Source organism: Lagenorhynchus albirostris, chromosome 1 (genome assembly GCF_949774975.1).
Source record: "Lagenorhynchus albirostris chromosome 1, mLagAlb1.1, whole genome shotgun sequence".
Taxonomy (NCBI): domain Eukaryota; kingdom Metazoa; phylum Chordata; class Mammalia; order Artiodactyla; family Delphinidae; genus Lagenorhynchus; species Lagenorhynchus albirostris.
In genome coordinates this window covers 153,861,555-153,933,643 of record NC_083095.1, presented here as the reverse complement: position 1 = coordinate 153,933,643, position 72,089 = coordinate 153,861,555, and the positions used below count along the sequence as shown (strand labels likewise).

The 72,089-nt window shown below is 43.8% G+C and overlaps 2 pseudogenes; one reads left to right on the top strand and one right to left on the bottom strand.

Moving 5' to 3' along the window:
- Nucleotides 1-50,694: 50,694 nt before the first annotated feature.
- On the bottom strand, nt 50,695-51,161 carry LOC132528675 (myeloid-associated differentiation marker-like; annotated as a pseudogene).
- Nucleotides 51,162-56,785: 5,624 nt separating this feature from the next.
- LOC132532297 (myeloid-associated differentiation marker-like) lies at nt 56,786-58,406 on the top strand (annotated as a pseudogene).
- The last annotated feature ends 13,683 nt before the right edge of the window (nt 58,407-72,089 follow it).

Sequence of the window (72,089 nt, the reverse complement as noted above, 5' to 3'; positions counted from 1 at the left end):
ATCTGTAAAAAATTTATTGGTGTCTCTCTTTAAGTGAATCAAGTGGATAGATGTATAGCAGGAAGAAACACAGTATTGAAAATCAGCTATACCCCATTATAAAATTAAATAACAAGAACAAAAAAAAAAGACAGTGAGAGAGAGAGAAATTCTTACAAAATTTGTTCAAGCGCTGTGATGCAACCTGGACTGAACACATCTAGCCACACAGCTGGATGGGACCAAAGGCTCTACACTCGTGGGTCTGAGAGGCTTGGTGAGGATGGGACAGCAAATGCAGCACTTTTAGAGTAATACTGCCTGGTCCCCATGGGTTCCATATCTCCAGGTGCAGGGGACCCTTCCTACAGCTTAAACATGAATGGGACAACTAGAGGATGGTACACCGTCTGTTCGGAAAGAGTTTGGGAAAGTCACCTCATCTCCACTTCTCCTGGTATTCAGGTTCCCCAGCTCCTTTCCTTGGAGTCTCCCCACTTTGGGAAGGCAGCACACTCAACAGCCAGTTTTGCATAGCTTGGAACTTTCCGTGTGAAGAAGGGGAATGGGGGGATGGAATGAGACACAAGCCCTAGATGTTTGGACAGGCATATGCCACTCTAGTTTCCTAATCTGGAAGAAGAATCTCCCTATCCTTCAGGTGCCCCAGTAACCGGAATGGGTCGGTAGAAATTCTGCCCCTTTGTGGCTGCTTCCCTAAACAACAAGTTGAACTGGTGCACAGGGGCACTGCAATTCACAAACATGCAGGGCTGTAATTGACACCTCTAATGGAGTCATTTCTTGAGCCAAGTATTCATAAAGGCCTTGTAAGCAAGGCAGAATTGCAGGAAAGGGATTTCAAGAGGTAGTTTGCACTCACCATTAAAGCACATGCAAAGCTGCTGAACATCGTCAATGATGCAGTTGGCCAAAAAGGCCATATGCGTTATTCCTTAATATATTCAGGAAAAACCCTTACTCCATTTTTGGCCAACAAAACAGGCGGGCAATGTAAATTATACTACAAAGAGGTATCACTTCGCACCAGTCAGAATGGCCAAGCTCACAAAGTGTAAAACCTGAAATGCAGGACAGGGTGTGGAGAAAAGGGAACCCTGACAAGCTGATGGTGGGAATGTAAATTGCTAACAGCCACCGGGGAGAAGTGGGTGGTGATTCCTTAAAAATCTAAAAAACAGAGCTTCAGAGCATATGGCGCTCCCACTCCTGGGCCTGTATCTTGGAAAAAACATAAATTGACAGGACCCAGGCACTCCAAAATTTATGCAGCCCTGTTTACAAGAGCCTCTACTTGGAAGCTACCTAAACGTCCTTGGAAGGAAGACTGGCTAAAGAAATTATGGTAGATATGTACAATGGAATATTACTCAGCCATGAAATGAATGAAACAAGGCCATTTGCAGCCACTCGGAAGGACCTAGATACATTCATACTAAGTGTCATAAATCAGACAATGATAAATATCATATGATATTACTTATCGGTGGAATCTAACAATTGATACAGAGGTACTATCTTACAACACAGAAACAGAGTCCCAGACTTAGAACACAAACTTATGGTTACCAAACAGGAAAGCTCTGTTGGAGGCATAAATCATGAGGTTGGAGTTAGTATATACATATTTACAGAGAGAAAACTTGTAATCAACATGGACCTGCTGTAGAGCACTTGGAACTCTTCTCAACACCCTTTAGTAACCACAATGGGAAAATAATTCCAAAAGGAATATATAGTCATCTCTGTATAAATGAATCATGTTGGTGTATATCAAAAATGAAGACAAGATGATAAAGCAACTATACTCCATTATAAATTTAAAATTAAATTATAGAAAAGAAAAATGATCACTAAATTCATTTAGTCGTGGTGAACGTGCTAGTGTCACATCCCTGGACACAGACACAATTTGGTCCCGAGGCTGGACTGTTGTGGGCCTGAGGACCTCGGGAGGAGGATATGCCAGCTACTTCGACCCCTTGAACATGTAGTACCTGGTCCCCCTGCACGGGATCACAACCTCCAGATCTAAGTGTGCCCTCATACTACTAAACCAACCCTCTGACACCCAAAGGATGGTGGACTCTCTGGGCTGGATGACATTTGGAAAATCACCTGGTCTCAACATATCCTGGTGTTTGGGTTCCAACCTCCCGACTCCTTCGTTAGGGTCATCCCACTCTACAAGACAGCACCCTCAACAGGTGATTTTGCAGGGGTTTATACTTGTTCGGGGGATGAAGGGTAAGGGGGAAGAAGGAATGGGACAGAAGCCCTTACATGTTTGGTCAGGCACATTCCATTCTAATTTACAACCCAGGAACAAGACTTTCCCTACATCTAAGGTTGTGTCAGTAACCAGAGAGGGACGGTAGACATCCTGCCGCCTTCTGTTTCCCATAACAACAATTCTAAAACTGGACCTTATAGGCACTTCATATTCACAATGCCTGGGGAGCTGTAAATGACAACAGCCCTCAAAAAATGTCTTGGGGTAGGTAATCGAAATAGACTTCAAAACCAGGCAAGCTTTCAATAACCCTTTTTCAAGGGGTAAATTTTACTCACACTTCAGAAAAAATAAAGCACATATGAAGATGCTCACCATTGCTTTATATTAGACAAATGCAAATCAGATGTACAAAGAAGTATCACCAGGAACCAGTCAGAATAGCCATCCTCACAATGTCTACGAACAAGAAATACTTCAGAGGGTGTGGAAAAAAGAGAAACCTAGTACTTATTATTATTATTTTTTAATCTGTGTTGGGTCTTTGTTGCTGCATGCAGCTTTTCTATAGTTGCAGCAAGTGGGGGCTACTCATGGTTGTGGTACACAGCCTTCTGTTTGTGGTGGTTTCTCTTGTTGTGAAGCACAGGCTCTAGGCACACAGGCTTTAGTAGTTGTGGCATGTGAGCTCAGTAGTTGTGGCTCATGGGATCTAGAGCGCAGACTCAGTAGTTGTGGCACACGGGCTTAGTTGCTCTGTGGCCTGTGGGATCTTCCTGGGCCAGGGCTCGAACCTGTGTCCCCTGCACTGGCAGGCTGATTCTTAACCACTGCGCCACCAATACTACATTACTGGTGGCAATGCCAATTGGTAACAGCCACTATGGGGCACAGAATGGAGGTTACCAGAGTAAGGGGAGGTGGGAGGGATAAACTGGAAATTGGGATTGACATATACACACCACTATATATAAAAGAGATAACAAATAAGGGCCTACTGCATAGCACAGGGAACTCTACTCAATACTCTGTAATGACCTGTATGGGAAAGGAATCCAAAAAGGATTGGATATATGTATAACTGCTTCACTCTGCTGTGCAGCAGAAAGTAACACAACATTGTAAATCAACTATACTCCAAAAAAAATTGAAATGAAATGAAATAAAATAAAATAAAATAGAGCTACCAGATGATCCAGCAAGTTCACTCCTGTGCGCATATCTTGAGGAAAGCATAAATCGAAAAGACACATCTTCCCCAATGTTCACTGCAACACTCTTTACAATAGCAAAGACATGGAAGCAACCAAAATGTCCATCAACATATGAATATAGGTAACGAATACGTGGTACATATATATAATGGAATACAACTCAGCCATAAAATAGAAGAAAATAATGCCAATTGCAGTAACATGGATGGACCTAGAGATGATTGTACTAAGTGAAGTAAGTCGGACACAGTAAGACAAATATTGTATGATATCACTTCTAGGTGGAACCTAAAAATTGATACAAATGAACTAACTTACAAAACAGAGGTAGACTTGGAAAACAAAACTTATGGTTACCAAAGGGGAAAGGTGGGGGTAGGGATAAATCAGGAACTTGGGGTAAACATATGAATACTACTCTATATAACATAGACAAGCAACAAGGACCTACTGTACAGCACAGGGAACTCTACTCAATATTCTGGGAATACCTTTATCAGAAAAGAATCTGAAAAAGAATGAATATATGCATATGTGTAACTGAATCACTTGCTGTGCAGCTGAAATGAACACAACATTGTAAATCAACTATACCCGAAGAAAATTAAAATTACAAAATAAAGAAAATCACCTATATTTCAAAAGAAAATAAGAATTCCCATATTTTTTATGGCTTGATAGCTTACTTTTTTAGTGCTCAATATTATCCCATTCCCAGAATATATTAATACTATATCATTTCATTCACCTATTGGAGGACACCTTAGTTTCATTCACATTTTGGCAATATTGAATTAGGTGCTATAAATATCCATATGCAGGTTTTCGTCTGGAAGTATGTTTTAAACTACTTTCAGTAAATATCCATGAGAACACTTGCCGGATTGTACAGTAAGGGAATGTTCAATATTATAGCAAGTGCCAATCAGACTACCAAAGTAGCTGTATTATTTTTCCTTTCCACCAATAACAAATGACATTTCCTATTGTTCCACATCTCCTACAGAATTTGTTCTTGTCATTGTTCACATTTTAGCCATTCTAATGGCTAAAATCGTATGTAATTGTATTGTTAATTTGCTTTTTCATGGCAGCATGTAATCTGGATTATTCTTCTGTATACTTATATGCATAGTGTCTATTTTCTTTGGTGAGGTGTCCATAAAGTATATTGGTCCACATTTTATTTAGGCTGCTTTCATTTTTTTCTACCCAGTCTGTATTTGTTTTATTTATTTTCGTGCCTCATTGAATTAGCAAGGACTTGGAGTAAAATATGGAAAAGGAGTCATGAAAGGGGACATCCTTGCTTTTACCTGAACTTAGTGGAAAAGCTTCATGTTTTTGACTATTAATCATGATTTAAGATAAAAGTTTCCTGTAGATCTTTGTTATCAACTTGAGAAAGCTCCAGTCTATTTCTTTAACTGAGAGTTTTTATGAAGAATGGGTGTTAGATTTTTTCAAAGGTCTTCTGAATCTATTGATATCCTAATGATTGTCTTTAGGGTGTTGATATGATGGATATAATTATTTGATTTTAGAATGTTGAACCAGCCTTGCATACCTGGGATTATTCCCTCTCATTCATGATATAAAATTCTCTCAAAATATTGTTGGATTCGATTTGTTAATATTTTGTTGAGGATTTTTGCATTGATGTTCCTGAGAGATATTGGTCAGTTTTCTTTACTACTCATATGTTCCTCTGAAGTTTGGATGTTGTGGATTTAGTGTCAGACATTCATTTGGGGAGATTCTCAGTCATTTTTTTAAAAAATATTTTCTGTTCTTTGTTATCTTTATTCTCCTCCTGCTATACCCATTATGTATAGGTCACAGCATTTTCATTGTTCCACAATTATTGATTACTCTGTTCTGTTGATTTCTTTCCTGCCCATTTTCTCTTTTCTTTTGAGATTTAAAGGTTTCTCTTGATATGTCTTCAAGCTCACAGATATTTCTCCTCAGCCAACTCTTTGACTGCTAAAACAAAATACAAGAGACTTAGTATTTTATAAACAACGGAATATTTTTGTTTTCTCATAATTGCTGAGGCTGAAAAGTTCAAGAACAAGTTACCAGGGGCTCCCTGGTAGTGCAGTGGTTAAGAATCTGCCTACCAATAAAGGGGACACGGATTTAGCCCTGGTCCGGGAAGATCCCACATGCCATGGAACAACTAAGCCCGTGCACCACAAATACTGAGCCTGTACTCTAGAGCCCACAGGCCACAACTACTGAGCCCGTGTGCCACAACTACTGAAACCCGCACGCCTAGAGCCCATGCTCCGCAACAAGAGAAGCCACCCAATGAGAAGCCTGCACACTGCAACAAAGACCCAACGCAGCCAAAAAATTAATTAATTAAAAAAAAGTTGCCAGCTGACTTAGTGTCTGGTGAGGGAACAATATCTGGTTCATAATGTGGGTCTTCTTGCTTGGCAATGAAATCATGTGATGGGCATCAGATCTTCTGTGTGCTACATTTATTAGGTCACTAATCCCATGTTTGAGGTCTCTGGCCTCATGACCTAATCACCTCCCAAAAGCCCCACCTCCTAATACCATCAACATGGGAGCTGGGTTTCAAAGTTTTTAAATTAGAGGTACAAAATATTTACACCATAACAGGGACCACAGAGTTAACTGATTTTTCCTTTCATGTTAAAGGGTTGCACAGTTACATTTATTATATAATCCCAAAACCCTTGTTGTTGTTTTTAAGATTCTTTTCCCATATATGCCAGTACACACCATTGAGTAGAGTTCCCTGTGCTATAAAGCAGGTCCTTATCAATACTTATCTATTTTATATATACTAGTGTGTATAGGTCAGTCCCAATCTCCCAATTTATCCCTTCCCTAAGTTTGTCTTCTATTTCCATGACTCTATTTCTGTTGTGTAAATTAGTTCATTTGTACCTTTTTTTTTCTTTTTTAGATTCCTCATATAAGCAATATCATATGATATCTGTCTTTCTGTGTCTGACTTGCTTCACTCAGTATAACAAACTCTAGGTCCAGCCATGTTGCTACAAAACCCTTAATTGTTAATGATAACTCTCAATTTTTTCCAGCATCATCAGAAATTCTTTCTGGCAGACATGTGATAACACTATTTAAACAGGGATATTGAGACCAAGGCTCCTGACCTGCAAACAAACAAAACATCATTCATATAGTGAAAACTTTGCACATCAAAGGATGAAAGAACTTGGTCTAAATCCCTTTGCACCCACTGCTGACAGAGAGCAGAGGAGTTTGACTCACTAATCTTCCTTATGTGCACTTCTTCCTAATGGGGTATTCCATCTAAAACTTATAAGAAGCGGCAATGCATCATGGAACACACCAATCTCTACTACAGATTCTGAAGCAGCAAAAGAAAAAAAAACAACAAAAATATGATGAATCCATCCAAAGGGTTCTGTCCACATTGTTACAATAGCTTCCCTCGCACTGTGAACCCTTTTCAAACCCTATCACTTGAACCTTTTATTTTTTTCAACAAAAATAATGTTAATCTGCAGTCACACACTCCAGTAATATTACACTATTCCTTGTGCAAGTATGTAGGGATTTGAGGAGCTATGGGAGGCTATCATGAGAGGTTGCCTAGAGTAATTAGGACATTTCATTTAATGTTGGCTCTTCTCCCTAAGATGTCTGCTGTCCTCTTCTTTTTGTAGCTACTAGCATTGGGAAAGTGACCAAGATAAGGCCCTTCTCTTTTACTGCCCATGAATGTAGCTGTGATTAACCCCACGGACCTTGGTGCTTCCAGAATCCCCTGAACCTACTGACCCTCCATGCATGGCATGACATAGATAAGGATGGTGACGTGTATACTCGTATAGAGCATGCTATAAAATTTTCGAGTCTTCTCTTCCTCATAATTCCAAATAATAGATTTCTTTGGATTTCTGCTTAATGCTGCTGGAGTTGGTACATAAGTTGAGGGAGGTTTCAGGGCACACCAAAAGAGAGGGTAACTGCACAGAAAGTACAAGCAGGTACATTTCTGTGTAGTTTCAAGCAGCTTATTTGCTATGTCAACCATGGTGACATGTTGACCCTTCCTCTTTCTACCAGTAGTACAACAAACATAAAGGATATTTAGGCTGCTTGTTTTATCCCCACCTCCCTCAACTGATCTGCATTCACATATAGGACAATGAAGGGCCCTTTCTACCATCTTAACCAATACTTGAGAACTAGAAAATGTGCAGATTTTTCCGGAGATTATTTTCATATTACCCAATCAGGCCTATGAAGGAATCTTACCTATTGTGTTTAATGAAGTCATATCTCTGACGGCATCCCATCATCAACAAAACTGGAAGAAATTTGAAGGGTCTTAGATTTTACCATATTTGCAATTCCAGTATTTTAGCCTGACACGTTTTTGGATTTTAGAAAAAATATTTTAAATAAGACAAAAAATCATTTTTATGACACAAAAAGACAGCAATAGTTTTATATTTTTATCTGTTCCACTTGCACACAAAAGTCTCATGGGGTTATGTAAAGTAGTCCTGTTGGGTGGTGCTGTGCATGGTGCAAGTATGGATTAAAGCTTAGGAATCTTAAGCTTCGGTCTCCTGAAACTTTTAAATTAGAATGCAAGCAATCCTGTCCAACATTTGAACAGAGCAAGACACTGTCTTTATTTTACTTGTCAGGTAATTAATCTATCTTTTGCCCCAAGGGGAGAAACAACTGGCATCTTCCATCAATGTGTTGTACAAAAATATTTGAACACAGACTGCAAGCAGAGGCTGATACAAGATGTGAAAAAAAAATGAGAGACCCTTGTGGCATTTTCTCCTAACTTATTGCAATCTCCCATTTAAAATGTGGGAATAATCAATCTTCTGAGGAAAAAGGCCCAAGGAAGGTTTTTGCTTCTGTGGAATAATGGGATTGCTAAAGATTTCAGGAGGCAAGACGAATTAGTGAGAATGACCGTGAGAAATCAAAGAAAAGTCAGATCCATGGATGAAATGATGTTTACCTCTGTGAATCAATGAGAAGTAGGAGCAAATGAAAAGAAAGCTGAATACGACATTTTCTGAATAAATGTAACCTTTCAGCTGTCATAGAAAAATTAATACTCACTATGATACAACATATTTAGTTTAGAAAGTTAATTTAAATTTAAAGCTTAATAATTAGATTTATTGAAGAAATGAAAACATATTTGTGGTTTAGAATAAATAATGTGTTCTGCTACAGATAAGAAGACTACATAAATAAATAGAAAAAAGACTAAATAAATAGGAAAATAACAAATTAGATGTTATTAACATTAAAAACTGACACTCATCTAAAGAAAGAGAGGGAGAGACAGAGAGAAGAACTCATAGCAAGCATATATTAAAAACTCCTAAATAAGAAGTCTTCGGATGTTAAAAAAAAAGAAGTCTTCAATAAGAAGATAATGTAATAGCAAAAATGGGGAAAATATACCAAAAGATATTTCAAAAAAGAGAGTACAGAATGTTAAGTAAACATATCAAAAGATGCTTGGCTTCCTAGTAGTCAATTAAATGCAAAAAAGTGATACCTGGAATTATCACTCACCAACCAGAAAGTTCAAATGAAAATGACAGGTATTATCAAGTTTGACAAGAATGTGTATAACCCTTGAATCTCATTCACTGTTGCTGAGGATGAAAAATCATACAAATTTTTTGAAAATATTTAGAAATATCTAAAAAGATAAACACATGAAAGCTATGACTCAAAAATTTTACTGCTACATGTATACTGAACAATAATTTATACACACACCACCAAAGCTCAAGTTCTAGAATTTATATACCAGTGCTATTCTCAATAGACACAAACTGAAAATCACTCATATTGTAATACACATTGGAATAAATTAAGTAATAGTTAAATATTTACACTATGGAATCCTATGCAACAGTGGCAATGCATGATCACAACAACAGGCAACCATATAGGCATATTCACAAGCAACATAAAATAAAAAAGCCCAATCCATAAGTGATTTTACTGTGCCATAACATTTATATAAACTACAAAATACAGGTAACATGATCTTTTTGTTAGATACAAGAACAATATTAAACCTTAAGGGGAGTCGCTAGAATGGGACCAGGGGGCCTCTGAGTATCTGGCAATTTTCTGTGTCTTTATCTAGAAGCTATGTATAGAGTGTATTCAGATTCTGAATTTTCTGAAATTTGTCATTTCCTTACAAACTATGCATGTTTTTAGTTGTTTTGTATACATAATAAAAAGTAAAAACGATAGACTAGGGAAAGTAATTATATTAGCACTTTAATATCCATGCTTTTCAAGGTGGAAGTGAAAGGTATTAAATACTTGACATTGTGATTACTTCTTAAAAGTAAGGTGAAAATTTGAGATTAATAAATAAGACATACTTCTTCATATATAATCCTCAAACAGGAAGGGTAGAAAGGAATATTATTTTTTTTATTTAATACAGAATCGTTAAGACAGAAAATAATGAAAACAGACTAGGCTTAAAAAAGAGCACACTGGACTTCCCTGGTGGCACAGTGGGTAAGAATTTGCCTGCCAATGCAGGGGACAGGGGTTCAATCCCTGGTCTGGGAAGATCCCACATGCCGCAGAGCAACTAAGCCCGTGTGCCACAACTACTGAGCCTGCGCTCTAGAGCCTGCAAGCAATAACTATTGAGCCTGCATGACACAACTACTGAAGCCCATGCACCTAGAGCCCATACTCCACAACAAGAGAAACGACCTCAAGGAGAAGCCCGTGCACCACAACGATGAGTAATCCCTGCTTGACACAACTAGAGAAACCTTGTGCAGCAACGAAGACACAACGCAACCAAAAATAAATAAAATTAAATCTTTTGACTTCTGAGATGACTCACTCACGTGGCTGTAGGTAAGAGGCCTCAGTTCCTTACCACATGGATCTCTCCTTAGAGCTGCTTGAGTGTCCTCATGACATGGCAGCTGGCTTACCCCAGGCTGAGTGATCTAGCAGAAACCAAACCAGAAGCTGCAATGCCTTTTGTAACTTTGGAAGCTGCACTTTGTCATTTCTGCAATTTCTTATTAGTTAAACAGTCAGCCCTTTTCAAGTGCGAGGAGCCACACAGGTACATGAAGACTGGGAGCTAATTAGGGGATAATTAGGGCCATCTTGGAGGCTGGCTACCAAAGTGGCTGACTAGCCGAAGACTGAATTTTGTTTTCTTCACTTCTGGAGAGAAAATGGTCAGTGAATCTCATTGGTGGTCTTTGAGATGTACCAAAGTTACCTCTTGCTCTCACCCCCAGCCGTGTGGCTGACAGGGTCTTGGTGCTCTGGCCGGGTGTCAGGCCTGTGCCTCTGAGTTGGGAGAGCCGAGTTCAGGACATTGGTCTACCAGAGACCTCCGGCACCTTGTAATATCAAATGGCGAAAGCCTCCCAGAGATATCTGTCTCAATGCAAAGACCCAGCTCCACTCAGAGACCAGCAAGATCCAGTGCGGGACATCCCCTGCCAAACAACTAGCAAGACAGGAATGCAGGCCCACCCATTAGCAGAGAGGCTGCCTAAAATCATAATAAGGCCACAGACACCCCAAAACACACCACCGGATGCGGACCTGTCCACCAAAAAGACAAGATCCAGACACACCCACCAGAACACAGGCACCAGTCCCCTCCACCAGGAAGCCTACACAACCCACTGAACCAACTTTAGCCACTGGGGGCAGACACCAAAAACAACGGGAACTACGAATCTGCAGCCTGTGAAAAGGAGACCCCAAACACAGTCCCCAAAGCCAAATGAGAAGACAGAGAAACACACAGCAGATGAAGGAACAAGGTAAAATCCCACCAGAGCAAACAAATGTAGAGGAAATAGGCAGTCTACCAGAAAAAGAATTCAGAGTAATGATAGTAAAGATGATCCCAAATCTTGGAACTGGAATGGAGAATATAAAAGAAACATTTAACAAGAACCTAGAAGAACTAAATAGCAAACAAACAATGATGAACAACACAATAAATGGAATTAAAAATTCTCTAGAAGGAAACAATAGCAGAATATTTGAGGCAGAAGAATGGATATATGACCTGGAAGACAAAGTAGTGGAACTAACTACTGCAGAGCAGAATAAAGAAAAAAGAATGAAAATAATTGAGGACAATCTGAGACACCTCTGGGACAACATTAAACACACCAACATTCGCATATAGGGGTCCCAGAAGTAGAAGACAAAAAGAAAGAGACTGAGAAAATATTTGAAGAGATAATAGTTGAAAACTTCCCTAATATGGGAAAAGAAATCATTAATCAAGTCCAGGAAGTGCAGAGAGTCCCATACAAGATACACCCCAGGAGAAACATGCCAAAACATATATTAATCAAACTATCAAAAATTAAATACAAAGAAAAAATATTAAAAGCAGCAAGGAAAAAACAACAAATAACATACAAGGGAATCCCCATAAGGTTAACAGCTGATCTTTCAGCAGAAACTCTGCAAGCCAGAAGGGAGTGGCAGGACATATTTAAAGTGATGAAAGGGGAAAAGCTACAACCAAGATTACTCGACACAGCAAGGATCTCATTCAGATTTGACAGAGAAATTAAAACCGTTACAAACAAGCAAAAGCTAAGAGAATTCAGCACCACCAAACCAGCTTTACAACACATGCTAAAGGAACTTCTCTAGGCAGGAAACACAAGAGAAGGAAAAGACCTACAATAACAAACCCAAAACAATTAAGAAAATGGTAATAAGAACATACATATCAATAATTACCTTAAATGTAAATGGATTAAATGCTCCAACCAAAAGACATAGACTGGCTGAATAGATCCCAAAACATGAGCAGTAAATATGCGGTCTACAAGAGACCCACTTCAGACCTAGGGACACATACAGACTGAAAGTTAGGGGATGGAAAAAGATATTCCATGCAAAGGGAAATCAAAAGAAAGCTAGAGTAGCAATTCTCATATCAGACAAAAAAAACTTTAAAATAAAGACTATTACAGGAGACAAAGAAGGACACTACATAATGATCAAGGGATCAATCCAAGAAGAAGATATAACAATTATACCTATTTATGCACCCAACATAGGAGCACCTCAATACATAAGGCAAATGCTAACAGCCATAAAAGGGGAAATCGACAGTAACACAATCATAGTAGGACTTTAGCACCCCTCTTTCACCAATGAACAGATCATCCAAAATGAAAATAAATAAGGAAACACAAGCTTAAATGACACATTAAACAAGATGGACTTAATTTATATTTATAGGACATTCCATCCAAAAACAACAGAATACACTTTTTCTCAAGTGCTCGAGGAAACATTCTCCAGGATAGATCATATCTTGGGTCACAAATCAAGCCTTGGTAAATTTAAGAAAATTCAAATCATATCAAGTATCTTTTCCAACCACAATGCTATCAGACTAGATATCAATTACAGGAAAATATCTGTACAAAAATACAAACACATGGACGCTAAACAATACACTACTTAATAACCAAGACATCACTGAAGAAATCAAAGAGGAAACAAAAAAGTACCTAGAAACAAATGACAATGAAAACATGAAGACCCAAAACCTATGGGATGCAGCAAAAGCAGTTGTAAGAGGGAGGTTTATAGCAATAAAATCCTACCTCAAGAAACAAGAAACATCTCAAATAAACAAGCTAACTTTACACCTAAAGCAATTAGAGAAAGAAAGAAAAAAAACCCAAAAGTCAGCAGAGGAAAGAAATCATAAAAATAAGATCAGAAATAAATGAAAAAGAAATGAAGAAAACAACAGCAAAGATCAAAAAAACTAAAAGCTGGTTCTCTGAGAGATAAACAAAATTGATAAACCATTAGCCAGACTCATCAAGAAAAAAAGGGAGAAGACTCACATCAATAGAATTACAAATGAAAAAGGAGAAGTAACAACTGACACTGCAGAAATACAAAGGATCATGAGAGATTACTACAAGCAACTCTATGCCAATAAAATGGACAACCTGGAAGAAATGGACAAATTCTTCGAAAAGCACAACCTTCCAAGACTGAACCAGGAAGAAACAGAAACTATAAACAAACCAATCCCAAGCACTGAAATTTAGACTGTGATTAAAAATCTTCCAACAAACAAAAGCCCAGGGCCAGATGGCTTCACAGGCAAATTCTATCAAACATTTAGAGAAGAGTTAACACCTATCCTTCTCAAACTCTTCCAAAATATAGCAGAGGGAGGAACTCTCCCAAACTTATTCTATGAGACCACCATCTCCCTGATACCAAAACCAGACAAAGATGCCACAAAGAAAGAAAACTACAGGCCAATATCACTGATGAACATAGATGCAAAAATCCACAGCAAAATACTAACAAACAGAATCCAACAGTGCATTAAAAGGATCATACACCAAGATCAAGTGGGGTTTATCCCAGGGATGCAAGGATTCTTCAATACATGCAAATCAATGTGATACACCATATTAAAAAACTGAATGATAAAAACCACATGGTCATCTCAATAGATGCAGAAAATACTTTTGACAATATTAAACACCGATTTATGATTAAAAAAAACCTTCAGAAAGTAGGCATAGAGGGAACTTCCCTCAACATAATAAAGGCAATATATGACAAACGCACAGCCAACATCATTCTCAATGGTGAAAAAGTGAAACCATTTCCACCAAGATCAGGAACAAGACAAGGTTGCCCACTCTCACCACTATTATTCAACACACTTTTGGAATTTTTAGCTACAGCAACCAGAGAAGAAAAAGAAATAAAAGGAATCCAAATCGGAAAAGAAGTTAAACTCTCACTGTTTGCAGATGACATGATTCTATACATAGAGAATCCTAAAGATGCTACCAAAAGTCTACTAGATTTAATCAATGAATCTGGTAAAGTTGCAGCATACAAAATTAATGTACAGATATCTCTTTCATTCATGTACACTAAAGATGAAAAATCTGAAAGAGAAATTAAGGAAACACTCCCATTTACCACTGCAACAAAAAGAATAAAATACCTAGGAATAAACCACCTAAGGAGACAAAAGACGTTTACTCAACAAACTATAAGACACTGATGAAAGAGATCAAAGATGACACAAACAGATAGAGAGATATACCATGTTCTTGGCTTGGAAGAATCAACATTGTGAAAATGACTAGACTACCCAAAGCAATCTACAGATTCAATGCAATCCCTATCAAACTACCAATGGCATTTTTTTCAGAGAACTGGAACAAAAAATTTCACAATTTGTATGGAAACACAAAAGACCTCGAATAGCCAAAGCAATCTTGAGAACGAAAAATGGAGCTGGAGGAGTCAGGCTCCCTGACTTCAGACTATACTACAAAGCTACAGTAATCAAGACAGTATGGTACTGACACAAAAACAGAAAGATAGATCAATGGAACAGGATAGAAAGCCCAGAGATACACCCACCCACATATGGTCACCTTATCTTTGATAAAGGAGGCAGGAATATACAGTGGAGAAAGGACAGCCTCTTCAATAAGTGGTGCTGGGAAAACTGGACAGGTACATGTAAAAGTATGAGATTAGATCACTCCCTAACACCATACACAAAAATAAACTCAAAATGGATTACAGACCAAAATATAAGGCCAGACACTATAAAACTCTTAGAGGAAAACATAGGCAGAACACTCTATGACATCAATCACAGCAACATCCTTTTTGACCCACCTCCTAGAGAAGTGGAAATAAAAACAAAAATAAACAAATGAGACCTAATGAGACTTAAAAGCTTTTGCACAGCAAAGGAAAACGTAAACAAGACGAAAAGACAACCCTCAGAATGGGAGAAAATATTTGCCAACGAAGCAACTGACAAAGGATTAATCTCCAAACTTCACAAGCAGCCCACGCAGATCAATATCAAAAAAACAAACAACCCAAACCATAAATGGGCAGAAGACCTAAATAGACATTTATCCAAAGAAGATATACAGATTGCCAACAAACACATGAAAGGATGCTCAACATCACTGATCATTAGAGAAATGCAAATCAAAATTACAATGAGGCACCATCAAACACAGGTAAGAATGGACATCATCAAAAAAATCTACAAACAATAAATGCTGCAGAGGTGTGGAGAAAATGGAACCCTCTTGCACCATTGGTGGGAGTGTAAATTGATACAGCCACTATTGAGAAGAGTATGGAGGTTCCTTAAAAACCTAAAAATAGAACTACCACTACCATATGACACAGCAATCCCATTACTGGGCATATACCTGGAGAAAACCATAATTCAAAAAGAGTCATGTTCCACATTGTTCATTGCAGCTCTATTTGCAATAGCTAGGACATGAAAGCAATCTAAGTGTCCATCAACTGATGAATGGATAAAGAAGATGTTGCACATCTTCAATATAAAATGGATTATTACTCAGCCATAAAAAGAAATGAAATTGAGTTATTTGTAGTGAGGTGGATGGACCTAGAGTCTGTCATACAGAGTGAAGTAAGTCAGAAAGAGAAAAACAAATACTGTATGCTAACACATATATATGGAATCTAAAAAAAAGAGAAAAAATGGTTCAGAAGAACCTAGGGGCAGGACAGGAATAAAGACACAGACATAGAGAATGGACTTGAGGACATGGGGAGGGGGAAGGGTAAGCTGGGACGAAGTGAGAGAGTGGCATGGACTTATATATACTGCCAAATGTAAAATAGATAGCTAGTAAGAAACAGCTGCATAACACAGGGAGATCAGCTCAGTGCTTTGTGACCACTTAGAGGGGTGGAATAGGGAGGATGGGAGGGAGACGCAAGAGGGAAGAGATATGGGGATACATGTATATGTATAGCTTGTTCACTTTGTTATAAAGCAGAAACTAACACACCATTGTAAACCAATTATAGTCCAATAAGGTGATATAAATAAATAAATAAATAAACATTTTATGCCCCCCCTGAAATTAAATCTTTTAAAAAAATAAATAAATAAAAAAGAGCACTCAATAACATTGTAACCCTAAACCTAAGTATTTTCAGTACTATAGTAAATGTAACTGGATAAATATCTCCTATTAAAGTGTAATTCTTAATATATGTGCAACTAAAGTTTTTTCACAATATACAGGTAAAATAAAAGAATTACATTAGAAAGGAGAAAACATTCCATGTATTTTAAAACAATAAGCATATAATATCATGTTTATAATAAGCATATAATAAGCATCTTAGATAAAGTAGTGTTTAAGTTCAGAACAATTTGTCATTATTATAATTAGTATTATTATCCCAATTTCTTAAAAATATTTCAATACTTTTTCTATTTGAAAAAATATTTTAATATTTTTTTCTTCACTCTTTTGTGGTCTAATACATGGTAAGTATTTAGGTGCTAACATAACCTAAAAATATATGTTGTATTTTTACTGCCAAACAAAACTGAATCAAGAAGCAATAGATAACTTGAACATACTGATCACTAAAAGCAAAATGGAATCTGTAATTTAAAAAAACTCCCTACCAACAAAAGTCCAGGATCAGATGGTTTCACAGGCAAATTCTACCAAATATACAAAGCAAAACTTATACTGATTCTTCTCAAACTCTTTGAAAAGATTGAAGAGTAAGGAATACTTCCAAAGACATTCTATGAAGCCACCATCACCCTGATATCAAAAACAGATGGGGGGGGACTTCCCTGGTGGCACAGTGGTTAAGAATCTGTCTGCCAATGCAGGGGACATAGGTTCGAGCCCTGGTCTGGGAAGATCCCACATGCCGCAGAGCAACTAAACCTGTGTGCCACAACTACTGAGCATGCGCTCTACAGCCCAGGAGCCACAATTACTGAGCCTGATAGCCACAACTGCTGACGCCTGCACATCTAGAGCCCATGCTTTGCAACAAAAGAAGCCACTGCAATGAACAGCCTGCACACCACAATGAAGAGTAGCCCCCACTCGCCACAACTAGAGAGAGCCAGTGCAATGGACACCCAATGCATCCAAAAATAAAGAAAGAAAGAAATTTACTAAAACAAACAAACAAAAAACAGATGGGGACTTTTCTGGTGGTCCAGCAGTTAAGATTTCGCCTTCCAGTGCAGCGGGGGGCGGGTTCAATCCCTGATGGTGGAGCTAAGATCCCACATGCCTCACAAACAAGAAACCAAAACATAAAACAGAAGCAATATTGGAACAAATTCAATAAAGACTTAAAAAAAAAACACAGAGAAAGACACTACCAGAAAAGAAAATTGCAGGCCAATATCTTTGATAAATATAGATGCAAAAATTCTCAACTGAATATTAGTAAACCGAATCCGACAACACATAAGAGGATCATACACCATGACCAAATTTGATTCACCCCAGTGTCACAAAGTTGTTTCAACATATGCAAATCAATCAACATGATACACCCCATCAACAAAGGAAAAACACAAAACAAATGATCATCTCAATAGATGCCAAAAAAGCATTTGAAAAAGTTCAACATCCATTCATGATAAAAACACTTACCAGGGCTCCCCTGGTGGCGCAGTGGTTGAGAGTCCACCTGCTGATGCAGGGGACACGGGTTCGTGCCCCGGTCCGGGAAGATCCCACATGCTGTGGAGCGGCTGGGCCCGTGATCCATGGCCACTGAGCCTGCATGTCTGGAGCCTGTGCTCTGCAACAGGAGAGGTCACAACAGTGAGAGGCCCGCGTACCGCAAAAAATAAAATAAAATAAAATAAAAAACACTTACCAAAGTGGGTATAGAGGAATATAATACTCAATGTTCATAGGCTGAAAGCCTTCCCCCTAAAATCTGGAACAAGACAAGGATGCCCACTGTCACCTCTTCTCTTCAACATAGTATTGGAAGTCCTAGCCACAACAATCAGACAAGAAAAGGAAATAAAATCTAAACACATTGGAAGGGAAGAGGTAAAGTTGTCATTATATGCAGATGACATGATAATATATATAAAGGAAACCCTAAAAGTTCCACACAAAAACTACTAGAACTGATAAACAAATTCAGCAAAGTAGCAGGATACAAGATTAACATACATAAATTGGTTGCATTTCTTGGTTTTTCTTTTTTTAAAAATTTATTTTGGCTGCATTGGGTCTTCATTGCTGTGTACAGGCTTTCTCTAGTTGTGGCCATTGGGGGCTAGTCTTCATTGTGGTGCACAGACTTCTCATTGCAGTGGCTTCTCTTGTTGCGGAGCACGGGCTCTAGGCGCGCGGGCTTAAGTAGTTGTGGCACATGGGCTCAGTAGTTGTGGCTCACGGGCTCTAGTGTGCAGGCTAAGCACTTGTGGCACACAGGTCTAGTTGCTCCACGGCATGTGAGATCTTCCTGCACCAGGGCTCAAACCCATGTCCCCTGTATTGGCAGGTGGATTCTCAACATGGAGCCACCAGGGAAGTCCCTGGTTGCATTTCTTTACACTAACAATGAAATATCAGAAAGGAAATGTAAACAAGCAATTCTTTTTTTTTTTTAATTTTATTTTTTTGTGGTATGCGGGCCTCTCACTGCTGTGGCCTCTCCCGTTGCGGAGCACAGGCTCCGGACGCGCAGGCCCAGCGGCCATGGCCCACGGGCCCAGCCGCTCCACGGCACACGGGATCCTCCCGGACCGGGGCACGAACCCGTGCCCCCTGCATCGGCAGGTGGACTCTCCACCACTGCGCCACCAGGGAAGCCCAAGCAATCCTTTTTAAATGGCATCAAAAAATAAAATACTTAGGAATAAACCTCACCAAGGAGGTGAAAGACTTATATGTTGAGAACTACAAAACATTAGTAAAGGAAACTGAAGACGATTCAGAGAAATAGAAAGACATCCCACGCTCTTGGATGGGAAGAATTAATACTGTTAAAATGGCTATACTACCCAAAGCAATCTACAGATTTAATGTGATCCCTATGAAATTGCCCATGACATTTTCCCCAGAACTAGAACAAATAATCCTAAAATGTATCTGGAACCATAAAAAGTCAGAACTGTCAACACAATCCTGAGGAAAAAGAACAAAGCAGTAGGCATAACCCTCCTAAACTTCAGATAATACTACAAAGTTACAGTAATCAAAGCCACATGGTATTGGCACAGAAAGAGATACATGGATCAATGGAATGGAATAGAGAGCCCAGAAATAAACCCACACACCTATGGTCAATTAACCTTCGACAAAGGAGGCAAGAATATACAATGGGGAAAAGATAGTCTCTTCAGCAAGTGATGTTTTGAAAGTTGGACAGCTGTATTCAAATCAGTGAAGTCAGAACATACCCTCACACCATACACAAAAATAAACTCAAAATGGCTTACATGCTTAAATATAAGATAAGACACCTTAAAACTCCTAGAAGAGAACATAAGCAAAACATTCTCTGACATAAATCATACCACAGTTTTCCTAGGTAGTTCTCCCTAGGCAGTACAAATACAGTAAGTCACCTACATACAAACCTTCAAGTTGCAAACTTTCAAAGATGCAAACGTCCATTCGCATGTCCAATCATGTACGTTAGTTCACGTGTCTGGTATACATTGTCACGTGTGTGCACCCTCAATAAGTGGTTGTGCTTTTGTGTACTTTACAGTACTGTATAGAGTACAGTAGTACAGTACCTTTGTTTCAAGCCCAAGATGTCTGGAAGCAAGCGTAAAAGCAGCGGTGATGGAGCTGGTACTGTTAAGAAGGGCCAAGCGATAATGATGGAAACAAAAGTGAAAGTAATTGAGAGAGTGGAGTGAGGTAAAAAGATGTTAGACATCGCTCATTCTTATAACATGAATCATTCAATCATTGGCACGAATCTAAAGAACAAGGACAAGATCACGGAACATGTGAAGTCTGCTGTGCCGACGATGTTGACAAAATATCGAAGAAGCATGGAAAAGTGATGGAGGAGATGGAGAAACTTCTCAGTGTGCGGATGCAGGATCAACATCAGCGCTGAGTCCTGCTCAGCTTAATGATGATTCAAGAGAAATCTAAAAGCCTTTATGAAGACCTGAAGAAGAAACATGGCAAAGAATCAGAGGGCACATCTTTTAATGCCAGCCATGGCTGGTTTCATCGGTTCAAGGCTAGAGCCAACCTTAACAACGTAGAAGTAAGTGGAGAGGCAGCAAGTGCAGATAGGGTAGCTGTCCGGGGACTTCCGTAAACACTTTGAGAAATTATTGATGATGGTGTGTATTTACCCAACCAGGTTTTTAATGTAGATGAGACACAACTGTACTGGAAGAAGATGCCAGACCGAAGTTACATCAGTAAGGAGAAAAAGTTGATTCCGGGCTGTAAAGCAGCAAAGGATAGGCTAACTGTTGTTTGGTGGCAATGCTTCTGGTGAATTGAAGCTGAAGCCTCTCTTAGTTTATCATTCAGAGAACCCAAGAGCCCTTAAAAACATAGCCAAGGGCTCTCTTCCTCTTGTGTGGAAGCGTAACTCGAAATCCTGGATTACACAGGCCATGTTCCACATGCCACCACTTTATCCCAGATGTAGAGAAATATTGCTTGGAGAAGGACGTTCCAGCAAAACGTTCTTTTGCTGCTCGACAATGCTCTGGGCCACCCCCCATCCATGGATGACTTGCATCCCAACGTCAAAGTAGTGCATCTGTCACCGAATACTATGTTGCTCATCCAACCTATGGACCAGGGAGTTAGAGCGACTTTCAAGAAACATTATTTATGTCACACTTTTTGTCAGGCAGTAAAGGTAAGTGACAAATCAGGAACAACTTAGGGACAACTTTGGAAGGACTATAACATCTACAAGACCACAAAAACATTGACTTTGCATGGTGTGAGGGTATGGTGGTCACCATGAATGGGGTTTGGAAGAACCTTTGCCCACAGTTTGTTCATGATTTTCGTGGATTTGAGAAGGTAGATCAGAAGTCCGAGGAGGTCTTCAGCAATGTAGTGACCCTCAGCGAGAAGCTGAAGCTAGATCTGCAAGAGGACGATTTCATTGAACTCCTTGCTATGCAACATGAGGAGCTTACTGATGGAATTGGAGGCCCAGAGAAAGGATGAAGAGGGACAGGAGGAAGAAGAAGTAACTGAAGAACTGAAGAGATTCACGACACAGAAAATGGCAAGGGAATCTTCTTTATTTGAGGAAGCACTGTTAGTTTTTGAGGCACAAGACCCAAACCTAGAATAGTACCCAAAGGTGGCAGCAGCCATTCAGAATGAAATCCAGTGCTACCTTGTCATCTATGATGAGAAAAAAAGAGCTACTACCCAGACATCAATGGATCATTTTTTCAAGAGGGTAGATAGAATTAAATCCAGCAAGGAACCAGAACCTGTGTCATCAATGTCAGGTATGAGTGAAATTGCAGCTTGCCCTCTGTCTCCTACTGCTGATAATCCTTCACCTCCACCATCTCCCACCTCCTCTCCCTCCTCTAATCAGTAACTCTTCTCGCCTGTTCCCTCGATGCCAGCCTGAGTATCCCAGCTGTTGTACTGTACTACTGTACTTTTCAAGTTACTGTACTGTACTTTTCAAGTTACTGTACTGTAAGATTAAAAATGTTTTCTTTATTTTTGTGTTTGTTTTTTATGTACTGTTTGTGTGAAGAGTATTATAAACCTATTACGGTACAATACCATATAGCCGACTGTGTAAGTTGGGTACCTAGGCTAGCTTTGTTGGACTTACAAACAAATTGGACTTACAAACGCACTCTTGGAACAGAACTTTTTCATATGTAGGGGACTTACTGTAAAAGCAAAAAAGAAACAGGAACTAATCAAACTTATAAACTGTTGCACAGCAAAGGAAACCATAATCAAAATGAAAATACAACCTATGGACTGGGAGAAAATATTAGCAAATGATGAGACTGACAAGGGCTTAATTTCCAAACTATACAAACAGCTCATAGAAATCAATAACAAAATAACAAATAACTCAATGGAAAAATGGGTAGAAGACCTAAATAAACATTTCTCCAAAGAAGACATACAGATAGCCAAGAGGCACATGAAAAGATGCTCATCATCACTAATTATTAGAGAAATGCAAATCCAAATTACAATGAGGTATCACTTCACACTGATCAGAATGGCCATCATTAAAAAAATCTACAATTAACAAATGTTGGATGGGGTATGGAGAAAAGGGAACTCTTCTACACTGTTGGTGGCCATGTAAGTTGGTGCAGCCACTATGGAAAACAGTATGGAGGTTCCTCAAAAAAACTATAAACAGAGTTGCCATATGATCTAGCAATCCCACTTGTGGACATATATCTAGACAAAACTATAATTCAAAAAGATACATAAAACCCTATGTTCATAGCAGCACTATTTATAATAGCCAAGACGTGGAAACAACCTAAATGTTCATTGAAAAATGAATGTATAAAGAAGGTGTGGTATATGTATACAATAGATATTACTCAGACATAAAAAAGAATGAAATAATGCCATTTGCAGCAACATGGATGGACCTAGAGATAATGATACTAAGTGAAGTAAGTCAGAAAGAGAAAGACAAATACCATATAATATCACTTATATGTGGAATCGAAAACAGGACACAAATGAACATGTCAGCAAAACAGAAACAAACACACAGATATAGAAAACAGAGTTGTGGTTGTCAAGGAGAGAGTGAAGGACAGATTGGAAGTTTTGGAATAGCAGAAGCAAACTATTCTACATAGGATGGACAAACCACAAAGACCCACTGTATAGCAGAGGAAACTATATTCAATATCCTGTGATAAACCATAATGGAAAAGAATATATATATATATATATATATATATATAACTGAATCACTTTGCTGCACAGCAGAAATTAATACAACATTGTATAAAGGCTGCAGAGGGTGTGGAAAGAAGGGAATCCTCCCGCACTGTTGGTAGGAATGTAAACTGATACAGCCACTATGGAGAACAGTATGGAGGTTCCTTAGAAGCTAAAAATAGAACTACCATATCACCCTGCAATCCCATTACTGGGCATATACCCGGAGAAAACCATAATTCAAAAAGATACATGTACCACAATGTTCACTGTAGCACTATTTACAATAGCCAGGACACAGAAGCAACCTAAATGTCCATCGACAGATGAATATATAAAGAAGATGTGGCCCATATATACAATGGAGTATTACTCAGCCATAAAAAGGAACAAAATTGAGTTATTTGTAGTGAGGTGGTTGGACCTAGAGTCTGTCATACAGAGTGAAGTAAGTCAGAAAGAGAAAAACAAATACCGTACGCACACACATATATATGGAATCTAGAAAAATGGTACTGACGAACCTAGTGACAGGGCAGCAATGAAGACACAGATGTAGAGAATGGACTTAAGGACACAGGGCGGAAGGGGAGACGGGGATGTAGTGAGAGAGTAGCACTGACATGTATACACTACCAAATGTAAAAGAGCTAGTGGTAAGCTGCGGCATAGCCCAGGGAGATCAGCTCGGTGCTTTATGTCCCCCAGAGGGGTAGGATAGGGAGTGTGGGAGGGAGGCTCAAGAGGGGGGGATATGGGGATATATGTATACATATAGGTGATTCCCTTTGTTGTAAAGCAAAAACGAATACAGTGTTATAAGGCAATTATACTCCTATAAACATGTATTTTAAAAACCCACGCCTCTCTCTCGCCCTGTCACAGCTCACCCTTCCCCCTCCCCATATCCTCAAGTCCGTTCTCCAGTAGGTCTGTGTCTTTATTCCTGTCTTACCCCTAGGTTCTTCATGACATTTTTTTTCTTAAATTCCATATATATGTGTTAGCATACGGTATTTGTCTTTCTCTTTCTGACTTACTTCACTCTGTATGACAGACTCTAGGTCTAACCACCTCATTACAAATAGCTCAATTTCGTTTCTTTTTATGGCTGAGGGAAGCAGCCGCATGGCACAGGGATATCGGCTCAGTGCTTTGTGACTGCCTGGATGGGTGGGATAGGGAGGGCGGGAGGGAGGGAGACGCAAGAGGGAAGAGATATGGGAACATATGTATATGTATAACTGATTCACTTTGTTATAAAGCAGAAACTAACACACCATTGTAAAGCAATTATACCCCAATAAAGATGTTAAAAAAAAAAACCCACAACATTGTAAATCAACTACACTTGAAAATATTTCTTAAGTGCAAAAGATTTTTTGAATGTAAGTTTTATTGTGTGTGTGTACCACAGGTTCAATATGTATGAATTATGTCAAATTGATTACATTGTTTTTCAAAATAAAGAATTTTTGATATTCTACATCAGCTTCATAAATATAAATGCATAAAAACTATATTATTTTTTTCTAAAGTTCAGAAATAGCCATTTTGCTCATTCGGTATACTATAAACCACTAACTGTTAAAAAGGGATTCGTGACCTCTTCCTTCCAAAGAAATATTTCTCCACTCACACAAGTTTAATAGAATGTTCCGCCATGAACTGACTTCCCACCTTAGAGACAGGAGATTTGCATCCTGAAATCTCTTTCTTGCAAAAATGTCCAATGGAGCATCCTAGCATTACAGAAAAGAAATGCTTTTTTCCAGATCTCAAATTCCATACAACTTTATCAAGACATCATGTATGCTTTCTTCACACACACGCAGACTGTATTTTATTTTTACAAGAGATAAATCAACTGACACCAAGCATTGTAAATGGATGACCACAACAAAAGCAACAATGATTGCAATTACCAAACACAAAACACACTCATACTATGTCATAATATTGACATTCAGTCCAGGAATCCTCCACTGTAACAGCTCCTTTACTTTGCAGTGAAAGACATCATGTATTTTTAAATGATCAGCACTCACCTGAGATCTGCAAAAATCAACAAAAACATAATTTTGTGCTCTCTTTCATTTATTCTGGTTCTAAGTGGCCATTTCTAAGCGAAAGTATTTAAGTATGTTAACGTCATCTTATAACATCATATTTCAAATGACTACTGTCTCTCCAAAGATGAAATATGAGGAACTCATAATTAGGCTCTCCAAAGTATTACTCTCTGAATCTGTATTACCCTTCTGCTGGACTCCACACTGTTCATTATTCTCTAAGAATATTCTTTTTCTTGTATGGCCATCACATGCTCTTTCATTTCATGAGGATTTTTTCCTACAGTTTTATGCCTTGTTTATTTCTGAGAATATGCACTATTTCAGATTGATATTTATAGGCACAAAGACTTCTCTATAATTCCCTGAGAGTTTCAAGAACTCCTTCTTCTTTTTTTTTAATACCTAGATTCTGAAGCTCTCCACAAAGCATTACTAAAATTGCATTTACATAAGTATCTACATATTAATCACACATTAATGCATTTACAATTGTATTATGCCTTATTGCTAATTTTGGAGCATAAATGTAGCTGTCTTATTTACCACCCTCTTGGAAATCACTTTAATATTTGCACTTAGGACTTGAAAGAGAATGGATAAATAAAAACCTGAAGAATATGCAAATACAATTTATATATTTCTCATAAATTTAGGTGATTATCTAACCTTTATCCAGAAAAAAGAAGAGCCCAGATACTCTGCAGGCATGATACTCGAGAATGTAGGGTCTTTCAGCAGGAAAACATGCAGTAATCCATGTGGCAGAGTTTACCTGTGACCAGCTGGGGTTAGTGACCTATGCATTCCTTACACGCAACATATCAGGAGTGGAAAAAGGGAATTCGTCAGTTGTGGCAATAAGTATAATGAAGATTTGTAGAAGGTCATGCTCATATATTCAACACAGGTACAATCAAAATTTTACTCAATTCTCGTAGATCTAAGTCTGTATCTGTTACCTTGTCTTTAACGAGGAAATGTCAGAACTGACTTAAAAAAAAAGTGCTTTGTTTGTTTGTTTGTCTTAATTACAGTCACGGTGAGTAAGACATAGCTCAGAACAGCTCATGTGACTTAGTGATTCTCTCATCAGGAAATACAGTTTCTACTTCCCTGTTTATTCTCCACATCCTGTAGTAAGTTAAGTTTCAATGAAAGATAAATCTACACAGCGAAAAAGAAAAGAAAACTTACATATGTTGATAAAATCATTCTGACAGGTTTTACCACATATGTCAGTGTTTCTGGCGATGGACACAAGCCAGAGCTCCCTACTCTGACATTTTCACTGATGTCATTCCCCTTGATCCTCAATTTGAAAGTGGAGAAAAATGTTTTCTATGTTTTCTTCTTTAAGAAATTAAATAAAGAATGCTTTCTAGACATGATCCTCTAATGATTTTCAGTCAGTGGTCATCAAGAGAGGAAAAGCACAGAATCTCATCCCCACAGAAGGGTGACATTCAGTCAGGTAAGAAAATTCTCCCCAAAATCAGAGCTTCATCTTTAACATGCAATCAGAGGCTTTCACAGGTCCTTCATCACTCTGCACCCAGCCCTACCATATGGGATTGGCTCTGAGAATCTCACATCAGATGACTGACAAACATGTCATAGTACACTGATCTGGTACCAGACCCTGCCTCTCTTAATGATCTCCCGCAGGGATATTGCAATATTCTAGGATATTTCCTGGAGCCCTCTACTCTATACAGGTACACTTCCAAGTAGAAACAGAAGCTTTGATTCTCACTGGGACCCCTGCTCTGTCCAACCAACCTCTCTAGAAATATGATGTTCTAATCTCTCCTGATTAGAACATTTCAAGGTCTCTCCCTGTGCTAATTTAGTAAAGGTAAAAGAGAAACAAGAAAGAGCAAACTATGCAGGGAGCAATATATAAGATTCTTTACTAAATGTATTTATCTGATATACCCAAATATTGAGAAATATAGATTCATTTCATAATGGTCAAGAAAAGAGGAGGAGGAACCTCCATGTCAACAGTATATATAAAATGCAATCAATATTGCATAAGCTCCAGCTTAAGCTTAGCTACGAGGTACTAACTCTTCTCATAAAGAAGCAATAGTTCTCCATCACTTGAAGCACACTGAGGACTCAGACATCTGGACACTGAGGGTGTAGTCTCCTTACTCGAATTCTGTACCTGCATCACAGAGCAATGGAATATTCCCAAAGAATTATTAAGGATGAGGTGGGGAGCCGAAATAAAAAAAGATGAATCCATAGTCTGCCCTACCATCTGTTCTGCTGGATATTACCCCCATCTTGGCCCAGTATGATCTTCCCACTTTTCTCTGGGCCTCCCTACTTTCCACCTCCATCCTCTCATTATATCTTACCTACACTTGGAAACAACTCTAGTTTTTCCACTGATCTTTATCAACAAGCAATCCAAAGAGCAACTGTGTATATAACTCCTTAGAAACCTCAGGTCTGACTCAGGAATACATGACCTTCGAAATCCGAAGTTTTCCTAATTCCCTTTATTATTTTTTTTTCTAATTTCCATGTAATTACACTCTCAGGACCTCCACTGTTCTCAGGTTCATCCTCCCAGCAAAATCTGTCAACCTAGACATAGACTTAAGTACCACCCTCTAATTATCTCCTAGGGAATCCAGTCTTTAAAAAAGCCTCAGCAAGCCTTATGGACTTTATTAAAGACTCTTTAAGATAACCCATGGGAGATAGCAGTACACCCACAGAGTAATTTTATTTTTCTTTTTTATAAAGTCTCTTCTGGCCATTGAAGACTCTCAGCTCTTCTTCTTCAACATCTGCAGTGTCTCACCCTTCTGATTACTCTCTGCTCTATCCCAGGGCCACTCCCTTTCCTGATATTACATTCTTTCCCAATTTTGTATGTTAGTAAAATCAAATAACATAAATATAACATGCTAATTATTATAAAGTGCACTGTTCAGTGATATTAAATACATTCATATTATTGGGCAATGAAAATCACCATTTATCTTTCTAATTCTTTTCTACATTTTAAAACTGTAACTCTATATCCTTTAAAGATAACTTTCCCTTTTGGTCCATAACCACATGAAAAGCATCACTACCCTGCCAATTTCTATGGTTTTGACTACACTAAGTATCCCATATAATTGAAATAAGTAGTTGTATAGTTATGACTCACTAAAAGCCACAAAAATGGCATTTTGGTAGCTAAATTTCCTCAAGATTCATCCATGTTGTAGCATATTCCTATATCTTTTCCTTCTTAACACTGAATAATATTGTATTATATGGGTATACCACACTTTGCTTATCCAGGAACTAGTGGATGAACACTTAGGTTGCTTTCATATTTTAGCTACTGTGATTATTACTGCTCTAAACACTGGAGTACAAATATTTCTTTAAGACCCTGATTTCAATTCCTTTGGATATACCTCATAGTAAAATTCCTGGATCATGCAGTAATTCTATTTTTCAATATCTGAAAAATTGCCATAATGTTTTTCAAAGCAGCTGCATCATTCTACATTCCCACTGACATAGCACAATGCTTCCAACTCCCTCACATCCTCACCAATACTTGTTTTCTGCTTGTGTATGTTCTTGTGTGTGTATGCATGCACACAAATATATAAACACGCATTTAGTGATATGGAACATCTATTCAAGTGCTTAGTCATTTGTACATATTTTTGAAGAACCATCGATTCAAGTCTTTTATCCATTTTTGAATCAGTGTGTTTGCTTTTTGTTGAGTTGTAGGAGTTCTCTGTATATTCTGAATAGAAATATCTTGTCAGATAGATGGCTTTCAAATATTTTCTCCCATCTTGTGGGCTGCCATTTTATTCTGTTTACATTTCTTTGATACACATTTTTTAAAATTATGTACTGCAAATTGTTTATTTTTTTGTTAGCTGTACCTTTGTTGTTCCTTCGTTGCATATTGAGGAAAACACTGCCAAATCCAATGTCATGAAGCTCTTGTCCTGTGTCTTCTTCTAAGACTTTTTATTTTATTAGGTCTTATATTTAGTTTCTTGATACGTTTTCATTAATTTGTGCATATGATGTTAGGTAAGGGTCCATCTTCCTTCTTTTGCATGTTGACAACAAGACTTCTCAGCACCATTTGTTGAAAATACCATCCTTTCTACTTTGAAAAGTCGTGGAAAGTTGTCAAAAATCATTTGGCCATATATCAGGGTTTATTTCTGGGTGTTCTATTCTATTCTATTGGTCTTGAATAAGGGAGAAAATACTATAACCTATCCAGGTTGATGAAGAACATAAAGAAAGACCAGGACTGAGAATTAGGAGGGCAATATAAAACAGCAGGGAGTAAAAGACAGTGTGAGAGAAGATCTTGTATTTGCAAGTTCATGGAAATATGATCATGTTAAACCACTAAACGCCTGACTTTGAACAATACAGTAAATGTGCTAGCAAGAAATATAACAGTTACCCATCTCTGGGAAATACAGTATGGGCATAAAGATAAACTACACACAAATATATTAAAAAGGGAAGGGTTTTCATGGTGTGAGAATATTGTGGGATTTGAAATACAATTTATTTCTGTTCTACCATTGTCTCTAAAATTTATCAAAGTGTATATACAAGCAATTCCAATTCTGGTAATGTGCTTGACAGGTTTATATATGAACTTCAGCAGACCAGTAAATATACATTCATAGTAGGACTGTTCCCTAATCCAAAAAACAAAACACAAAAACTGGAAAGACTAGAGTTCACTTTGTCAACACACATACAGATGCAGTGATGGTTAACGGTCCAAAAACAGAAGGTGAGCATGGGTGCAAGAGGTTAATCCCCAGGCTGGGGTGGGGTGCAGAGTTTGAGGGTAACACAGGTAGAAAAGGCTTTTGTCCTATCCTTGATTTGTGAGGTATGGAAATTCACAGGTCACTACCTTCATTTCAAAATGAATGTATGCACTATTCAATTTTTTAAAACAGAAGAAGTAAACATGAGTGATAATAAATTTCAAACTGTCGCTAATCAAATAAGATACTAAGAAAAATTAAATAATATGATTTAAGAATCAAGTGGAGAGATTGTCCAAGATGGTAGCATTCAAAGACCCAGCGCTTGATGCCTCTCATGGGCACACCAAAGTCACAACTGTTTACAGAACAGCAATTGATGAAAAAGGCCGGGACCTACCATAAAAGATGTTTTACAGCTAAAGACATAAGGAAGGCACCTCGGCAAGACAGGAAGGAAGGGCAAAATCTCAATAGAGTCAAGACCCATAGCACCAGGTGGGTGGCCCACAAATGGGAGAATAATTACAGTTTCTGAGGTGCTCCCAGGTAGCAAGGGGTATGAACCCAACATCAGGCTCCCAAGCCCAGGGATCCTGTGCTGGAAAGAAGAGTTCCTAGAAAGTTGGGCTTTGAAGACCAGTAGTGCTTATTTTCCAGAGAGCCAGAGGGTTGTGGGAAGTAGAGATTCCACCTTAAAAGATGCTCACAGGGCTTCCCTGGTGGCGCAGTGGTTGAGAGTCCACCTGCCAATGCAGGGGACGCGGGTTCGTGCCCCGGTCTGGGAAGATCCCACATGCCGCGAAGCGGCTGGGCCTGTGAGCCATGGCCGCTGAGCGTGCGCGTCTGGAGCCTGTGCTCCGCAACGGAAGAGGCCACAACGGTGAGAGGCCTGCGTATCGCAAAAAAAAAAAAAAAAAAAGATGCTCACAAAATCCCACATGACCCAAGAATCAGAACAGAAGCAGTCATTTGAAAGGATTCTGTGTCACACCTACCTCCTGATCTTGGAGAGTCTCCCAGAGAGGCAAGGAGGCAACTACAGCACAGCCTCAGGGACATAGACACTGGCAGCAGCCATTTGGGGGAGCTCCTTCTACCACGTGGCCACAGGTACCAGCAAGCATAATTTCAGAATCCTCCCTCTATCTTTTTAGCGTCAGGACCTAGTCCTACCCATTTCCACCAGGCTATAGACACAAGTACTAGGATGCTGCAGGCCAAGCAACTAACTGAGCAGGGGCATAGCCCCATCCACCAGCAAACAGGCTGCCTTCAGACCCTCTCAATGCACACCTGCCCCTGTTCATGGGCCCAGCCACCAAAAGCCCCGGGACCAGCCTCCACACCTCAGTGGACAGGCACCAGCCCCAGAGTCCCTGGCCCCTCTGACAAGTGAGCCTGCTCTGGCCTTGGAATCAGCCTAACCATCGGCAGGTGATTACTGCACAGGGACTGGATGGAGCTTGGACCTACCCAACAGCAAACCTGCTCTAGCAGTGGGATCAGCCTCATACACCAACAGGCACACACCAGCTCCAGGAATACCACAGCCCAGCTGCCTGTGTGACCAGAACACTCACTTGCAGGCCAGAAGCAGCCATAGACTCAGCTGGGTCCTGACCCTGCCCATCAGAATGCCAACACAAGATTAGGGATACCCCAGACCCTGCAGATAGCTGTGTCAGGAACAGTGATCCAACACCAACTCTGCGACTCCTGGGCTCTGCAGCCAGAACTCAGGACCTGTGTCTTCCTCCCAGTAGCCAGCATAGCCCCAGAACCAGTGACTGCGCAGTAGCCCTGATATCACCTGGACTGCAATTCTACCCATAAGTAAACCAGCACTAGGTTTGGTGTCCCCGAGAGTTGTGCAGCCAGCTGCCTTATGATTTAGCCTCACCAAGCAGCACAGACAGCCTCCATACTAGGCAGAGCCTGGCAAACAAGCACTCGGAGGGCAGCCAAGCCTACCAGACTACCCACAGTAGTCAGCCCACCACAACAGAAGAGCCCAAGCAGCCCACATAGGGGGTACACCTAGAACATATAGCTCTGGTGACCAGGGGACAGTGGGCTGCTGGGACACATAGGACCCCTCCTACAAAAGGCCACTTCTCCAAGGTCAGGAAATGTAACGAGCCTACTACATACATAGCAATAAAAACAGCAAGTTAAGAAAAATGAGGTGACACAGAAACACGATCCAAATGAAGGAACAAGATAAGAACTCAGAAGAAGATCTAAGTGAAGTGGAGATAGCCCATCTCCTCAACAAAGAGTTCAAGGTAATGACTATAAAGATGATCAAAGAACTCAGGAGAAGAACCGACGACCAGAGCAAGAAGTTAGAATGTTTGAAAAAAGAGTTAGACCATTAAAGAACAACAAAACAGAGATGAGGAATACAATAACTGAAATGAAAAATACACTAAAAGGAAACTATCGTAGACTAAATGATACAGAGGAATGAATCAGAAAACTTAAGGACAGAGTACTGACAATCACTGAAGATGAACGGTAAAACAATCGATTAAAATGAAATGAGGAAAGTTGAACAGACTTGTGAAACAACATCAAGTGTACTAATGTTTGCATTATACTGGTCCCAGAAGCAAAAAGGAAAGAGAAAGCAGTGTAGAACATACCTGAAGACATAAGAGCTGAAAACTTCCATAACCTGGGAAAGAAAACAGACATCCAAGTCCAGTAAACACAGTAAGGCCAAAACAGGATCAACCCAAAGAGGACCACACCAAGACTCATTGTAATTAAAATGGCAAACAAATAAAGATAAAAAGACACTATTAAAAGGAGCAAAGGAAAAGCAACAAGTTACAAACATGGGAACTTGCATAAAGTTATCAGCTGACTTTTCAGGATAACCTCTGCATGCCAGAAGGGAGTGACATGGTATATTTAAAGTCATGAAAGGGAAAAGCCTATAACCAAAAATACTCTACCCAGCAAGGCTCTCCTTCAGATTTGACGGTGAGATCTAAAGTTTTACAGAGAAGCAAAACTAAAAGAGCTCAGCATCGCCAAACCAGCTTTATGAGAAATCTTAAAGGGGCTTCTCTAAGTGAAAAAGAAAAGGCCACGACTGAAACATAAAAATTAGGAAAGGAAACTTACTAAAGGAAAAATCTCATTGGATAAGGCAAATATTCAACAAAGGCAGTAAATCAACCATGTACATAGCTAATGAGAAGGATGAAAGAAAACAGTAATAAAATCATCTATATTCACAATAAGAAGTTCAGGGACACACAAAACAAGTAGATGTAAAATATAAGGTCAAATTCAGTAACTGTGGGGGAGCAGAGTAATAATGCAGGGTTGTTAGTGTCCATGTGAAATTAAGAGCTCAGCAACTTAAATAATCACACACACACACACACACACACACACACACACACACACAAAACGGAAAGAAATCCAAACATAATATTAAAGATAGTCCTCACATCACAGATGAAGGGAATAAAAGGGGAAGAAAGGAACACTGAAGAAATTAAAGAGGGATTCTAAAAATACCCAAGACAAATGAAAATGAACACACAATGATCCAAAATCTATGGGACACAGCCAACGCAGTTCACAGGGGGAAGCTATAGTGATACAAGCTTATTCTAGGAAACAAGAAAAATATCAAATAAACAACCTAACGTTACACTTGAAGGAATTAGAAAAAGAAGAAAAAACAAAACTCAAAGCTGTCAGAAAGAAAAAAATTAAGAAAACAATACCATATGCAATCACACCGAAAAGAGTAAGATACCTAGGAACAAACACACCTAAGCAGGTAAAAGACTTGTACTCAGAAATCTATCAGCCATTGGTGAAAGAAGTTGAAGGCAACAGAAAAAGATGGGAAAATATAGCAGGTGCATGGACTGGAACAATTAATACAGTTAAAATAAACATACTACCAAAGACAATCTACAGATTTAATGCAATCCCTATCAGAATACCAAAGCATTTTCACAGAACTTGAAAAAGTAATTTTAAAATTTGTATAGAAACACAAAGACCCCAAATAGCCAAAGAACCTTGAGAAAGAACAGACCTGGAGGCATCACGCGCCTTGACTTCAGATTATACTGCAAAGCGACAGTAATCAAAGAGAATCGTACCGGAGCAAAAACAGACACAAAGATCACTGGAATAGAATATAGATCCCAGAAATAAGCCCACACACTTGTATTTAATTGATTTATGACAAAGCAGGCAATACGGAGAAAAAACTGTCTCTTCAATAAGTGGTACTGGGAAAACTGGTCAGCTACATGGAAAAGAATAAAATTAGAGTATTTTAGTACACCATATATAAAATAAATGCAAAACTGAATAAAGACCTAAATGTAGGACCATAAAACCCCTAGAGGAAAATACAGAACATTCTTCAACATAAATGATAGCAACAGTTTTAGGTTCAGTCTACTAAGGCAAATGAAACAAAAGCAAAAATAAACAAATGGGACCTCACTAAACTTAAAAGATCTTGCACAGCAAAGGAAACCAAAGACAAAATGAAAAGACAACCTGCTGAAGGAGAGACAATATTTGCACATGATAAGAGGTTAACACCAAAAAGGTGACCAAGCAAGGGTTCATATCTAAACTACAGAAACAGCACATACAACTCAATATCAGGACAACACCCAAAATCTTTTTTAAAAAATTGAGAGGACCTAAATAGACATTTTTCCAAGGAAAAAATATAGATAGACAGCCAGAACTCACAAAGATGCTAGACATAGCTAATGAGCAATAAAATGCAAGTCATAACTATGAGATATATCACATCAGTCTTGTCAGAATGGCTGTCATCAAAAAGATCACAAATAACAAACGTTAGTGAGGATGTGGAGAAAGGGAAACTCTTGTACATTCTTGATGTGAATGTGAAGTAGTGCAGCTATTGTGGAAAGCAGAATGGAGGTTTCACAAAAAACTAAAAATAGAACTACCATAATATCCAGCAATTTCACTCTTGGGTATATCAGAAGAAAACAAAAACACTATTTCAAAAAAATAAATGCACACCAATGTTCATAACAGTGTATTTGCCATAGCCATGATATAGAGTCAAACTAAGTGTTCATCAATAGGTTAGGGGATAAAAAAGATTTTTTATGATGACTTCAGCAAAAAATGAAATTTTGCCATTTGCAAGAACATGGATGGACTTGGAGGGTATTATGCTTAGTAAAATAAGCCACAGAGAAAACAAGCATGGTAGGTTATCACTTACATGTGGCATCTAAAAAATTGAATACAAAAAAAAAATAGACTCACAGATTAAAGAACAGGCTAGTGGTTACCAGCAGGGAGAGACAGGGTGGAAGAGCAAAATAGTGGTAGGAGATTCTGAGGTATAATGCACTATGTATAAAATCAATAATCTACAGTGATGTACTGTATAGCATGGGGAATAGAGCCACTCTTTTATAATAAGTATAAATGGAGAAGAACCTAAACATTTATGAATCACTATGTTGTACCTCTGAAACTAATATAATAATGTAAATTAACTATAGATCAATCAAATATAAAGTAAGAAACAAAAAAGGGGAGACACCGATTATTAGATAGAAATCAATTAACACAAGTTTTGGAAATCAAGGAATTAAAAAACAACATGTAAGACACAACACTGGCATTTAAAGTGTACAATTCATTTAAAAGAAATCATTTAAGTGGTGAAAAATGGTACCCATTCTCACAATTTTGTATATCTAGGATAAATTATTATCTACAAAAATATGTTACAAATATTCACTCAAAAAGAAAGACAAAATTTGGATTAACCCATTTTAGTATACAAATTTAATATCAAAGTCTCTATGTAAAATTGATTTGAATAAGTTCTGTTAGCCACTTCTAGTTTCTTTGTGATGTAAAATCTTTTAAAGCATAAAAATCAGCCTTTCTACATTATTCCATTACACATACATAGAAGTTAAGAAATGAGAAGACAGAACAATCAACCAGGAAGGTGAATTTACTGAGAAACAGTCATTCCTTCTCCCTCCTTTTCTTTTCCTCCTTTTCCAGGTCTCTTTCGGTTCCAATCAAGAGAAGTCTTGAGAGTTCTGAGAATATTTCTTTGAGGGCTTCAAATCACCATACCTACATCCTCTGCCACAACTACACACACAGTAACAAAAATAAACCTCTGCTATCTACTCATGTACGAGGGATACATGCAAAATAAACTCCTACATAGAGACCAACAGGTGAATTTGTCCTTCCATTATAGTAAATTCCACACATTATGAGGCAGAAGCGGTTATGTGAGCTTTTCCTTGAAGGCAAAAAACTTGCATTCATTTCAAGTACCTGGTGATCATAGGGTACAGCCAGGGAAGGTGCCATCCCCCTTGGTGGGGGGGGGGCGGTGGCGGTGAATGGGCTCCCGCAACAATGCACCTCCTGATGTACAGATTCAGGAGAAACAAAGGGCGGTCACACCACAATCAGCCTGTCAGACTGTCGGGCCACTGGGCAACCCGACCAGCCTGGAAGTGCCCCATCAGTTGCTGAAAGCAAACTCTGTGCCCCATGAGAAGCCAGGCAATTTGCGCGAGAGAGTCAGAGGAGACCGGTAATCAACTCCTCCTCTCTGCTCACCTCCTTGGGGTTACAGCAACCCCATCTCCAAACCCAAATCTGACCCTGGAGTGCCAAACTGGGAGTGGCAGGTGGTCTCTGCCGGTGCTTCAGCGCCCTCTGGAGGTTGTCTGCTCTAATGGCAACTCTCAGCCCTTCCTCCTCCTCCTTCCCTAGTCCTGGGGGCTGCCTTGGCCTCCTGCAGCTGCTGGCCTGATTTCATTCTTCTTTTTTCTCCAATTACAATGAGGCGTCTTACAGAGGTTTGGATTCTTGAAGAAGGAAGATCTTTTAGTCAATACACCTTAACAGTGAGAAGTTGGTTTCAAGAATGAACCCGAAATACTGTATTTTTCTCCTGATGATTCCAAGGAGAGACAGCTCAAGTTTTCTAAATCATAAGAAAAACCAAGGTAGATATGATATTCTGAGCCAGAGATGAAAAAGCAGTTTTTAGCACCCCCTCCTCATGTCATATGGCCGGGATTTAAATCAATCAACTGCCACTGGTTTTTAAAGCACATGACTCAACTTTAAATCAATCAGCTGCTTCCCTGTAACTCACATGACTTGGTTTTGAATAGTAAGGAATGCAGAGGCTTTAAAAATGATGCTCTGAACAATAAATGGAAAAACAACATTTTAGAAAATTTTTTTCTTTTCGAATGGACCATTCATTGCATACAGAATAAAGGATTCTCTTGTGGATTTCTTGAAATGTAAACACGTACAATGTCTCTGTTGGCTTGATTGACTTAGTTTTTTGGGGTTCTTTTTTGTTGTTGCTAACATCTTTATTGGAGTATAATTGCTTTAACATGTTGTGTTAGCTTCTGCTGTATAACAAAGTGAATCAGGTATTTGTATACATATATCCCCATATCCCCGCCCCTCCCTCCCACCCTCCCTATCCCATCCTTCTAGGTGGTCACAAAGCACTGAGCTGATCTCCCTGTGCTATATGCAGCTCCTTCCCACTAGCTATCTGTTTCACCTTTGGTAGCGTATATATGTCTATGCCACTCTCTCACTTCATCCCAGCTTACCCTTTCCCCTCCCTGTGTCCTCAAGTCTGTTCTCTACATCTGCGTCTTTATTCCTCTGCATCAACTCCTGCTAGGGATGGATACTTCCTTTTATGCTCAGGGAAATCCCCTAGTTTGAATATGATTTGAGTTTGATCCTGTGAAACCATCACAACTTCCCACCAGAGATAAATGAGGAGATTCTGGCTTTTATTAGTATGCACGGTGAACACGGGTGTCCTGGCTGTACTTGTCAACCCTCCTGTTTTATCCACCTATTTTTAATCCACCTTCCTCCCTGCGAGTACCTTTGACCGACCCTGAGCTCAGACTCCTGACCTATTACAGTGACTTTGTCAGTCTTTCTTTAAAAATGGACAGGTAATAAAATGAATTTAACCTAGAAGCAGCAGCTCAGTAAGGGAAATAAAATCACCAGAAGTTATCTAATCACAGCCACAGCCATCCAGGGCTCTGTCTTATCTGCTGGGTCATAAGAATGAGACCTTCCTAAACTTGAAGGGCATCCAATCAAATAAGTAAAGGTGTTGCTCACCTCTGGCTCTTGGAGGGATTGCTAGGCAGTCTATCCAGTGTATACTAACTGAAAAACACTGTTATGGTTTTGAAACACCTATGTTCCAGGAAAGATTTTTGGGGTGCATGGGGAAGGTTTCTTTTTGACATCAAGCAAAATATAAATCACCAAGCTCTTTGAGCACAGGGGTTCTTAAGAGGGCAGTAGAAGGAAGGAATGGGCAGAAAAGACGATCTCCTCTGAAGTGAAGGTCACTTTTCCAAAAGAGTAGGATTTAGTCTCAGTTTATGGAAAACACTTTTAAATAGCTGGGACAGGTCCAAACTGCAGTTTAGGGAACGAGGGCTTCAAAAGAACAGTGCTTTAAAAGTCCTGGCAAGGCAGCAAGAGGATGAAGAGTTGGTTTTGCATAGTTTTGAACACAGGAGTAAAGAAGCAGAAGCATCTCTGACTAAAAGGCCCTGAGATCCTATGGCAGCAATGGGTCAGTTGCAGGGGGCAGGGGGTGTGGGGGGCGATATTTCTCTCTCAATGTCTCCCAGGGCAGCCACCCTTCCCTACCCCACCCCCCTACTCCCTGCACCCTTCCACCCTCCACTGTTGGGTCCCCGGGGACAGCACTTCTTAAGCTGGAGCGCTCAGGCACCATCTCTGCAGTCTGGATTTTCCTGGAGCCTAGCAAGTTCTGGGACAGGAAGCCGGGTCTGCAAGGCCGCTGGGGTACAGTTGGACCTGGAGGCCTGGAGGGGAACTGGAGCCCTGAAGCCCACCCACATCCTTGAAGCCGAGGGAGGAACACATCCTCCTAACAGTACTTCTCAGGGTTCAGTGTGTTCCCCACCCGACGGTGATCCATACTCACTTGAGGCAGCAAGGACTGCCTCTAACTGGCCCCCTCGATTCCGCCTTAAGGGTCCTCGCACATGTGTGATAGCGCAAGCCCCGGATGTATTCAGTCAGCTGAGGCCAGTGCTGCCGGGGTCCCTCCAGTCCCATCCCCCAGCCCCTCCCTCTGGGACTGTATCTAATAGAAGAAAGAGCACAGAGGAATTGGCTGATCAAGGGACCTGGGAGCCTGGGTATGAATTTGAAGACCGAGAACCTAAAGTGCAATTACATATTATTGGAAACTCTTGTGTGGGGTGTGTGGGGTGTGTGGGGTGAGGTTAGGAGGCTGAGAGGCTGAGTCCCACCTGGTGAGTCCAGCCCCAGGATACCACACAGCCCCACCCCTTTCCCTGATATCAGACAAGGGGTGCCTCAACTACAGCCGGCATTCTGCACTTCCCCCTCCCTGATTCTCCTCCAGAAGAGCAGGTGGCCCCCCTCTGAGGGCAGGGGCAAGACAACGGACCAAGTCCCCCTGCACTAAGGCGCTACTGGAAGCTCTTCCTGAACAGCAGTGCTGGCTTGGAACGAACCCGTGCACCGCCAAAGTTGGTCTTGTCCTGCAGCTGAGGGATGCAGGCTTTAAGTCAGCTGCCTTGGCTTTCAATCAATCAGCCCCCCCGCCGCTTTAAGTCAGGTGACCCGACTTTAAATCACTGTGTGCCCCTCAAGCCTGCAACTTCAAAAGTTGGGAACTTCACTTTAATTCCAGCACCAAACATAGCTGAATGCACACTGTAGTCACCCCCAAGCCTGGCTTAGAGGCAGGATATAAAGTAAGGGGATGGGCGTGCACACATGGTGATGAGGGTGTACTTCATGTACCAGAACAGTCTAGGCACTCTGGGGTACAGCAAGCAGTGCACGATACAGCAGCTCCCTGGCAAAGCTGGTGATGCACAGGGAGAGCAGGCACACGCAGGAGTGCAGAGGTTCCAGGGCGTGAGCTGGGGCACAGCCAGCCGGGAGGGTGTGAAAGCGGAGGATCTGAGCCTTCTTGAGACAGGCAGACACAGAGGATGGATGAGAAACAAAGACCAGATGAAATATGGATTTGAAAAACACACGCTGCTCTTCTAATTCGGGTGGGGGCACCCCAGATTTGAGTCTTCTTACTCCCCAGTACCTAGTGCTTTGGCATTTGCCCAATTACTTATAAAATTTACTGATAATATCTAACCCATAGAATACTGCATTTGTAGTGGTATTGAATGTTAATGTTTCTATAGTGGAATAAACTTTTCTACAAGAAAAATGTACACTATCTGAAATAAATTAAAACCCCTCTTTATAAAGTACTATATCGGACTTCCCTGGCACAGTGGTTAAGAATCTGCCTGCCAACGCAGGGGACATGGGTTTGAGCCCTGGTCAGGGAAGATCCCACATGCCGCGGAGCAGCTAAGCCCATGCGCCACAACTACTGAGCCTGCAGGCCACAATTACTGAAGCCCGAGCGCCTAGAGCTGGTGCTCCACAACAAGCACAGTAAGAGAAGCCACCGCAATGAGAAGCCCGTGCACTGCGACAGAGTAAACCCCACTCGCCGCAACTAGAGAAAGCCCGCACGTAGCAACGAAGACCCAACGCAGCCAAAAATAAATAAATAATATATTTTTTTAAGTACTATATCCTTCTGTACAACTTCTCTGGGAAGAACAAAGAGATGGCGTGGGAGAGTGAGAAAGACCAATATTTAGTGCACATCTCTCATGCAGGTGCTCTGCTGGCTCAGATAGATTTATCCCCACTTTACAAAGGAGGAAATAATCTCAGAGAGGTTTAGTAATTTACCCAAAGCCAAACAGCCATTGAGTGGCAGAACCAAGATCTGAACCAAGTGTGTTACCTTCAAAGCCTAAGTCCTCATCACAACAAAACTCAATTAATATTTACATTTATCAAATTATATTGCAACCTGGGGAGTTCTTGGCACAATCCTGAATAAGAGTGAGAAAGAAAGAAATAGCATTGTTCCTACAGTCAACCAAAATTTTTGGAGCAGTTGCTAGATGCCTGGCCCTTTTTGGGGTTCAGCAGTGATGAAGACAGGAAGAATCCTGCTTTCATGAACCATGTAGTGGGGAGGAGAGACGGGTGCAACTTGGGTGAGGGATTTCAACTTGCTGGGCCTCTGTTTTCTCATCTGGAAAATGGGACAGGTGTTCCTCATTTTGTGGGATTGTCCAGCCCTCACATTCTGATTCCATAAGAAGCATTTGTTTTCCTGTTTCTTTAAAATTCATTCAGGCCATGAGCCGTGATGAATGTTGTTAGCTGCTCCCCAAATCACTCTATTCCCACCCTTTTCCTGTGATCAGGTCTTTCCCAAAACATGACTCACAATCAAATCAAGTCACAGAACCTAAGGGGCACCCAGGAGAAAAATTCCAACCCTTGCTTCCCAGGAGCTCTGCGGTCTACCTGCCAGGTAAACTTAACTCACCTGGCACAAGATGGCCATCCCTGGTTTCACATCAACATGATCTCAGGCACAAACCTCCTTGTTTTTCCATTTTGTCTTTAAGTTACTTGTCGAAACAACTGCACAAATATGACAAAGATATAAAATCAGGCATCTTCTGCCCCCAGTGCCTACTAATAAGTGATTTTCTGCCACTTTAATGATAAAGGTAGAACATTTCAACATTCTGCTGCCCTTATTATTTGTCATTTTTGTTGATATTTCTATTGAATACATCTTTCAATATTTTAACAATGGAACATTTATTTAGGTTGTTCCAGACCCAGCCTTGAGTGGTAAAGGTTTTGTTGTTATATTTCTATTATGTTTCCTTTAAAAATCATTATCCTATTTAACTGGATTAAGACAATTCTATAGGCATTTATCTTATGATATTGATGAAATTAATACATAGAGGGCAGTAGTACAAGTTGATTGGACTTGAGAACCTCTATTAGCACAGTTAAGTATAAATATTATCTATATGTAAACCAAAGTACATGCTGAGTGAAATTCTCCGACTCTTTTTCACTGTCTGCCCCTCAAGCCTGTGAGAAATGGAATATTTCTTGCTATCTCAGTAAACAAAGGATGTCACAGTCATCAGCACTTGCAGCCCTCCAACGTGAGCCGGCGGGCCCTGAGGATCTCAGGTTATGCAAATACAGAATGCAGGCCCCAGAGAGCTGAGGTGCATATCAAAGGAAGGATTTCAGTGAGCCCAGACTCTTGCATCTTCCCATACAAAGAAAAGCGCTACACTCCTCACCTTGGGAGAGCTGGTTTTCCTTAGTTAACAATCACCTTTTGATGTTCCCCATTACCTGCGCCAGTCCCCTGCCCTGTCCCCTCTCCCCGGTACTTCAGCTCAGGGAGGAAGGAGCGCAGAGGGACTCGGCTGAATAAGGGACCTGCGATCCGCGGGAGGAGTTTTCAGCCGCTTTCTCCGCAGTCGGGAGGAGGGGCGCTGACGCTGCAGCCGGACCCTGCGCCTCCCTTGCCCCGTTTCCCCTCAGGACGCTCAGGCCGACCCCCCCCCCACGCCCCCCAGGCCCCACGAGCCAGGCCGAGGGCAGGGGCGAGAGGAGGGACCGAAGTTCCCCGGGATCAGACGCTGGGGGCCGCTCTTTCTACACAGCAGCGGCGGGTGGCAGCGAACCCCTTCTCCTCAGAAGCTGGTCTTGCGCTGCCGCCCGGGAACCGGACCAGGCGGAGGTTCGGCGCCCACTTACCCGGCCCGCCGTCCCCACGTCTGTCGCGGCTTCGGCCGCCGATCCGGGACAGTTCCGTGACGGCGGAGGGAAGAGACTCCGAGCCGGGAGTTCCAGCTCTGCGGAAACGCGGGCTCCGTTCTGGGCGCAGGGGCTGGGACCGCTCTACCCCGAGGCCTTCCGGGAGGGAGGGGGGCGCCGGGGGAGGGAGTCGCCAGGAGCGCAGGGCCCCGTCGGGGGTCCTGGAGGGGCGGCCGGCCTGAGGGTCCCGCCCACTGTGGCCGCAGCCCAGGCCTTTTTCCTGGAATCCTACACAAAAAAAGTTAGAAAGATACACGGTCTATAATAAATATTCTCAGGTGATTGTTGCTGCTGTGCTTACTATCCTATTAAAGGTGTAAAATCCATAAAACACTTTATGTTCAAAATTAAATATGAATTTTTACCTTTCTAATTATGTCTCTGCTATTCACAATTGTCGTTAATGAATCAGAGACTGTGGCATCACTAGTTAAAAATGAGCTTGTTAAAAAAATAGAACTCGGGCCCACCGGAGCTACTGAATCACAATCTGCACTTTTACAATCTCCCCAGTGTACTTGTGTACCCATGAATAGTTGAAACGTACATTTCTACCTCGACATGTCTTTTCTGTCTGAGAAATACACACATTTTATCCAGTTTGATATAAATAAAACACTCAAAAATGCATATGCCTGTGTTGAAACCATCATTTTATCATTTCTTTTCCAGATAAGTATAGTCTCTATACTGGTTTTGTGGATCACATGCCATACTCTTTTCTTTTCTTTTCTTTTTTTTTAATAAATTTCTTTATTTATTTTTGGCTGTGTTGGGTCTTCCTTTCTGTGCGAGGGCTTTCTCTAGTTGCAGCGAGCAGGGGACACTCTTCTTCGTGGTGCGCGGGCCTCTCACTGTCGCGTTCTCTCTTGTTGCAGAGCACAGGCTCCAGACGCGCAGGCTCAGTAGTTGTGGCTCACGGGCCCAGTTGCCCCGTGGCATGTGGGGTCTTCCCAGACCAGGTCTCGAAACCGTGTCCCCTTCATTGGCAGGCAGATTCTCAACCACTGCGCCACCAGGAAATCCCCATACTCTTTTCTTGTAGTTAGAAATAAGGTAGAGAAAGTTACTTTGTAAAAAAAAAAAAATATATATATATATATATATATTACTGGATAATTGAAGACACTCTTCTAAATTAAAACCAGTTCTCTTAACTTGCTATTTTCTTCTTGGGTCACATTATGAACTCTTCCCGTGGCCACGTGGCATGTGTACTTTTAATTTCAGGGACTGCTGACATTACAGGATATAGCCATAGATTTCTCTCAAGAGGGGTGACAATGCCTGGACCAAGATCATTGGGAATTGTACAGGGATGTGATGTTAGAGAAGTATAGGAACCTGCTCTCCTTGGGTGAGGATACCTTCCTTCCAGAATTCCTTATCCAACCACAGGGTTTAGAGTCCTTCATTTATAGAATGTCTCCTGGAATCTTCTGCTTCCTACAATAGGGTTTCAGATTGCAACGTTTCAGGAAAGATTGGGAGTTTGTGGGTATAATTTATCTTATTCTTTTAAAATTGCAGCCTCCCTTTTAATATACTTTGTAACTGCTTGGGATGTGTCTATATGAACTGTGTACTATATGCTTCTGTTATAGTCCTTACAATATTTTATTGTCTTATTTTCTGTAACAATTTTCCATGGATTCTTTGGGCTTAAGGTATATTAAAAGGGAGACTGCGATTCTGGGACTTCCCTGGTGATGCAGTGGTTAAGAATTTGCCTGCCAATGCAACTAGAGAAAAGCCGCACGCAGCAACGAAGACCCAACACAGATTAAGAAATAAATAAATAAGTAGTAGGTTTCTCTTTTTTCCACACCCTCTGAAGCATTTCTTGTTCGTAGACATTGTGATGATGGCTATTCTGAGTGGTTCCAGGTGATACTTCTTTGTATATCTGATTTGCATTTGTCTAACATAAAGCAATGGTGAGCATCTCCATATGTTTTTTTTTTCTTTGAACAGTGTGAGTAAAATTTACCCCTTGAAAAAGGGTTATTGAAAGGTTGCCTGGTTTTGAAGTCTATTTCGATTATCTACCCCAGGACATTTTTTGAGAGCTGTTGTCATTTACAGCTCCCCAGGCATTGTGAATATGAAGTGCCTATAAGGTCCAGTTTTAGAGTTGTTGTCATGGGAAACAGAAGGTGGCAGGATTTCTACCGTCCCTCTCTGGTTACTGACACAACCTTAGATGTAGGGAAAGTCCTGTTCCTGGATTTTAAATTAGAGTGGAATGTGCCTGACCAAACATGTAAGGACTTCTGTCCCATTCCTTCTTCCCCCTTACCCTTCATCCCCCGAACAAGTATAAATCCCTACAAAATCACCTGTTGAGGGTGCTGTCGTGCAGAGAGGGAGGACCCTAATGAAGGAGTCGGGAGGTTGGAACCCAAACACCAGGATATGTTGAGACCAGGTGATTTTCCAAATGTCATCCAGCCCAGAGAGTCCACCATCCTTTGGGTGTCAGAGGGTTGGTTTAGTAGTATGAGGGCACACTTAGATCTGGAGATTGTGATCCCATGCAGGGGGACCAGGTACTACATGTTCAAGGGGTCGAAGTAGCTGGCAGGCCCACAACAGTCCAGCCTTGGGACCAAATTGTGTCTGTGTCCAGGGATGTGACACTAGCACGTTCACCATGACTAAATGAATTTAGTGATCATTTTTCTTTTCTGTAATTTAATTTTAAATTTATAATGGAGTATAGTTGATTTACCATGTTGTGTTCGTTTTTGATATACACCAACATGATTCATTTATAAAGAGATGACTATATATTCTTTTTAGAAGTATTTTCCCATTGTGGTTACTAAAGGGTGTTGAGAAGAGTTCCAAGTGCTCTACAGCAGGTCCATGTTGATTACAAGTTTTCCCTCTGTAAATATGTATATACTAACTCCAACCTCATGATTTATGTCTCCAACACAGCTTTCCAGTTTGGTAACCATAGGTTTGTGTTCTAAGTCTGGGACTCTGCTTCTGTGTTGTAAGATAGTACCTTTGTATCAATTTTTAGATTCCACTGATAAGTAATATCATATGATACTTATCATTGTCTGATTTATGACACTTAGTATGAATGTATCTATGTCCTTCCGAGTGGCTGCAAATGGCCTTGTTTCATTCATTTCATGGCTGAGTAATATTCCATTGTACATATCTACCATAATTTCTTTAGCCAGTCTTCCTTCCAAGGACGTTTAGGTAGCTTCCAAGTAGAGGCTCTTGTAAACAGGGCTGCATAAATTTTGGAGTGCCTGGGTCCTGTCAATTTACGTTTTTTTCAAAGATACAGGCCCAGGAGTGGAAGCGCCATATGCTCTGAATCTCTGTTTTCAGATTTTTAAGGAATCACCACCCACTTCTCCAGAGTAGCTGTTAGCAATTTACAACCCACCATCAGCTTGTCAGGGTTCCCTTTTCTCCACACCCTGTCCTGCATTTCAGGTTTTACACTTTGTGAGTTTGGCCATTCTGACTGGTGCGAAGTGATACCTCTTTGTAGTATAATTTACATTGCCCACCTGTTTTGTTGGGCAAATATGGAGTAAGGGTTTTTCCTGAATATATTAAGGAATAACGCATATGGCCTTTTTGGCCAACTGCATCATTGACGATGTTCAGCAGCTTTGCATGTGCTTTAATGGCGAGTGCAAACTACCTCTTGAAATCCCTTTCCTGCAATTCTGCCTTGCTTGCAAGGCCTTTACGAATACTTGGCTCAAGAAATGACTCCATTAGAGGTGTCAATTACAACCCTGCATGTTTGTGAATTGCAGTGCCCCTGAGCACCAGTTTTCAACTTGTTGTTTAGGGAAGCAGCCACAAAGGGGCAGGATTTCTACCGACCCATTCCGGTTCCTGGGGCACCTGAAGGATAGGGAAATTCTTCCAGATTAGGAAACTAGAGTGGCATATGCCTGTTCAAACATCCAGGGCTTGTGTCTCATTCCATCCCCCACTTCCCCTTCTTCAGCCTTAAAATTCCAAGCTGTGCAAAACCGGCTGTTGAGTGTGCTGCCTTCCCAGAGTGGGGAGACTCTAAGGAAAGGAGCTGGAGGGGGGAACCCAAATACCAGGAGAAGTGGAGATGAGGTGACTTTTCGAAACTCTTCCCAAACAGACGGTGTAGCATCCTCTGGATGTCCCATTCATGTTTAAGCTGTAGGAAGGGTCCCCTGCACCTGGAGATATGGAACCCATGGGGACCAGGCAGTATTACTCTAAAAGTGCTGCATTTGCTGTCCCATCCCCACCAAGCCTCTCAGATCCACGAGTGTAGAGCCTTAGGTCCCATCCAGCTGTGTGGCTAGATGTCGTCAGTCCAGGTTGCATCACAGCCCTTGAACAAATTTTGTAAGAATTTCTCTCTCTCACACTGTCTTTTTGTTGTTGTTGTTATTTAATTTTATAATGGGGTATAGCTGATTTTCAATACTGTGTTTCTTCCTGCTCTACATCTATTCACTTGATTCACTTAAAGAGAGACATCAATAAATTCTTTTACAGATTCTTACCAGTCTTATATATCCTTTTCCGGTGACAACAGTGTGCTGAGTCTGGCTCTTTGAGCTATACAGTAGGTCCTGTCAATTACCTATTTTGTTTATGGAACAGTATTTATGCTAATTTCAACCTCCTCGATTATGCATCACCCTACCCCACCTTTCTCCTTTAGCAGCCAGAAGTGTGTCTTCTAAAAGTGTGACTCTGTTTCTGTTTTGTAATTGAGTTCATGTGTAGCCATTTTTAGATACCATCTATAAGTGATACCTTATGATAAGTCTCTTTTTATGTCTGACTTATGTCACTTAGAATGATCGTACCTAAGTCTCCAGAGTTGCTGCAACTGATCTTATTTCATTGATTTAATGGCTGAGTAATATTCCATTGTACATAAGTACCACATCTTCTTTATCCATTTTTTCCTTCCAAGGACATGTAAGTTGTAGCAAAGTCGAGGAATTTCTAAACAGAGCAGCCCTAAACTTTGGGGTGCCTGTGTCCTGTCGATTTTTGTTTTTCCTAAGATATACACCCAGGACTGGAAGTGCCCTATGCTCTGTAGCTCTGTTTTTGTAGATGTTTTAGGAAACACCATACACTTCTCCAGAGTGGCCACTGGCAGTTTACATCCCGCCCATCAGGTAACAATGCTCCCTTTTCTCCATGGCCTGTCCTGCATTTCTGGTTTTTACACTTTTTCAGGATGGAACTTTTGACCGATTCGAAGTGAGACTTCTTTGTAGTGCTGATTTGATTGCCCACTTGTTTGGTTGGCCAAAAAGGGCGTATGTGTTTTTCCTGAATATATTCAGGAAAAAACGCATACGCCCTTTTTGGCCAACTGCATCATTGTCGAAGTTCTGCCGCTTTTCCTGTGCTTTAAAGGCGAGTCCCATCTACCTCTTGAAAACTGTTTCCTGAATTCTGCATTGCTTTGAAATCCTCTTCGTTGCCCTACCTCAGTATATTTTTGCACGATAGTTATCTTTTATAACCCTGCAGGTTTGTGAATTGCAGTGTCCCTGAGCTCCATTTTTCAACTCGCTTTTTTGGGAGCTGGCCGCAAAACCACAGGATTGCTTCAGGCCCTATTCTAGTTCTGAGGCGGCAGGCTGAGCCTTTGGTTAATTCTTCTTCCTGATGTGAAATTAGAGTGACATGTCCCTGTCCAAACACCTAGAGCTAGTCTCTCATTGGTTAAATAGCAAATTTTATTTAAAATTTAAATAGCAAATTTTCCTTAAAATAGCAATTTTACTTCATTATTTCTTAAGATTTCCTTGCTGTGGGGATCACCTCCTCGGAGCACTCCCCATCCACCCAAACTGCCACTGGGTGAAGAACTCATGCTTCACCCCAGGACTGGAGTGAGTGGCAGCATTTGGGGGAGGGGGTCCTTCCCCTGCCTCTCCCCCAGAGCTCTGCTTGCCTGACCCCTCTGGCCCTGTGACACAAGGATGCTGAGTTCTGAACATCCTGGCTGGGCGTAAGAGAGGAAGAAGGCTTGTGATGCGTTTCTGACCACCAGTTACTGTAAGGGGCTTCTGGTCTCAATGCACAGGAGCACAGAGGTACACGCACACACACTCAGCATGCACGCCAACACACACCTTTAAAAAGAGGCCCCAGGAGCTGGTAGGGCTCCTTTAAGAGCTAGGGTACCAGATACTGGGCATTGGGGTGGGGTGCACCTCCGCTTTCCTAAGGCTGGGCCATTGCCTAGGATTTGGCTGAGGTGATGGTGGGCAGGCTAGAGGGATGGGGCGTGGTGGGGGAGAGACTGAGGGAGGGGTGCCTTGAGAGGGTGCTTTGGGTGAGGAGGGAAACCTGCTTGGCTGCGTCTGAGCTATGGGCAAATTTGGGGCGATTAGGATCTGTGGATTTTTTGGGTTTTCTTACTTATCTTTACTTATCTTACTTATCTTTAAAAGGTTTAAAAACTAACATCATAGATGTCGTAGAAGGGACAAAGCTTCTCTCCGTGATTGACAACAGGGGCTGATGGGGACCAGAAGCTCCAGGAAGTTTTTTTTTAATTACGCACATTTATATAGATGCCATTATTCATGAGTCCCAGAGAAGCAGGAAGCAGCAGCAGGAAGCAATGGGCACACAGAAACACACGTGTGTGCACCACACTCAGTCACTGCAGTTTCTTTCACTATGGAAGCAGCAGTCTCCACCCCATTCAAACCACTCCATCAAAAATAAAATGAAAAGGAACTTTCCTTCAGAATAAGGCCACCCAGTAATTTGTGACCTCTTAACCGGAAAAAAAAACAAAAAAACAAGATAACATCAGCTATAAGGCTGGCAGTGACCAATTTTTTTGGCCCCGCAGAGGCAGGACATGCTGTTTTGAACACTGAGGCAGGAGGGCCACATCACTGCCCCTCACAAACACTGCAGACGGTTGTCTTCAAGTCGGTGCAGTTCTCTGCCAGCTCCTACTTGGATACACAGATAGTAGTTGGGGTGGAAGGCATTCATCCCTCTCTTCCTCTAAGATGCCCTCTAGGCAGTGGGTTTAAGTAAGCCTGCAAAAATTCTGGAGCCAATCTCAGGTGGGGCTGAGCACCAGGTGGGACCTCAGGACCCAGGGTATCTGCTTTAATACTCCTGCCCCTAGAAATTATTGACCTCCAGAGATATTATTTTAACTCTAAGGAGAGGTACACTGTATATCCCCTTCCACTGGGATAAAGGGGTTCAAATCCCTAGCTACCCACCCCACACCCCAAACACATACACACACACACACACCAACTAAAGCACAGTCACGGGCACAGGCATGCTTTGGCTGTGAGGCCCCTCCGGAGGCCCAGGGTGTGAACAGCTGCACAGAGGGCTGTGTGATGTGGAGTCAGCACCTTAGGAGGTGGGAGGGGGGCGGTGGGCAGAGAAGGAAGAAGCTCAGGGTCCCGGTGGAAGGAAGGGGAAGAGGTAGTAGGGAAACAGGTAGAAAAGAAAACAAAGCACAACCAGAAAGAGACAGAGAGCAGAAAATGTAAAAAAGAAGAGAATGGAAAACAAAAGAGGCAAAACAGAGTGTGGGCAACCACACAAAACAGGAAGAAGACAGAGGAAAAGGAGGGAAGGAAACAGAAAAGAGAGTGAGATGATTGGGGAAGGATGTGAGCAGGGAGAGAGGGGACAGGATGAGGACATCTGAGGATGTCATGAAACTTCTGATGGTAATGAAACTTCTGTTAAGAAGAGGAATGGGCACTCATGGGCAGAGCCTCACCCTACAAAATACAAGGCCATGCACATGCTGTCAGCCACGTAAGCTAGCAGGTTCAAGGTGGTCAAGGTGGCCACAGCCAGTCGTTGGTCCCAGGTGCACAGTGTTGGGCAGAGCTCATCACTGCAGCTCACATCCCTGGACCACTGTGGCTGCCTGTCAAAATTCTCGTCAAACTGGTAAAGCGGCCAGAGGACCAGGCAGTACTGTAAAGGAGGACAGAGAGCACAGTCTGCTCCATCAGGAAACTGGGGTAGGGGATGGGCAGGATTTTTTCATTGTCGCAGTCACACCCGTTCACAATGAAGTTCACGGCCCCCAGGATGAAGCAGATAGAGTACACGGCCACACGCCATATCAGGGCTGGCTGGTGCATGTACAAGTCAGTGTTACTGATGAAGCCAAAGATGACAAAGGCCACATAGTTCTCCAGCCTCCTGATCACACCTCCCAAAGTGGGCAGAAATCAGTACATATCGCCAGGCCGGACACAGACCCAGGCCACTTCGGTGGCATGAAGCATAGATGCCATGCCTGAGAATGCAGTGGCGGTGATGGCATGATTTTGGGCAGGGCCCTGAGGCAAGTACTGGATTTAGGTGATGCCGAAAATGATGGAGGCTGAGAGGCAGATGAAGGGAAAGTAAAAGGCAAAGGAATGGAGAAAACCATCCCAACGGCCGGGGGAAGCGGGACTGGAATACACATAATTAATTATAAGGATGATGAGGGTCATGGTGAAGCAGAAGCATCAGACAAACATGGACCAGTTACCTATGTCCCCCTTCAGAGTGTCTTCACTGGCCACCAGCAAGAAGGGCACACAGGTGGAGAGCAGCTGCCCCAGGCAGAGGAAGAAGCCCATGATGGTCATGGAGCCCAGACCTGAGGACAAGCACATGGTCACTCAGGTCACCGTCACCGTCACCAGTACAGCAGGGGTCTTCACTGAGAACCCACCAGAGAAAGATCCGGCTCCAGAAGCTGATTAAGTCAGACACCTGGAAACGGCTCAGGAGTGGCTGAGGCTCAGGATGTGTGGGGTTTGAACCACTGACTCAGACACTCGGGTAACAGCACAGCCACTCCAGAATGGTTCGCCCCACCTATCACCCTTGGCCTTGTCAGGAGACTTGTCTTATCCCAAACCTCATAGCTTGGTTGGGTCTGGCCTCAAACGATGAACATTTTAGGTCCTCTGTGCTGTGTGCCATTATCTACAGAGACACAGGGTAGGATGGTCCTTATCTATAACCCCAAAGCTTCAAGGCTCTGAAATGGAAAAAGAACTTTAAAAAAATTCATTTGGTAAGAAAATTTGACCTGAACAGACATGAGACAATTTATGGTCTGTACTTATTTCACTTAGTGTGAATGTTCAAAAGTTCAGTTGCAGAAATACTAACGTGTTTGATTAAAAGGAGCTTTCAGGCCCCAGTGAGGTGTTATGTCCTACAGAGTAGTTGCACCATGTTACATGATTGAAGCTGAAAAATTCTGAATTCTGGATCATATCTGACCTGAAATGTTTCAGAAAACGGATTGTGGATTATACTGCTGACCCCATTTTACAGATAAGAAAACTAACTCTTGGGGTATCAAGTGCCTTCCCTAAGGTTGCATGGCTAGAAAGTGGGAACTCCAGATAAAAATGCCAAAGCTGTGGGTTTGAATGTTTTCTCTAAGCCCAGCATTTAAGCAGCGCACATGGGTGGTAGCCCAGGACCAAAGCTCGGGGCTCTGGGACCCAGGACACACCTTCAGAGCCATGGGTTCCTTCCACAGCAACCTGAAGAGACACATGTCCTGGCCTTTCCTCCCTGCAGCCATCACTAGAAGGAGCTGCCATCTGAGGTGACCCAGCCCCACCCAGAGGAGGGCAGCTTCAGAGGTGAACAGGGATAAGCCATGGGGTGAAAGCAAGGCAGTGGGGACAAGATGATATGTGAAGTAGGAAGTGTTTTGAATCCCCTCCCCCCCCAAATTTTGCCTTAACATGTGACTCTTCCCTATTTGGGAAAGAAGACACCAACCCAGCATTACTACAAGAAGGAGCATCACGGGGGAACCAAACAACAAAATAATATGTTTGGCTGTTAAGTACCAAAGCTGCCATCCAGGTGTGAGTCTGGAAAGATCTAGGAGTAGTACTGCCTGAGCGAGGATTTTTCTGGCCTGCGAGACTGGTTAGCAGCTTTCAAGGCGGGAGGGAGGGATTGGAAATGAACAAGGATGTTGCGTCTGGATGCTGATGTGGAGGCTTTCAGGGCATCCTAGGGAGGGGATGGAGCATGGACAGATGATAGGCCCCCTTTTAAGGGCAGGAGCTGAAAGAGGAGGCACCTGCTGGCCCTCTGGCAGCTGACAGCCCTGAGGATGCACTTGGGACTGGGGCGGGGGCGGCAGAGTGGAGATGAGCTGGGGAGGATTCCGGGGTCCGAGTGGCCCCGAGGCAGCCCAGTAGGTGTCTTCTGACCCAGAAGGGATGCAGGCATGGAGCCAACCTTCCCCATGGAGGAGGGGCCGCCTGGAATGGAACTGAGAGAGGGAGGACGGAGGCCTAAAAGGGTTTCAGGGTTGGGACAGGGGACACGTGGCGAGCATGGCAGGGACCATGGAGACCAGGGAATCGGCCAGGTCACCTGCCCAAGACGGTCCCGCCAGCAGGGCTGCAGTCCTGCCTCACACAGGGCCTCCTGCAAGGGTCCCAGGGTGTGGGGGACTGAGAGCTCCTCCCCGGCCCACTCCCTCCTCAGGGACAGCTGCCCTGTTTCAAAGGGACTCTTTGCCAAGAGGCGCCCCCAGGGCTTAAGGGCCAGCACCCTGAGCCCGCAGCCAGCTTCCTGCCATCAGGGGCCTTGTCACCTTTGCTGATAATAAACCCTGGGAAAAGCTGAGGCTGGAAAGAGAAACACAGAGCAAACCCCGAGAACCTACCTGGACTCACAAGGCTCCTTCAGCCCCAGTTGCCAGTGGAGCCCTGGAGCCTGCTGGCCTTCCAGTGGACACTGCCAGGGGTGGGGTGTGGGCAAGAGGCACTGGATTTAAGGGAGGCTGGGGGTGTCACTCTGACTGTCCCCGAGTTTGTTCCCAACTTACTTCCCAAACTGACCCTACGATTTACACCTAAGGCTAAATGACAGATTTGGATGCATTTAACGCCACAGAGGGAGGGCTTGGAGAAGGAGAGGCATGGGGGTTCCAGCTGTGTGGCCCTGGGTAAGGCATGTGCCCTCTCTGGGCCTCAGTTCCCCCACGGGTGAAGCAACAGGTTTGCCTGAATTTCCCCCGAAGCCCCTCCTCCATTCTAATCTGTGAGCGTGGAAATGGTGCCCCAGTCAGAGCACATCCAAGATGTGGCTGAGCCCTGCCTGCCCAACAGCCTGGCATGCTGGACTCGAAAGACAGTGAGACGGGAAAGTCATGGCTGGGAGAAAGGAAGGAAGGAGGAGGGGAGATGGACACTCAGAGTTACAGGGAGGCGGTGGGGCATGGAGGAGACACTTCATAGCTGGATGATCCTGGGCAAGTTACTTAACAAAGTCTCAGTTTCCCCATCTGTGCAGTTGGCTTAATACCTACTTTGTGTCAATTAAGTGTCTGAAAGAATGTGAAGGGCTTATCAGAGGGCCTGGCACATGGCCCACTCAGTTCATGCCAGCTGCCTGTTCCCCTCAAACAGGACCCAGAAGGCCCTGACCCCACTCTGGACATTAGCACATGCAAGCTTGATTTGCTTCAGATCAGGGGTTGCAAGCCAGTTTGTACTAGAGGTGGTCCGGGGATGTGTTTGGTTTTCCTTCACAGTGTTTTCAGGAAGAGATGGTGTAAAATCGGTATTATTTCTTCTCTAAGTGTTTGGTAGCTGCAGGTTTTAATTTCACATGAAAATCCAGATTTTCAGCTCCTTTTGAAGCGTCAGGAGATCTGGTGTCACTGCGCTGCGCTCCTTAGAAGGGGGGGGGGTAGCTAGAGCTGAGCAGCTTCTATGCCCTTTATGTTATAATGTTTTTCATTCTTCATCTCTGTTTAGTATTTTCTATATTTTCTTATTCTCATGTATACGTGACATAAAGCAGGACCCTGATCATATCTCATGTGCCCAGTTTCCCCTCTTCAGCGTGGCCAGGCTTCCTGCCTGCTCACAGGCGTGTCCACACCCCCATCCAGGGAGCATCCATGTCCTCAACCTCAGATGCAACCTTCAACACATTTCACGTGCTCTGAAACCATATTTAGACATGTGCGTACATATATGCATACGTTTGTAGGGCGTATCTGTAGATTTCTTTTCCCCCAATTATAATCATGAAACCATGTCATGCACACTGCATTGTGCTTTTCTACCATCCCCCAACAGATGCAGCTGGTCCTCTCCACTGGGCCTTGGTCCTCTCCATCTCCTTTACTTATCTCCTTCCCTCCCAGCTCCTGTGGACTGACCACCCTTCTCTAATCAGGGAATAATACTCTGCGAGTCTCAGACACTGGGGGACCACAGGATTATGACAAGGGGTCCCTTGGATCAATGTGCCCATATGCTCTAGAGCAGGAGGTCGGCAAGCTTTTCTGGAAACTTTTAAAAAATATGACAAAGATTATATTTTTCATTTCTGGAAATTAATCTTTTTCTCCTAGGGCTACTGCAACAAATTATCAAAAGCCTGGTGGCTTAAAACAACAGAAATGTATTCTCTCACAGCTTTGGAGGCCAGACTTTTGAAATCAAGTTGTCAGCAGGGCTTTGCTGTCTCTGACACCCCAGGGGAAGGTTCTTCCTTTCCTCTTTTAGCTTCTGGAGGCCCCTTAGCTTGTGGCACTGTTACTGAACTCAGGCTCGGCTGCTCATCAATCAAGAAGTCAAATACTGAGAGACAAGTGTTGGGCTTTGTCTAGAACAAGGTGCCGTTCATCGCGGTCAACATAATCGTCACCAACGCCTGTGCAACAGCCCGTGTTTGGCAGTGAGTTGAAAAAACTACTAATGAACGTCTCCACCATTTTTTGTGGATCATCTCAGTATGGAGGATTGGCGTTTTTACAGTTTAGTAGGTCTAAGGTGGAAAACGGAGTATAAGACCAATAACAGCCAACTGGCTGTCCTTGTGCATTCAGACCTCCTGCAAGGAACTGTCTTAGTGGAAATCCACCCCCCTACCCCTCCGCCTCCCCCTGTAGGGGACACACTGTGGCCAAACTGATCTCCCTGTGGGGTCTTAAAGGGACAGACTTCTTCAGACCTCATTTTCTCCTCATGCTGTGAGGGCACTGAGGCTCTGCTCTGTGCACTAGAACTCTTCCTCCTTCCAGAGACCGGGGTTTGGCGGGGGGGGGGGACCCTGGGCAGCCCCTGCTTCAGGCATCAGGAGAAGAACCACAGCAGCTGGGGTGGATTCAATTCCCTAAGAAGCTGACCCCCTCTTCTTCCTCCCTTGCCTGAAAAGACCCATCTGTAAAGGGGGTGGACTTTTCACAGTGTAGTTTCCCTTTTTAAGGGCCGTTTTCCCTTTTTTTTTTTAGGGCATTAAATTAGTGCCCTTGTTGGAAGAACCCTTATTATGGAGTAACAGGAAGGCCTGCACATGGAATTTCCTCCCATTTACCAGATATTTGACAAAACAGTTCTAACTACAAAATAGTGGAGTAATTTAGAGACCCATTCAGGGGCCACCATTCTTCAGAATCGAAAACATACATGGGCCAGGCTGCATTAAAATTAAAAAAATTAAAAATAACATTTTATTTTTCTCGGTTATAAGGTCATAGCTACAGTTTTGCCAGGCTGCCAAGATACGTCCTAGTGGACTTCTAGAAGGGACGGATGTAGACCCCACTTCACTGGCTCCCCAGAACAGATTTCAAAACAAACAAACAAATTCTCCCTCGGGGAGATACTGGTGCAGAGTCATAAACAAGCCATTACCCACTCCCGCGGTGTCCAAACTGATCCCAAAGTCCCAAAGGGCAAAGAATATGCCCAAACGGGTGGGAAGGGGTTCCGGGGCGCACACCCCTGCACTCGCTCAAGAACTCGGCTGCTCCTTCAGAGGCCAGTTTCCTTCTCTCAACAGAAAGCAGAAGCAGGCTGTCGGCAAGGAGTGGGGAAAGACAGAGAAAGTTCCGGAAACGAACAAGTTCGGCAGCTGCTGACATGGCTGTAGATCCTGGCCAGAAGCAGCTGTCGCCCCGACATTCCCAGCTGAACTCCCCTCCTCACCCCAGGACAAGGTGGAGGGGCCGGAGCCTCGGGGACCTGAGGCCTGCCTGGCTGCAAGACATTTGTCACCCAGCTCAGGCTTGGCTGTCGCTGGAGAAGCCAACACTGAGAGGTAAGTGTTGGGTAGAAGAAAAGTAGCTTTATCTTAAGGAAGCCGGCAGCCAGGGGAGAAGGAGGTTTACTGCGCAAAAGAACCAACTCCTTACATGCAAGTTTTAGCCGGATTTATACAAGAAGGGAAGCAGGAAATGGCTGCAGGCTGCGTGCTGGGGGTGCCCTGCTCTTCTCTTTTGGAGACCTTTACATTAACCACGAGGTGCCTTGCTGGCTTTTAAACTTGAGTCTGGTCCTTACATTGTCCAGATCAGAGGGTCAGTGTTCTAGGGGTCAGTGGTCATATATTTCTGGAGAAAGAAGAACAAAGACAGAGCAAAGCAGGCAAAGCAAAATAGGAACCAGTCTATCAAACCCCAGAGCTGTGTTTAACTATTCACAAGGCTTTGGTTGTAAAACAAGCAAGGTTACAACACCAGTGATGGTAACCTGCCTGATCATCACCATTACTGCGTGCTCATCCTCAGACCTGGGCTCTGTGCCCATCGTGGGCTTCTTCCTCCACCTGCTGCAGCTGCTCTCCACTTGCGTGCCCTTCTTGCTGGTGGCCAGTGAGGACACTCTGAAGGGTGACGTAATTAACTGGTGCATGTTCATCGGTGCTTCTGCTTCACTGTGTACCACATCATCTTCATGGTGGGGTTTTGTGGGCTCCAGTCCTGCCTCCCTTGCTCCTGGGACGGCTTCTCTATTCCCACGCCGTTTACTTTGCCGTCGTCTGCCTCTCAGCCTCCATCATCTTCCGCATCACCTACATCCACTTCTTGTCTCCAGGCCCCACCAAGAACCACGCCATCACCACCACTACATTCGCCTGCATGGCTGCTGTGCTTTACGCCACTGAAGTGGCCTGGGTCTGGGTCTGGCCTGGCGATGTATCTAACTGTGTGCCCACGTTGCCAGGCATGCTCAGGAGGCTGGAGAACTATGTGGCCTGTGTCATTTTCATCTTTATCAGCAGCCCCTACCTGTACTGGCACTGGTGTGGTACGTGGCCAGGTACTCCATCTGCTTCATCCTGGGGGCCATGAACTTCATGGTGAAGGGGTCTGACTGCGACGAAGATAAAAAGCTGCCTGTCCGCTTTCCACGTTTCCTGTCGGGGCAGACTGTGCTCTCCATCTTCTTCTACATCACTGCCTGGTCCTCTGGCCTCTCTACAAGTTCAGTAAGAAGTTTGGTGTCCAGCCCCAGTGGTCCAGCAATGGGAGCTGCAGAGACAGACTCACCTCCTTAGTGTGCATCTGGGACCAACGACTGGCTGTGACCGTAATGACAGCCATCAACCTGCTGATTTATGCAGCCGATATGGCATACTTGGCCCAAGAGGCTTTTGTAGGGACTAAGGATCAACCCAGGGGCTCCAGATTCCTATTCTAACTGGAAGTTTCTACACGGAGTTCTGATGTCCTCTTCCTGTCCCCTCTCTCCCTGCTCACATCCTTCCCCAACCATCTCGCTCTCTTTCCTGTTTCCTTCCCTCCTTCTGCTCTGTCTCCTTCCTGTTTTGTGTGATTGCCCAGATCCTGTTTTGCCTCTTTCTCTTTTCACTCTCTTATTTTCTACATTTTCTGCTTTTTGGCCCTTTTCTGGTCATTTTTGTGTTCTTGTCTCCTGTGTCCTGACCGCCTCTTCCTCTTTTCCTTCTTCTGATCCACCGGGACCCTGAGCTTCTTCCTCCTCTGCCCACCGCCCCCGTCCCACCTCCTAAGGTGCTGACTCCACATCACACAGCCCTCTGTGCAGCTGTTCACACCCTGGGCCTCCGGAGGGGCCTCACAGCCAAAGCATGCCTGTGCCCCTGGCTGTGCCTTCGTTGGGGTGTGTGTGTGCGGGTTTGGGGTGTGGGGTGGGTAGCTAGGCACTGGGCCTCCGTTCTTCCAGTGGAGGGGGGTGTACAGTGCACCTCCCCTTTAAGTTAAAAAAAAAAACTCTGGATGTCAGTAATTTCCAGTGGGCGGGAGGATTAAAGCCTCTAGATTCTAAGGCCCCACCTGGTGCTCAGCCACACCTGAGACTGGCTCTAGAATTTTTCCAGGCTTACAAAAACCCACTGCCTAGAGGCCACCTTAAAGGTAGTTGGTATGCCTTCCAACCCAGCTACTCTCTGGGGAATCAAAAAAAAGGACCTGGCAAAAAATCACAGGGTCTTGGAGACAACCTTCTGCAGTGTTTGTGAGGGGCAGTGATGTGGCCCTCCTGCCTCGGTGTTCAAAACAGCATGTCCTGCCTCTGCGGGGAGACAAAAACGGCCACTGCCAGCCTTAACGGTGATATTAGCCTGGGTGTTTTATTTTTGTTTTCTTTTTTCAGAAAAATGGTGAAGATAACACTATTTACTTATGACCTGATTAACGTCACAGGCTCTATTATTTGTACTCGGCCTTTTTTACAAGATTATTGTTTCTTGCATTAACAAATGTGTGACTGAGTCTCCGATAAAAGTAATGATGACCAGGAGGGCAAATGATGGTCAGGAGGGCAAAAAGTACTGGGTGATCCTTTTTGTAACGGGGAAGCTTCTTTTCAAATTTTCTTGGGCAGGTGGCTTGGGGTGGGTGGGCCTTGCTGCCGCCACAGTCAAACTGCACTGCTTAAATGTGTTTCTCTGTGCCTCTTGCTTTCTGCTGCTGCTTCCTGCTTCTCTGGGACTCATGAATAATGTGACCTATAAAATGTATATAATTTTTTAAAAATTCCCCAGAACTTCTGTTTCCCATCAGCTCCTTCTTGCAGTAATAGAAAAAAAAAACTTGTCCCTTATCCCAAATCCATAATGTTCTTTTTTTTTTTTCCGTTTAAAGAAAAAGAAAGAAAAAACACAAACCCCACAAAATCATCAAATCCTAATTGCCTCAAATTTGCCTAGAGCTCAGAGGCAGCCCACCTGATTTCCCTCCTCACCCAAACCGCCCTTTCTGTGCCACCATTCCACCATCTCCTGCCCTCACCTCAGCCAGAGCCAATGGAGTGTCCCAGCCTTAGGAAAGGAGAGGTTGAGCCCCACCCGAATGTCCAATATCCTGTCCCCTAGCTCTTAAAGGGGCCCTGCCAGCTCCTGGATGCCTCTGTTTAAAGGTGTGTGTCTGTGTGCATGCTGTGTGTGTGTGGGCACACGTGCGTGTGTCTGTGTGTACTGAGACCAGCAGGCCTTTGCAGTAACTGGTGACCTGGAAGTCACACCAAGACTTCTTCCTCGATTAAGCGCATCCACAGAGGCTCAGAGCCCAGCATCCTTGTGTCACCAGGGCCAGGGGGGCCTGGGGGAGAGACAGGGGAAGGACCCTCACTGCTGCCACTCACTCCAGTCCTGGGGTGAAGCATGTGATCTTCACCCAGTGGCAGGTTAGGTGGAGGGGGAGAGCTCCCAGGAGGGGATAACTGTGGCAGAAAAACCTTAAGAAGCAATGAAATAAAATTCATATTTTAAGGCAAGACAAGAAAAATTTCAACATAAAAATTTTCTCTGCCCATTTGGGCTTCCTCCCTCCCTTCTGGTGTGCATTGTGCATCTGCATTGTGCCTTAACCAGACCTCCCCAAGGGCAGAAATACCTGCGCCACCATAAAGATGAATTTTTCTTTTTCTGGACCCAGCCATGTAACTCCTTAGAAGATAATACTACTTCCTTATGACCTGATTAATGTCACAGGCTATATTATTTGCACTCTGCCTTTTTTACAAGATTATTTTTTCTCGCATTAACAAATGTGTGACTGAGTCTCTGATAAAAATAGTGATGACCAGGTGAGTTGAAACAACTGACCTGATGTATAGTCTATAAGAGCCATGACTGTAATAGTGTGATTCTAGATATGGGAAGAAGCAACAGGAAGGAACCATTTCCTGGAGCTGACAGACTAGTAAGACACGTGGTCCAGAGGCACTTGGCTACTGTTACCAGGACTAGATGAGTAATAGCACATTGACTGGTCTATCAGTGAAATCCTCAGCTGACCTGGGAATCAGCATTCCTGGGACAAAATGGTCAGGAAATGCCTCGCAAACCTTGGTCGAAATTAAGATCAAAATGGAGGGGATTGTGTAATAAAGAATGTTGCCCACCAAATGTAAATTGATACAGCCACTATGGAGAACACTATGGAGGTCCCTTAAAAAACTAAAAATAGAATTACCATATGACCCACCAATCCCACTACTGGGCATATACCCAGAGAAAACCATAATTCAAAAAGACACATGCACCCCAATGTTCATTGCAGCACTATTTACAATAGCCAGGTCATGGAAGCAACCTAAATGCCCACAGACAGACGAATGGATAAAGAAGATGTGGTACATATATACAATGGAATATTATTCAGCCATAAAAAGGAACGAAATTGGGTCACTTGTAGTGACGTGGATGGACCTAGAGACTGTCATACAGAGTGAAGTAAGTCAGAAAGAGAAAAACAAATATCATATATTACCGAATATATGTGGAATCTAGAAAAATGGTACAGATGAACTGGTTTGCAAGGCAGAAATAGAGACACAGATGTAGAGAACAAATGTATGGACACTAAGGGGGGAAAGCAGTGGAAGGGTGGTGGTGGTGGAATGAATTGGGAAGTTGGGATTGACATATACACACTAATATGTATAAAATTGATAACTAATAAGAACCTGCTGTATAAAAAATAAATTAATTAAATTTTAAAAAAAAAGGAATGTTGCCCACCACCCAGCTCTAGAAGAATCAAGTCATTAGCCACTGCAGTCACTGCCCTACAAACCACCCTGAAAGGAATTCAGGACAAAGATCAGATTGAGACACTTTGTGATCTGGGAAAACTGGCAGAACTGGCCCTCAGATAGTTAGACATTTTCAGCAGAAATTTTTATGAACCTAGTTTCTTGCATCTTCTCATACTTAGAAAAACACTAAAACCGTTAACTAAGATATCTGCTCCTTGCAAACAACAGTAACCTTCTACCAAGCTGTGTGCTTAGTTGCATGTAACCCTTCCCCCAAGTCACATACATACTGGCCTCCCCCCTTACCTCTTCAGAACAGTTCTCAGAGCTTCCTGAGAGACTGTCTCCCCATTTACAATCCTCAGGTTAGCTAGAATAAAATTTTCCATTTCTTTCTTAGGTTGACTATTGACTAATTTTTAATCCACAAAAGCAAGTATGCATTGACTTCACCAAGTCTGGGTACAAGAATCTCATATTCTTATATTTTCCTGAATGAAATTGAACTCAACCCTGGGAGCTCATTTCCCAGGAGGTTAGCAATGCCTCTGTGGTTCAGTAAAAGAATTGCCAAGGAAAGGGCTCACTTGAGGTGCCCATTACTCAAGCCTCATGGTTCGTGAGGGTGGCTACTCCATCCTTCCCTTTTGGTGGAGGTTAAGGGTCATTTGTCACAGTTCCAAGACAAGGTCTAGTCCACTCACTTTGGCATTCAAAAGAAAGCTTAAAGGTCCTCTGCTTAGTCCAACCCTCTTGCCATAGAGGAGGTACGGCTGGACCCCAGGGACATGGCAGGACTTGTCCAGAGTCACCCTGTGTCTGGCAGAATCAAAGACAGGACCCAGGTTTCCTGGTTCCCAGGCCGGCTGCCTTCCCACTGCCCCACGCTGCTTGCTACAAGTGTGGCAGCAGCATCCTCCAGGCTGGGCTTCTGCCCCATCCACCCTAGTTCTGCCACAAACCTGCCACGTCACCCTGAGGAGGTCACTCACTGCTGCGTGAGTCAGTTTCCTCATCTACAAGATGTGGGGGGAGGGCCAGAGACCCCTGGTCCCCTCCTCACCCTGCCTCTTCCCTGAGCTCTTTCCTGCTGGGAGTACAAAGGGGCTGATTCCAAATAATGAAAGAGGAATTGGAAGGCCAGAGCGAGAGAGAGGCAGATCTGGAGTTCATTCACAGCTGGGTCCGCAGTCACATCTGCTCTGACTCCAGTCAGGTGGCGCCACTGCCCTGGTCTTGTCCCCCTGGGGATGAACCGTGAGTAGTCTGGAGAGCAGAGCCCAAGAGATCTGGTTTCTAGTTCAATTCTTCCCCAGGGTAACTCATGACCACATGAGTCTAGTCCCTGCTCTGAGCCTCAGTTTCCTACTCATAAGGTGAGCAGATTGGTCTAAAATTGTGGTCTGGAGTGCTAGGGTTCTGGTGAGGCAGTGGGGTAGCAAGTAGGGTGTTGGCCTCACCCAGCACCTTCTCTACCCCGAGCAGCCTGGCGTGAATCAAACTCCATCCAAGATCTCATTTCAAAATAAGATTGGACACAACCACTGCTCATCTTTATGATGCTGGTTCATAAACCAAGGTACAGACAGAAGAGGGAGTACTATACAGCTGGAAAAGATGAGGATGCTCTCCAAATATTGATAAGGAAATATCTCCAGGATATATTTACTCAAAACAGTAAGATACAAAACAATGCCTAGTATGCTATTTTTAAGTAATAAAAGGGGGAGAAATAAAAATAAATATACCTGTATATGCTTGATTTGCATCAGGAGCACGGGAAGGACTCCCATGAGTGCAGTGGAGGAGTTACCTGGTCCTGGGTGGGGAGGGGAGCTGAGGGGAGAATGGATGGAGCCCCAGGCAGAGGCCAGGTTTCTCAATGTGTGGCTTTTTAGGACATTTTAATTTTGAGCCACGTAAATATATTACCATTATAAGAAAATTAAATTTAAGTTTGAAAAATATACCACTAGGAGAAGAAGGGTTGGGGAAGGAGAGTTGGCCAGTTGGTCTCCACATTCCCTGCAACCTTGATGGACAGGCTGGGGGAGGAGCTAAGAGATGCCCGCACATGCCTATCTCCAAAGGCAGGGGGATGGGAGGTGACTTGGGCCCAGGGGTCTGGGGAGGGGTTCTGTGGCCACCAAGCCCATATGCTGAGTGGCCAGGGCCTCCCGCTGCCTTTTAGCATACACAGTTGTTGGAGAAGCCCCCCTGTGCCCAAGCTTCAAGCCCTTTCCTTGCACCCTGCCTGGCCTGGGCTTGCTGTCTCCAGGGGCAGCGGCCAGAGGCAGCCCTCATCAGCTGGCCAGCCATAACCTCCTCTATGCTGGGATGACTCCAGCTGACGCCAGCCGCAGACTGAGGCCTGAGGTGCTGAACAGAACCGGGGTGGAGAGGTTCCCATTCTCTGGCTCTGGAACAGCTTCTTGGAAAAATCACGGAGCTGGCTTTCCTCAATCCACCTCTGAGTGGAGGGAAGAGGGTCTGTTCTGTCCTGTGGCCTTGGGCTACTGGCTGCCCTCCTCAGGACCAGCTGCTGACTGCCAATCCATGTCGCCCTGTCTGTGCGGCTGGCTTCTGTCCAAAGGTGCCTGTAGAGATGCAGATGGTCACAGGAGAGTTGGCAAGGCTTCATCAGCCTGTCTAAGGACTCCACACTCTCTCTGGAGTTTTCTGGCTGGCTTGCCAACAGGAAGTGTTCTGGCTGAGATGGGAGCGCTGCTGCAGGACCTCTGGGTGGGGCACTGCAGCCAGACCAGGACACACAGGAGCCAGGAGATGACTCCTGGAACCAAGAGAAGAGGGAAAGGGCTCAGCATTTACTGAGGTTTTATTATGTGCTGAGATTTGTAGTGAGACAGACTTGTATTCAAATCCAGGCTCTGTCAGGTGTTGCTCTGTGACCATGAGCAAACTACACAATGTAGTCTCTGAGTCTCAGTTTCATCATCTATAAAATGTGAATGACAATAATAACATCCCTGAAGATGAAATGAAATTAGCTATTAAATCACATGGTAAGATAGCTGGTGCTGAAACAATATTAGCTGCTCTCTTCTTCTTGGGTATAAGGTACAAAGTTAATACCAAGCAGGGTTTAAGATCCTGAAGCCACATGCCTGGGTTCAAATCCCAGCTCGATCACTTACTACATGTGTGATCTTGGGCCAGCTAACCTCTCCGTGCCTGTGAAAATGGGGACAGTGAGTACATAGTTCACAGGGCTGCTGGGAAGAACAAATGAATCCAGAGCGGTGCTTGACCTGCAGTGAGCACGACACGTGTGACCTCTTATAATTGTTGTGTCAACGACAGCCCAGCTGCAGCCCAAGCCCTCATGGAGACTTTCTTAGCTGACAAAATGTGCAAGCTGTAATCTGAGGTCTCTTCTGGAGCCAGGATGGCTGGGCTGGTGAGGGTTTGTCCTAGTTGGTCTTTTCTGGGTCTACTTCTGACCAGGGGTGGTGAGATGGGGGGGGGGGGTGGCAGATGCTCAGATCAAGCCCATCCCCTCACCTCCACTCCAACCAGCATCTGTTTCCCGTAAATCCCTCCAGTGCTTTGCCTGGAAGGAGAATGATCTTCCTCAGGAAACAAAGTTCTCCAAAACCACCCATCTGGGCAACCAGGCTGCTCATGGCGTGGGAGTGTCCGTCTGGGCCTCCTTCCCTCCCTACGTTGTCCCTAACAAATCTTAGAACCAATGACACCCTTTTAGCACTACTGCCAAGGGAAGTCACTCCCCTTGTTCCAGCTGCAGGACGCCTGCCCCTCGGGCTCCCGACTGCCCACTGCAGCCAGCAACATGCCATCTCTCAGGTCACATGGTGACCACAGTGGTCCAAGTCCATGCTGATCTGGGGCCAGCTGCCCATCAGCCCAGACCACTGCCCCCAGGAACACATTGTTGCTAGCCTGGGATTATTCCTCGTTCGAATCCCTTAAAAGAAAGCCCGTGGTTCTTTCTGCTGCAGCAGACAGAAGGAGGTGCTTCCAGAATATTCTGTTCCTGGACCCTGGCAGAGGCTGGCAGGGCCCCACATCTTCCATCATCTCTCTCACTCTCTGCCTCCCTCCCACAGGGCCCTGGCACCCCAACTTTCTCTTCTCCCCTCCCATACACTCGTTTGAAGTTTTGCTCTTGGTGTCACCCAGAACGTGCTCAGATATAGACACATAAAGGCACAGTTTTCTGTATCTTCAGGCAAATGGGCAGCACAGCCAGTAGCCCATTAGTAGGAAGCCATTACTATCGTATTGAAACAAACCCTGATATGTTATGGGTACATTATTATGTCCGTGTTACAAAATAAAATGCAAAACTCTACATTCACTTTCAAGTGAAACATGAGGCTTCAAAGATAAACACTAGAATACAGATCCACCAAGCAGAGGTATCTTCTTCTTTGTTCACTGATATATTCCCAGTGCTGAGAAGAGGGCCCGGCACATTGAGGTGTTTGCTTAATGAACATTACACGAGCTTACAGTCTCAAGATCCAGGCTGGACTGCCTGACCTGGATACATTCCATCCCTTCTGCCTTTAGGGGAAATATTTGAGAGTCACTGGGTCATGTTATATACCATTTACTCCCCCTAACACTCCATGGCCTTATGTGATGGACACCTCCATTGAGCAGAACCATTGAGAACCTGAACTTCCCACTATATTTGAAGATGTCCCCACCGTGTGAGTCTTGGTGAGAGGCTGGGCCTAACCCTCAATAAGAAACTTAAAAGGCCAGGTAAATATTTGACCTGCCACACAAGCGGGACCTGGACACACACCTAAGGAGCAAGTGATAGACAGACACCAGGTCAGATCAGAATTCCTTCTGCTGGGGCCCGCAGTAGCATCCAGTGTGTGCTTCCAATGGCCACGGTGCCTGAATCAGCTGCCCTTGGCTGTGCCCTGGCTGCCCAACACCTTTCCTTCCTGTTCTGAGCCTGTTCTGAGCCTGGTCCCTCCCTAGTAATTTTTCAAGCTACTCAGCATCCTTCTCATACAGTTGTTCTCTGCATAAGTTACCAGAGATGTTTTCTGCAGCGTGAAATCAAGAACCTTCATGTCTGAGCATTGATGCTATTATCTCCATTTTCTGGATGAGGAATCTGAGGTCTAGAGTGGCATTGACTGAGCAGAGTACTACCATGTGCCAGGCTGTTCTCTGGTCTCAGTTCAGGGATGGGAGGCAGGTTAGGCATGTAAGGGGAAAGGCCCTGAGATGACAAAGAGGAATTGGAAGAGCTCTCAGTGGCTGGAGGGAGGGAAGTGATTAGGCTGTAGAGGTAGAAAGGGCTCAGAGCTGGCAGGGCTTTGGCGGTGATGTTTTGGAGTTTGTGTTTCATCCTAAGAGAAGCTGTCCAAGCTATCTTAGATTGAGTTCATTCCAAAGCAGACATTGCGGGAAAGGATGGAAATAGAGGAATCAGCTAGAAGCTTATGGCAGGAGTGCAAGTGAGGGGATGGATGGATCTGGACCAGGTGGCGGCTCTAGAGAGGAAGAAGAGTGGGTGGATTCACAAGTATGCTGTGAAGAGCATCTGTGAAAGTGGTGCTACTGACCGAGACGGAAAGATGAGGAAGGATCAGTGTGTGTTGTCGGAGGCAGGGCGATTCAAGAGATGGGATTGGACATGGTGAGTGTGAGGTGTCCTGAGAGATCAGGAGGCAGTTGGATATGACTCTGGATCTCAGTAGAGATCAGCTCTGGAAGCACAAATAAGGGAACTGTCATCATACTCACTTCATTCAGTATCTTCTTAAATGTCACATCAGTAGAGCAGCCTGCCCTGCCCACCCACATAAATAGCAGCCTTGCCCACCCTCCACACTCCAATAACTCTCTCTTCACCTGTTTCCCCTTTTTCATGGCATTTATCACGCAAAGACCTGATATAATATATATGGTTTGCATATTCTCCATCTCCTGTACTGGAGTACAGGAGGAGCTCCATGAGGGCAGAACTATTGGTTCTGTTCTGCTGTCTGTCCAGTGCCTAGAACAGTGCCTGGCACACACTCGGTGCACAATAATATTTGTCGACTGAGTGGAATCTTAAAGCCATCGGACTAGATGAGCACAAGAAGGCACACAAAGAAGAGGTGGTCTAGGCCCAAGTCCTGAGGACCTGAGACACTCAGATGATGGGAGAGGAGGAGAAGGAGGGGGAGAAAGATGGAGGAGAGGCTGAGCAGCAGGAGGAAAGTCACTCCAGAGAAGGGCTTCCTGACTCAGGTGAATTATGCTGAGAGGTCTAGTGATGAGAAGGTAAATAAATACACCTTGAGTTGCCAACATGGTGCTCACTGGTGACCTGGTGAGAACAGTTTCCATGGAGAGGTGGGAACAGAAGTCAGAGCCGGGGTTAGAGCATAGAAGCTCTTTTCTCCATTCGGGCTGGGCTGTGGGCGGAGGAGGGAGGGAAGGAGGGAAGGATACGGGGTTTGAGAGGGGCGGGCGCCCTTTCCAATCCCTTCCTGATTCCAGCTGCAAACAGGTCTGAGTCAGGGGTGACCCAGGTGAGCTCAGAGAGGTAGGGCCACTTTAGACTGTCCTTTCCAAACGCCCCCGATTCCCCTTGATGCCTTCAGGGTGAGGGGGCAGGAGATGATCACGTCCCTGTGTCGTAGTTCATTCTGCCAGAGCCCCGTGAACGTACAGGTCTTTCCAAAGCCAGCCTTGGGCTGGAGGACGCTGCTGGTTCCCTGGGCTCAACTGAGTCCTGGTGTCTATTTGACTCATTTGTTAAGCATCCACTGAGAATGGGGCTGGGGAATGGGGCAGAGAAGGGACGGAGAGGCCAGTTTTGGGGTGGGTGGAGGGGCAGAGGGGAAATTGGTCAGGCTCCACATAAGGGAAAACATTGAAGAAATTGGGGATGTTTAACCTGGAAAGTCGGAGACTCAGGGTTGAGACGGGAGACATGAAGATGATGTGAAGATGGGTGACAGGTCACCATGTAGAGGTGACACTGGATTTATCCTGGTTGGAAGCTTCAGTGGGGAAGCCCTGTGTGTATAGATCAGGGACCTCAGCCCTCTCTCTGAGCAGAGCTTAGGAGACAGTGAATCATCTGTCCTTGGACTTATCCAGGCCAAGGGTCCATGGCCCTCTGGTGAAAGGAGTCAGGTGGTAGGGGGGAGGTGGAGTAAGGCTCAGGCCTCAACCTGGTGGCCTGTGGTCCAGAGACAACCCTGATGATGTTCCCATGGGCCAGGGTTTCTGCACAGCCAAGGTCAGCTGGGCCGAGTGGCAACTGCCCAGTGCAGCCGGGCCTGCATTCCTAGTTCTGACAAATATCAGGCCTGGGTCACTCACTTGTTCCCGGATGGGCCCCTTAGGCATTTGGGTTGTGAGCCCTGACCACACTCATCAGGCTCTGCCTTTCTAGGTTCACCCGCAGGCCCACCTGGGGCAGGAGGGGAGGCGGCAGGACCTTCCCACAGGCTCAGGTGGGAGCACATGGCACGAGTGCCCGGCCATGACTGTGATGCCAGATGGCATCTGGACCCCACCCGGCTTGAGACCCTCCACTGCCCGCCCCTCCTCCCCGTCCACACTCTGCCACACTGCCAGGGTCTATCATGGTCTCAGGGATGGGTTGTTTCCACCCAGGGCAGCAGAGTCACACATGGGGCCTCCTGCCCTGGAGAAGAGACAGTCCCCAGGACAGGTGCTCTGTGAGCTGAGATGAGGGACAACATAAGGACGTGTGCCCTCCCCCTGGCCCAGGAGGACGGCCCAGGGCAGGTTGCCGGCAGCAGTGGGGGAGATGGAAGGTGACCGGTGGACTGGGGGGCAAAGGGGACTGGACACTAACCTGGGGAAGCACAGTGGGGCAGCTAAAGGGATTGGGAAGAAGAGATCGGAAGGCAAGGTGGTGCTGAGAAGCCCAGCTCTCCCTTCTCCCTCTTGACTGGGACGGACCCTGACCTACGCTTTTCAGATCTGAGTGCAGAAGACCAGGAGGGAGTAGTCTTCATGGGGAGGAGATTCCAGCTGATGCCTGACCAGACTGGGGCAGATTTCACCGTGGCCCCATTTGATTCCATGACGGCTACAGGAGTTGGGACTAATATCCCCATTTTACAGAGGAGGAGACTGAGATGAGACTTGCCCAGGGATGAGTAGAGCCACTAGGTAACAGCAGGGCTCCTGGGTGTGTCCCAGGTCTGCTCTTTGAGGAACTGCTCTGGGCCACCAGGAGCAGGTCTGCTGGGGAGGACAGAGCTTGGGCTCAGGAGCCAGGCTTGGTTTCCTAAAGGTAATATGGGAAATAAACCAGCCCCAGGCAGGGTCACTGGAGGACAGTGTAAGGTGATGTGTTTGAAGCACCTATCACAGAACTAGTCACAAACATCACCTTCCCTGCTTCCCTCCTTCACAACCTCGGTGAATAAACCCAGCATTTACAGGCATCAACCCCAGGTGGGTGGGGACCCAGGGAGGTCAGGAGTCTAGAGGGGCAGCAGGAGCAGTTCTTCCTTCTATTAGGATCAGTGGTGATGCTGCTGTTTATGGGTCCCCACCACCCCCAGCCCGGGGCTGGACACCCTGCCTATGGGATCTCAGTCCCCTTCTCAGCCCCTTTGATGGCCAGCGGCCCTGAGCTCAGAGGGAGACACTCAAGCCAGGTCTGCTGACTGAAACTGGAGTCTCTCTAGAGCATCAACCCATGTGCTTCCCACGTGATTGTGCTTCCCTCCTCTGAGAAGCTGGCTGGGCAGGAGGCAGGGAGCCCTGGAGAGGGGCCACAGCACACGCTGCCCTCTGGGGACTGACCCTCACCTCGGGGCCCACCCGGGAGGTAGGGGGGCCTCCCCATCTTTTCTCTCCCCTGGGGGCATCCAAACCCCAGAGCCAGAAGCAGGAAGTCTGGTTAGAGATTTCCTTTGGGAAAGCTTTTCCTCTGGGAATCCTTGTTCCTCTCCTTTCAAGGAAGCCTGAAACCCTGGAAGGAACCTTGGGCTGGGAGTCAGGGAGCCTGGGCTCACCTTCCAGGTCAGGCTGTACCACTGTACTAGCCCCCTCTGAGCCTCAGCTCAGTGGCTGAGCGAGGGCATCTAGAGGGTCCCTGGAGCAGCCGCCTAACCATGTTAAAGACCCAGCCCCTCACACCACCTGCCAGTGTCCGCCCCGCCGGTTCTGACTGCAAGGCAGCCTGGGGGCGAGCCAGCCCAAGGGCTCCACTTGGTGGCCACGCTCAGCCAAACATGCAGCCACACCCAGCAGCTTCCAGTGTTCATTAATTAATCTTAAGAGCAGAGGTCATGACCCTAAAACATGGGAGACAGGGCAAGAGAAAACCCAGAGAGATCAAGGTGCACCTCCCCAACCCTTCCCAGACCAGGCTTTCAGAGTCAGTGGTGCAAATGGAAGGTACCGCCATTGTAAATCTGTCTGAGTGTAAAGCACTGGAGTTTGGGGTCGGATGGGCCTGGACTTTAATCCCTGGGGTTCTTAACCTCACCTCGAGTCCCTCACCCATGCAGTGGGCTATTTAGGGCACATCCTGCAGGACTATAGCCCTCTCTCTGCATGAGCAGGCAGCCAAGGGAGATGGCAGGGTCAAGGCTGGATCCATGACAGGTGTCCACCTGGTGGTGCTCAGCCCTTAGGCCAGTGGCTCATCCATGGCTGCACATCACAATCACCTGCCGCTTGGGCAGTGCTTCTCAAAGCATGGTCCCCGGACCAGCAGCAGAACATCAACAGGGTACTTGTTGGGAATGCAGATTCCTGGGTTCCACCCCAGACCTTCTGAATCAGAAACTCTGGGATGGGGCTCAGCAGGCTCCAGGTGATGCTGGTGCTTGGTCCAGTGTGAGAACACAGTGCTTAGCTACTGGGGGGTGCTGAGAAAACTCCTCATGTGATTCAGATGTCTTAGGATTCAAAATCACCTGTGAAGGTCAAAATACTAACAGGTGCCTGCCTCACCCCCACTCCCCCACCCTAACTTCCACCCCTAGGGAGTCTGGTTCAGTGGAGCCAAAGCAGGACCCAGTCAGGGATTAAAATAACAACTCTGCAGCTGATTCTACTGCACAGTCACTGCTCTGGTTTGGATCCTTCTCTCCATACCCTACTCATGCCCTTCCTTTAGAGAGCCAGGCCCTGCAGCAGAGGGCAGCAGTTCTCCTAGAACGCCAGGTTGTGTACAGGATAATCACCAGTTATCGAATTTGGAGGCTGCTTGAGCTGTGACAGGCATGGTCCTGGACACTTTGTTACAGCATCTCACAAGAACCCTATGAATTGTTACAAGTTCCTGCTTTACAGATGGAGAAACTGAGGCACAGAGAGGTTAAGTAATTGGCCCTAGGTCACACAGCTACTAAATGGCAGAAC